We start from the raw sequence: 72,089 nt of genomic DNA on the forward strand, positions 1-72,089 counted from the left end.
TGTAAGTACAAACTATATCCAAACATGGATGCTGATTAAACATTGCATAACTGCGTTTTATTTTTCTGGGCATGCAAATTATCAGTTTCAAATGAGGAAAGAAAAGAATAGGAAATGCGACTTTCTTTGCACCTAGCGTGAATGTGATCTCAGGTATAGAACAAAAGAGATGAACTAAGAAACAGTGGACATCCCTAAAAGAAATTCAAATGAGTAATGAAATTTACAATCTTTTAAAAACTATTACCATCTTTGTTTTCTGGGGCGTGTTTGTTTTTTGCATTGAACTTATTCGATGTCAATGAATGTGTTTGTTTTATGTTTTGTTCCATGAACGTTTTTGTGTTGACTCTTTAAGACAGGAACGTAGAAGGGAAAGGTGGGATTCATGTTCCTTGAAAGTAACGGGCAAATAAATACACTTGTTTGTCAGATACCTTTTACTTAATGCAAGTCTGATTTGTTTTTACGTTTCAATCTTGAAAAGCGAAAAGAATATATTAGTAGAAAATAAAAGAGAAAAGGAAAAGGTATGAATGAGAGTTGGGAGTTGTGCATCCAATGTTTGTATGAATGATTTTAACAGATGAAGAAAAAAAGAGAATTAAAAGATGAAATTTTTACAGTAATATGATTTGGTAAAAAAAAAAAAAAAAAGTGATTTATTTAAAAGAAAATGTAAATAGAAAGCAGAGGAGGAGCATGGTGTCCTTTAGTGGCATATATGGAAGAAAGAAGGGTAGTGCATTTAAAGGAGCCAACTACACCATGCATGGCCTGCAATGTTGATCATAGAGTCATCATAACCTCATAATTAATTGCTCCCTTCTCTGATCACTTTTCTTGATATGTCAGAGTTGAAAAAGTGAAAGGTAAAATGGAAGAGCTTTGTTTGGATTAAAAAAAAAGGAACTTTTTCCACCCCACTATTGTCTCTCTCTTTCTATCTCTATCTCACTGTCAATTGCACACTTTTTCAATCTTCATCAATCATAAAGCAATCGATTACAAAATCATTTCCTCACCTCTCACATCACCACTTCCATTTCTCTTCTGCCAAACAACTACTGTATGCTTCGGGCCCTTTGCATTTATTATTCTCTTTTCGAGGAATGGGCCAAATACCCATATCAATTATCTCTCTTTATACTTTTTTTTTCTTTTAAATACACAAGTAAAATATTAAACAAAAATGAAAAATGTGTTTTCCGAAACACAAGAAATTGATAAAAGAAGACAAGTTATTAAACCTAATTTAGCATGTCCCATTGCATATATCACGAGGAGGATAGTTCCAAAAGCTTATACGAGTGTTCTATTCTAACCCCTTTCTTAGCAAATCAACCCTCTCAGGTGCTGCCTTCCCAGAAAGTGTCTCCATTTTAACATTCCAATTCACCCTCTGCTACTTATTTCTAGCTTTCTCTATCACTATATTATTACACTAAAACAAGGGTATTTGAATTAATCTGCTTGAATAATATTTATTTTGTGTAAAAACAGAAAAGAAAAAAAAAACCTTTTGCATTGACTGGTATACTAAACATTCGTCCTGACCCTCACATTTAGCATCACTATCTGCACCGCCATTATCGCCTCTACTATTCAACGCTTTCACCTTCTCTCTCTCTGATGCACGCATTAAGTTGTCAACGTCGAAGTACTGAACTTTGTTCCATGTGTCAATTCTAATAATGTATGATCAGAAAACAAGTGTTTTAGCCAAGAAATTGTGAGATATGTATGAGAAGAGGTACAATTGTAGGAGAGATGAAAGATGGGAAGGTGGGTGGTTGAGTTGGGTATGTAGGTGGTGGTGGACATTGTACGATCATTCTTTGGATGCTGCTCTTTCACCTTCAATTTATTCGGTTGGACCCTCACAAAACTCCATTCTCATCACTCACATCTGTTGTTGATGAAGAAGAGGTATATGATGCATGTTATACAGTAAATTGATGGATGAAAGGAAAGAAGAGTGGTTGATTTTGATCTGAAAGTGTAACAGTTGGACATTGACATTGGTGTTTTGTCCTAATTATGAAGCGGATGCAAGTAAAACCCAGAGAATATTGGGAATAGGCAAATCCATGCCCAAATTGGCACGTGAAATGAATTAAAATGTCACAGGTTTTACAGACATCCCTGCCCCCTTCCCTGCTTTTTATTTTCTAATATTTTCATTCTTTGAAATCTGTCCAAAATGAGAGTTAAATTCCCCATTCGTCCAATCAACCAATGAACTTGCTTCCTAGCTACCTCCCTGCACCATCAGTACGAATGGGAGAGAATTAATGCATAGTCCAATCAATGCATTAAAATATTCATCTTACTTTCTTTTCAATCTCCCTCAATTATTCACCTCTCTCTATGCTCCTCCTCCTCAATCATACCCTACCCTATATATATATATATACACTATAATACAACTTATCCCTAATGCATATTCACCAACAATATTAATCAACATTCTGTCATTGCATCTGAAAGATTAGAATATTCCTTATATTGTATTTTAGTAAATATGGTTCTTGATTAAAAGAAACTCCCACAGATGTGACTTTGTGATGAAATTGAGTTAGCTAAAAGGGGTCTGAAATTTTGGATTTTAAGCTGTCACAGTTGATATATGCATACATTGTAATGGTGATTTTGAAAAAGTGTAAGAATATATATATATTTTAGGAGAGAGGGTACTCGACTTTCATGTTTGAAGATTATTTATTAAAAGCTGTGGTAACTGTAGATGGCATCGAGTCGTGCAAATTGTACGTTAGACAATTTCAAGTCAACATCATTTTTGTCCTTTCGTTTTATTGCATGCCAGTATATTGTCCTAGATAGCATGGTACATTTTGAAAATGACCCTATTCACAGGAACCACTTTTCATTATGTTTTTTTTATAATCATGGATTTCCTAACATCTTTTTCTTCTTAAGTGATTATTAATTATTTACTCCCTCTATCCTAATTTCATATAATGCCGTCTTTCATAACTAATTAGAGTTTATTTTATCTACAGGAGTAGTCTCCAATATAAACATAAAAATATTGTGTTGCTATGAATTATGACTAATTTCAACTACTTTTATTTTATTTATTAAACATTTTTCAAAACATAATTATGTGACGGTGTTTTAAAAGTGTTTTATTTATATATTTACTATGTTTAAAAGCTTATAATATGTAGTCATTGAAAAGAAAAACCAAATGAAAAGAGTAATTAATAATATTATGTTGATTAAAATCTATATTTGTTGCTGTTTTCTTTTTTATTTTAGTAAAGATGTTTTAAAAAATATTATTTTATTATAATTCTTATGTTAAAACAACTTTAATTTTGTTCAGAAAAAAAAAATGAAAAGAACGATTTATATTGAAAAACCAACCTTTATTTGAAGTTGAATTCTTAATATGACGGTGGCAGAATATATGTTTTTCTTTCTAACTAGTTATAAATTCATCTCAACACACGAGTTAATGTTTATCAATTTTATTAAAAGGTATAAGATATCTAGAGATTAAAAAATAAATAAATATTTTTAAGTTTAAAAAATATAATTAATTATTATAATAAACAACTTACAAAATTAAAAACTATTAATTCTTAAAACAGTCACTATTATGAATAAAAAATTATAATTAATATGTAAATTTGTATCTAAATGATTTCTTTGGTTGTCAAAACCCTAATGGTTAATTTTATACATCATTTTACAAACTAATAATAACTTTTTATTCATAATACTGACTATTTAATGAACCAATAATTTTTATCTTTGTAAATTAGTATTTTGGTCATTAAAATTGGTTATCATAATAGAGATTTTTTAGGTGAAAAATAATATATATATATATATATATATATATATATATATATATATATATATATATAAACTTTGTAAAAGTAAAAAATAAAACGGGTGTAAAATATATAATAGACTTTCTAAATATATAAAAGATATTGAAAAATGTATGGACTATATTCGTCAAAAATACAAAAAAGTGTATGAAATGGTTTTAATTTGTATTATTAGACTCGTTTAATAAATGTATCAAAAAATTCATATAATATGTGTTGTTAGACTTATTCATATAATATGTGTTGTTAGACTTATATAATAATATATGGTCAGTATATGGACACACTCATTTAATGTGTATCGTTAGACTAATCTGATCAGTATATAGACAATCTCATCTAATTTTTTTATATTTTACTCATTCAACCAATGTATCCTTAAACGTATCTAAAAATTTTATTATACTCGTCTAATCAATGTATGAAATGACTTGTTTAATATTTTTTGTTATACTTGTCAAATTAATGTATGTACAATATTGTTTAATATGTATTAATTTTTTTTGTTATGTTCTTCTAATTAGTGTTTGCAAAGTCTCATCTAATGCGTATTGTTAGACTCGTCTAATTAATACATAGTCAGACTCGTCTAATATATATTCTTAGAGTTGTTTAATCAGTTTATAGTCAGACTTGTGTAATGCGTATTGCAATATTAATCTAATTAGTGAATGGACAAACACGTCTAATGTGTATTAATAGTCTTTTCTAACCTGTATATGGACAAACTTATCTAATGAGTAAATATAGATACTCGTTTTGTGTTTGTTGTTAGATTTGTTTAATTAGTGTGTGGACAAAGTCTTTTAATCAATGTATGTGCAAACTCGTTTATTGTGCATTACAAGACTTATTTAATTAGCGAATGAACAAACTCACCTAATATGTATTAATAGACTCGTGTAATTTGTGTATGAACATACTTGTGCAATATATATTGTAAGAATTGTCTTATCAATGTATGAGCAAACTTGTATAATGTTAGTTGCTAAACTCGTTTAATTAGTGTATGAACAGACTTGATTAATGGATATATCTAGACTCGTTAAATGAGTGTGTGAAATTATTTGTCTAATGTTTTAAATATGTTCGTCTAGTGATTGTATAGACAAACTCATCTAATGTGTATTGGAAAACCCGTTTAATATTTTTTGCTATACTCATCTAATCAATATATTCTTAAACTCATATAATTAATGTATGTAATTACTTATCTATATTTTTTAATTATACTTATATAATTAGTGTGTGGCAACTCGTTTATTGTGTATTCTTGAACTGTTCTAATAATTTTTTTTGTACTCGGCAAATCAATATATTGACATACTCGTGTTATGTATATATTTCTAGATTTATCTAATGTTTTTGCTATATTTTTGTTGTGTGTTGTTAGATCCTTCTAATCAATATATGTCTAATATATATTTCTAGACTCATAACAATATAAATACATTAGTGGTATATTTTAAAACAATTTGTTAGTTTTTTGCTTTTGTTTTGGTCTTACTATAGTCTTAAACCTTACATTTTCAAGTTGAAAATAGTAAAAAGTAGATTCAACTAATATAATACAAAATTTATAATATTAAGAAGTGTGATTTTTTTATTAAAAGTATATATCTTAAACCTTTGAAATTAATTATGAAGTATAATCTTTTAATTTATTTTATTACAAATATACTTATTTAAAATGTTATGATAATTTATATGTACATATGATTAATGCTAATTTTTTCATTAAATAATATCAGTTTAATTATTATTTACTAAAAATATGAAAAGTATTTAACAATAAGAAAATTTATATTATAATTTAATATAAAAAAGATATATAATAGTAAAAAATGAATTCAATGTATAATAACAAAATTTATAGTATTAAGAAATATGATTTTTTATTATAATTATATATTTCAAAATACGATATTAATTAAAAAATATATAAAATTTTGAGTTGGTTAAAGTTGCTTTAATTGTTTTTTTACTAGAACAAGAGTGTAAGTTGCTTGATAATTCTGTGACGGTGTTTTACATGTGTTATATTTATATATTTTTTTATGTTAAAAAACTTATAATATGTAGTAGTCATTGGAAAAAAAAAAAACTAAATGAAAAGAGTAATTAATATTATTATATTGATTAAAGATCTATATATGGTGGTTTTTTCTTATAGTAAAGCTGTTTTAAAAACTAGTATTTGTATTATTATTCTTATGTTAAAACAACTTTAATTTAATATATTTAGTCGTTAGGAAAGAAAGAGAAAAAGCAAATGAAAAGAACTACTTATATTGAAATAACCAATCTTCATTTGAAGTTGTATTCTTACATAAGGTGGCAGTATATTGAATATGTTTTTGTTTCTAATAACTGGGTTCAGAGAGAAAACTGGAGGACTAATTAAAACCATCAGCATATAAATTTTTCCACTTCAAAAAAGAATATATATATTTAAAAAAAGTGAAGAGCCAGAAATGATAAAAATAAATAGGTAGGTTGTCGACGTTGAATATGAAAAGAAGGTGCACAGAAAATGAAAAGATTAAAAATGCAAAAAAGTGGTTGGTGGAGGTTCACTTTACCATTTAAACTTTGAGAAGAGTAATTTTGGTATTGTTGGCTAAAAGTGTGCCCATATATATGCATGGCGTAGTGGAATATCTTTTCAAAGGAAGTGGGGGAGTCCTAGCTTAGCTACTTAGTTTACACACAAATAAAAGTAATTCTAACTTTATCACTTCACTTCTTACTCACCCAATCTACAAATTTACACATAATGCATTATCACATGCACAACAACAAAACACACATTCAAAATATATAATATATAATATATAATATCCCCCCATGCAAACATAAAAATAAAAATAAAAATAAAAATTAGGTTAATAATTAGCTTTAGTGGTGTGTGCATTGCTAAAAATGAGAGGATTTTTAGGAGGCAAGAAAAAGAAGAAGGAGCAGTTTGGTTTTGGGAATTACGAAAGTGCTTTTTTCTTTCTCATTTCTCTCTCTAATGGAGAAAGAAAGAATGGGGAAGCGCACAAGTTTTTCCAAAGTTGTATTAGGATACGTGACAGAGTGGGACCAAAGGGAAAAGCAAATGTAGAGATATGGAGTTCGGACAGCTGTTTCAGACCGTATCAATATACATCTGTTTCTATTTCAACTTTCGATCCACAACAATGTTCCTGTTCATGTTCATGTTTAGAAGCTCAGTTTGTGAGTGTGCATGGGGAAAAGCACAACACAATTGGATTCGATTGGATTGGAAGGGTCAAAAGGTAGGGTCCGTCCGGCAACATCATCGGAGCCTTTCATTCCCCAATATATTCTTACTTTCTCTCGTAAATATCTCACACACACAAACATCAACATGCATGCATAAAATATCCCTTATTAACGTATTTCTATAATTAAATACACATAAATTCAAAAATAAAAAATTTTGTATTCCCCAGCTTCTTTAATATAAGGAATTTTGAGTTTGAGTTCAAGATGGCTTGCCTTAACAGGATGTGTATGATCTCATAGTAACAACATCGTATTTAAAGGTGAAGTCAAACACTAGGACCAAATGGATCTTGTCAAATTTAAGTCTTCGTTTCGGTTAACGGTAAAAAGGAAAGGTTTTTCTTTTTTCAATGATCTTCAAATCTTATGATATATTTAATAACAGTGATTTAATTTCTTATTTGTATTGGGGTTTGGGTAAACTTTATATATGGATATCGTAATAAATATCAAGTGAATATTTTTAATGGCGAGATTATGTCAAGTAAGAAGAATATTAATAACTTGATTTGATATTTTTTTTATTTTGACTTATCAAATCGATATTTTTTTTAAAGATTATATTTCAAAATTTTAAAAGACTTATTTGGGTGTAGTTGAATTAATGAGAATAGAATCATGGAACGGGGAGAACCCTAATTGTCTCTGGATGATCTAACATTAAATATTTGGAGATTATCAGAATAATTAATAATGAGTAGATATTATGTTAATGATTATTAATAAAGATTCTTAACGTGTTACTGTTTCTCCCACACAGGAGGTCCGGGAATCTAGCTTGTGATAAATCTGAAAATGAATTAATTTGTTATTTTGATTGAATAAAAAAGAATAGTATTTTGTCCTTGGAAGTATCTTTCTTTTATTCTCCTTGTAAGAAAATCATATCCGAAGAAATACAAGTCTGTTTTTGTTGTTTCTTTTGACTCTTATGCCATGATGACAACAATTATTGGTTTAAAGTTGTAAATCCTTTGAGTAAGGGACAACGTGGCAGGTGGATGTTGTTTCTTGATCGTCATCTTTATATCTTTCTTTCTATTGCACACTCTCACAGTGACTCAGCCAGCAATATTCATGTTCTCTTTCTGCTTTGCTTTTGTTCTCTTTGGTACCCTTTATTTCCTTTTACATAATGTTTCCACCAGCACTTTTCTTGAGCAGTTATTTTTCATTTGTGGCTTCATATAATTTCATGGTAAAAGAACTTCTCCTTTCTTCAATTTGGACTATTGTGTTTGTCACAAACTTCTTTTCTTTCTTTCACCTCACTGCTTCATATGAGGGGACCAATATTAAAAATTCGGTTTCTTTCATTTTTCCTTCGTACATCTTCTTCAGAATGTGTGTCTCCGTCATTTTCTATATCATACACAAAGTCAATCCTTTTATACAATCAATATCTAACACGAATAATATTATACCATGAATTTCAAAGACAAGAAATTGTTATAATTTTGGGGAATAAAGAAAGGTGAAATTAAAAGAGAGCCATTTTGGTATTAGAAATGTAGATTCCAAGCTTGTCAATGGTGGCTTCTGGTATTATCCTGACCATTCCTGTCTATGCTTGGTCTTTCTGGGGTCCATTATTGTCATTTCAGTGAATTATGCTTTCTGGGTGTCTCAGTTCTTTAAAACCACATCTCTTTTTGCTTTTTATATCTATGGTTGTTGCTGCTCTGAAACCGTTTCAATAATACAAAATCCTCTCTCTTCAATCCTTCAATTTATTTTTTTTATACATATATACACATACATCCTGAATTCATCTTTAAGATGGTTGGAAAATGAAAGATACCGAAAACACATAGGGACATATCTGAAATTGCTCCTTTAGCTCAAATCTTTCAAAGTAAACATGTAAGCAAGTACGGGAACATAAGTGCCCATTGTACAATGTTTAAGTTAATGCTATCATAACTTTTTATCTCTTTTAATTTACACAAAACCAAGTCTTTTCTTCTAATATTTACCTTTTTTTTTATTGAAAAGTCTAACTCAATTTTAAATTGATATTGTCCTTGTTTTAATATTATGAATTTTCATTTTTATTTTTAATTGATGTAAAATCTTTTAACAAATTATTAACATCAGAACATATAACTATTGAATGTAAAACTATATATTTATGGTGGTTCGATAATGATAATATAATATATTCAATAAAAAATAATTTTAGAATTTTAAATCTAGTTTAATTTTACAAAATGGTCTTATAAAATAATATTTGAATTCAATTTATCTTATATCTAATTAATATGAAATTTCTAATAATTTATCATTAATGTGAATTGTCATTTTGATTTAAGTTCACAACATTATCATTAGAACCGTGGTTTAAGAAATCCATTTCATCATTTATTAATACTTAATTTTGTTATCTTAACTGTTCATGAGGATCTTTTACTTGCTTTATTCCTAAAGTAGAAAAAAATTGAAACATTTTAACCATTTGATTGTTGTTTTCTAATTTGACTCTTATCAATTTGAAAACCACCTTTCTACCCTATTAAAAATCAATTCCTTTAATTGTGTCACAATTTTGAGAGTATAGAATGACTATATCATAGTTTAGAATTTGAGGAGAAAGAAATCTCCATCTACAGCAGCCATTATATAACCTTCCATATGTATTAAAAAGACAGATAGAACACACGTTATTATTAGTAAATTCATATAGATTTTTTTTTATCATATTAAAACTTCAAGACTGATATATGCATATGATTAGTTTTGTTTATTTCATAGAGACAAAACACAATAACCAACAGAGTGAATACACAAAGAAAACATTACGATAACAAGAACAAGTTTTGTAAATGTATCTAAAAACACGTATATTTGTGAGAATAAACACAATAAAAAGTAATACTAAGCAAGAATGAAATAGAAACTTTGACCATTACGATAAATAATTAAGAAAAATAAATAAGAAACATTAGAGTATTTCAAATATATATATAATTCATAGTTTAAATTGATTACTATAACTAATAGTTCTCAATCTGTTACATAAACATATTACATAAATAATAAAAAAAGTTTATTGTAAAAGTAATCTTATGAGTGTTTTTCTAATCTATTGGTAGAATGAAAATAAAAAGTAAGAAAATGAACATTTTATATATAAAAAAATATGGTTGGAAGTTGGGATAACAAACGGTATGGGAAGTCATCTTAAAACAGTTCCCACTTGTGGTTTGAATATATGGTGGGCCACACAAGAGATGTTGAGAAGGAACCAAGTTTTGAAAATTGAAACTGAATTTTGTAAGTATAAAAGATGAGATTGGAAGGAGAAAACTCAAAATATGTTGATAAAATAAAATTATTGATAGAATTAGAATATTGTTAAAAAATATTGTGGTCGAAAATGGTGAGAAAATAATTATGAAATTGTTGTAGTTAGTGGATGAATGGATGATATGAAGGGGAAGATATGTGCATGATGGTTCAGCATCACTAGGGTTTGGGGTTGTTTTGAGCCATATGTATTGTAATGAGATACATCATGAATTGAGACTTTTCACAGAAGCTGATTGGGTCATGGGACCCTTTACAGTATAATTCCCCTTAAGAGAAGGAAATATCTTTTGCCTAACATCCAAACTTTAGAATAGACAACTCATTCTAATATTATCATCACCATTGCATATACTCAATCTCCTCACTATCAAATTATATAACTTTTTCCTTTCATACACCTAACCAACACCTCTCTTCTTTTCTTTCACTTTTTAATTTAAAAAATAATTATAAATAAGTAAACTTTTACATTTAAATAAAAAAATAAAATGAAATGAATAAAAAAATTTTACGTGTATTAGTATCATTTTTCTTTTATTTTATTACTTCTAATCTTCATACAAGACTTCCAACTACTTTAACCCTCAATCATTCCATAAATATACAGATTCAAATCTCCAAATTAAGTTTCACACACTAACATTTTATTCAAAATGATGTATTAATTAAGATGCATGACAATTGAATGACATTTATAACATGTTATATGTACAAAAATAAATGCGCAATGTTACTTAGTTTTTTTATTATGACATTTTATTTTATCAAGTTAAAATTTAGTTCTCACGATCATTTTTATTGTCTTACTATGTATTGATTTTAAATTCAATATTTTTTTTTCAATACATGTTTATTCACATAACCTATTTATCTTTTATGTTTTTTATTCATATTTTAGGTATTATTTAAGATATTTTTATTTAACATTGAAGAAATTTGAGATCGCTTGAGGACAGAATAAATGGTATTGAGAGAATTTAAAACTTCAAATTTATAAAAACAAGTGAAACAAAAGAGAATCAGTTTGGACAATAAGAAGAAATAATTTTTAATATATAGTTATTGATGATATTTAATGTAATTATAGTTTTCTAAAATTTTATGTTTAATTTAAGTATAAGTTACCTTTATTTTATGAAATATTTGTCTTTATTTTTTAAAAGTATTTTTTAATAATTTTTTCCAAACATTTTTGTCTAGAGTAGATTATCAAATATGTCATCTCAGTTTTAATTATTCATAGAGTGTCGGTACAATTTAACAGTCCATGGTAGTATAACTTTTTTTTATTTGAATTTGATGTTTTGACGACCTTATAGTTTTCGGGGGCAAAAGCATGTCGGTCGAAGCTCATGTTTTTAATATATATATATATATATAATTGTATATTTTATTTTCAAAAACATAATTTCATAAAAATTCAAATGTTAACATATTTTATATTTTATTAGAATTCTAGAACTTACTGATATATCTTAACAATATTTTAAATACTGAACTATTTTTATGATTTAGAGATTGTAAAACAAATTAAAGTTAGAGTTGTGCATTAGAATAGTGAAAAATATTTGACGAGGTTTGGATATTTGGAATTACATAAATATCATAGTATTTTGAAAATAGTAATTTTTTTTTAAGGTGACGTTGTTAAAGGCTTTCATTCTTTTGAATATGATCCTTATTAACATTGTCTTTATGATTTGTCTTATTGTAGTGAGTATTCAATCTTTCATTATAAAAAAAAATAAAATAAATGAAATTTTTTATTTTCAATTTTTGGTAAGGTTTCACATAAATGAGTTTCAGATACAACTTTACCATAATAATTTTTTGTTTCAAGTTTGTTTATTATGTTAATATTTTGTGTAGAGATTAAATGACACATATATTGATGTGTTCAAATAATTATGGTTTCGAATGTTAATTGAATCTTTGTGTTTTGATTATGTCCAAATTTCAATATTATCGATTATTGAATAGTATGGTAAAAAGATGGGATGATGGATTATGGTAAGGTACGTTTAGTTTAATAATTAGTTTTCAAATTTTGATTAATACATACATACAATTTGATATAATTATATAATTATAAAATCATACAAGTTAGAAAATTATAATTTTATGAATTTATAAAATTATGAAATTAAAAAAATATACAACACTAAAAAATTACAATATTATAATATTATATATATATATATATATATTATTATAAAATTATAAAATTATACTTTCATATATAAAATTGTAAGATTACAGATTTACAATTTATAAAATTATAAAATTATAAAACAATAAAATTGTAAAATTATAATACATAAAATTTTAAAATAATAAAATTACGTGTGACCATAACTCAATATTATAAATCATTTTAAGTTAGTAAAAAAAAGTTACTAATAAGACTTGATTAAAAAAATTTAATTTATTAAATACTTGTTAAACTAGAAAAAATATCTGAGACTAAATTATAATTATACCTAAAAATTTTATAATTAAAAAAAAGTTAAGTTTAAAAAAACCATTAAATTAAAAAAAATAGTTAACTTTAAAAACACATTTAGGATGTGTTTACTTTAGGGAGATGATTTGGAAGAAGTGAGTGAATGAATTTGAGGATAAATTTTGTGTTTTTATTTAAGTGGATTTTGAAGTAATTTAGGATAAATTTAGAAATAAAGTTTGTGAAAATTAGTGTAACATTTAATCGATGTGACAGATAAACAAAATTATTTAATTAGTAGAAATTTGAGATTTGCAAAATGTTTCTAGTTATAAAAGTAATTAAAATGATAATTGTTAATGTTATATAATTGTAAAAATGTTTATAAGAAGAAAAAAATTAATTTTTAAAATGTAAAAAGGTAGTAATTTAATAAATTGAAATAATAATAATAATTATTATTATTAATATTATTGATATTATTATTATTTTTATTTTTATTTTTATTTTTATTATTATTATTATTATTTTATTTTACTTTTTATTCATCTCTATAAATTCATTACATGTGTAAGTGTATGTATAAGATAAAAATGAGAATGAGTGATACATCCTCCAAATCTTCATATATGAGAAAAGATTAAAAAAATTGTTTCTCCCACAAATCCAAACTTCCAAATTCATGTAATTCATCCCAAATCCATTTCGATAATCAACTGTAACAATATCTTTCATCAAAGTAAACACAACATTACTTTAAAGGTAAAATGAATAAAATAGTTATTTTAATTTTTAAAATTTATTTAAAAGTTAAATTAGAAAACAAGTATGGGAAATAGAAAGAGGGATTCCCTTCATACAGGTATAAAAATACTCAGATGTTTTTAATTAATAAATTGATTAATGAATTAAAATTTTAAAATTAACACTTTTTAATTTTTAATCTTTTTATATATTTTTTTGTTTTTATATAACCATAATTTTTTTTTGAGAGTTTTCTGGATAATTTGACTATTTAAATTAATTATACTGTAACAGTTGATGAAATTGAAAATAATAATTTTAATATATGACGATTTGAAAAAGAAAATGTTATTTGATTTATAGTTTTTTTCTTTTATATATATAGAATCAAGGATATCCAATAATATTTTTAAAATAGTCAGTCACTATATCCAATTTATTTTTCTGTAAAGTTAAAAGCAAATTACTCAATGAAATGATTGGTTTGAAAAGAACATAAGAAATAGAAGATATTATTTTTTCTGAAATTAATATTAGTGATCCTTTTTTATATACAGACACAGAGACATGCATGTGCTTGAGTGAAATATTTTACAATTAAAATTTGACAAGAACATGTGTAGATTTTTTTTATTTGTGAAATTTTACTATCTATCATTTATTTTATAATAGTTGGTAAAATTAAATAATGATTAAAAAATAAAATTTAATTAAAAATGATTACAAAAATACTTCTTCTTTGATTTACAATGTAAACAGATAAACACATTTTCTCCTTAAAATGAAGAGTATAAAGGTATAAAATAATAGCTAGTAAAATAAAATAGTCTTAATTATTGTTTTTTTAATATACATAAACAATAGATGATAAAACAAGTGTTTATCTTTACTATAAACAAATGTGATACAATATTTTTAAACATTCAAACATTACAAACAAGGTGAATATCTCATTTTCTCTCTAGTATATTGTTATACAAGTAGTCAACCCAATAAATATTTTTATAAAAGTACATATATACATTTATTTTTAGTCTAGATTAGTAGTTCATGTTTTTTTTTTTTGAAAATTCAATTTTTTTTCCAACTTCTCTTTGAATGTTTTGTTAAAAGAGGATATTGTTGGCAGGATCAGATATTATAGAATAAAAAATGTTTAGGAGAATATCCAGAAGTGAGTAAAAATTTCAAATTATTGCATTGTATTTGTTATCATGGTAATTATTGATACAAGGATAAGAAGATGTATTGTATTAATTTTAAGTTTTTGTAATACGCCTTATGGTAAAAAGTTGTTCTTTATGGTGACATCTTAAGTAGCAACAATTTAATATCACTCAAACATCAATACAACAACAAAATATATAATTCAAATATCGATTGAAACTTGAGAGAATATAAAATCATAATCATAATCACTATTATTTTGTTATTGTGTTTATATTAAAATCAAATTATAACAAAAAGCCAAAGTTATTTATGATTTTTTCCTTCTTCAAAATATATTATTATCCGCGATGAACTTCTAATTCAAATAACTGTCTCTACATAAATTTAAAATAAAGAATACTTTAACGATAAACATAGATTTGAATATGTATTAAGTTATCATAACTTGTTAATTAATTTTTCATACTTATATTATTTCATAAAAATATAGTCTAGCTAATATATTTCATTACTTTATTTCCTATCTAAAAAGAAACTCTTATTTACAGCATCAGAAAATAGATAAATTTACATAACTCAAAATTACTCTATAACAAAATTATAAGTATTTAAAAAAATTGTTATTTGTAGTAAAATACAATGTTAAAATAAAGTATTGAATGAAAAATTTAAAATAATATATTATTTTTGTTGCTATATGTTGAAGAGATATATTACTTAAAGCAATAATAAAAATTTAATTATCTCGATTTAAAGGATTTGTTTTGATTTGATTGTGATTTTATTTTTATATAATCACTAGATTTAACCATGACTTATGATACGAACTACATAAAATAAGGAAAATAATTATGTTTATTTTTTGAAATATTTTTTGTAAAAGATTAAAAGGAAGCGGAAGTGGTATTTATATGAAGTAAAAATGCAGGGAAATTTAATTTTACAATCATGTGATTGTGGCCATAGATTAGCTTTGGGTGGGACCTCTGTTAATTTAGGTGGGACCGGGTGATCAAATGGTTTGTGATTGATGAAGGAACCAACCAACATGATTGCAATGGTATAGGGTCTGCACCGAATATACTACGTTTGATGGTACAGCCTATTCCATATTCTCCACCATACATTCTTGTCAATCTGACAACTAATAAATGACATGCATGTGATCAAAATATGATCGATGAATCAACGCCAATCTTCTAAAAGCTACAATTAACTTCACAACCAATTTTTTTTTCTTCTTTATTTCTCTCACTAACTTAATATTTTCCTAACCATTTTGATTTATACTCTCGAGACCATTTATCAAGTAATGTTAATCAAGTGGCCCAATGAGTGCATGAAATAAAAATGCCAATATATAAACTCAGGTTAATTAATAGTATTTTTAGTTTCTAAGAATTATTAAATTTTAACTTTTTTTTATTTGTAGGTTAAGTTTTAAGAATATTTTTTCAAAATAAACCACTGGAGAAATATAAATGATAAGAACTTTTGTATTTTTATTTTTATTTTTGATATTTATATAGTTTATAAAATAAGGCTTATCACGTCAGTTCTATCTTTGTCATCATCACAATTTTGAACATAAAGGATTAATGATATGTATATCACCTTGGAGACGAGTAGGACTTGACATAGTTCAATAAACTGTACTAAAACTATAGTTAACCATTTTATAATGTACTTAAAAAAACTGAATTTATTTTAACTACAAACTAATTAAACTATTTTATACTTACAAGAAACTAAACTTTACACCTTTCAGTGCAGTTAACTAGTTAACTGTTAACCTTCAAATTCCCCTTCACTGTTCTCTCACTCTTGCAACAAAAATGCCAGTCGCTAAAACAACGAGGCGCAACTCAGGCGCAATCCATCTTCTAGGTAAGTAAAGTAAAGAAGAGTAAAGTAAAGTGAGTCCAGTTTTGTTGGTTATTTTGAGAAGCAGTTTTTTAAGGTATTTGGTAGAGAATCATGGCATGAACCAGAGAGAGTGAAGGGGTTAGAGAGTGTGAAAGTGTGTGCTGTTTTTGCTTCTGGTGTTGCTTCCGCCGCCGTTGGGATGACAGTTCAGTGTGGGTGTGGGGGAAGTCCAAACGCGGCCAATTTGGGCTTGGTGAAAATATCACCGAGGCTCTTGTGCCTATCAAAGTTGAAGCACTTTTTGGAGAGAACGTCTCAAAGGTATTATTTTTCTACTTCATTCCCTGCTTCAATTCGTAACCAGCTTAACTTGTCTCTTCAATTATTTCTTTGGTTGAATTTGGACAGATCTCTTTGGATGGGAGCATGCTCTCACTCCGATCTCGCAGATGAGCAACAACCTCAAGGAACAATTTTCTTAAACTTATAATCTGGAAAAGTTGAGTTATTAGTTAACTGATATGAGTTCAGTTTTTTAAAACTGAACTCTTAAACAATGCAATTAATATTAGTTCAGTTTTTTGTAGTTTATTAAAAATATAGTTAACTGTAATTTGGTATAGTTTGGTACAGTTTAGTTACTTATGCCCAGCCCTAGGGACGAGGTTTAGTAAGAAAACGTTTTATTCAAATCGTTGTTTACCAGGTCTTACGTTTTTCATTATTGCAATATTTACAAGTTAAACCAAATGGACTAGTGATTTGTATATCATTGAGGTTTACCTATATGTCATCTTATTAAGTTGATGTTTAATGGTCTCTATGCTTTCCATTATTTTCATAATTACAAGCTTGACCCTAAGGGGCTAGTGGTCAGTATATTATTCAGGGGCCAAGGTTTATGTGATGTAGGTGTAAATATTACTTTATAAATCGATTGTGTGGGATTGAGTTAGGTTTAAAGCCCACTTATTAACCATTGTTGATAACTCCTTAAAATCCAAGTGAATTTTTGTCTCATTAAGATAGTTCCATCTTGAATGTTGCAATTTCTTTAGGGTGAGCTTCTTCTGAACATCGTTTAGAGATTGTATGGAGTAAATTTTTTTAAGATATATGGTATAATGGTTACGATGAACACTATAATATTAATAAGTAGACTTTTGAGATAATGAAGGATCTGGATTTTCCTGATTCATCCAAATATAATTATAATTCATATGATAAAAATTGTTTTGTTAATCCCATAATCCATTATTAAATTTTTGTATGTTTTATTTTTACATGATAATCCGTTAAATTATATATGTTAACTAATTATTTGAACCATATTTTACCTATTTGTTTTTTCTATTAATCTAACTTTTAGTTAATTTCTCTTTTTTTATTCCTCTTCAGTTTTCTTGTTGTTGTAAAAGACTTTCTAAAATGGTTTTATCATTAAAATTTGTAAATACAGAAATTTAAACATTGTCAATTTTTATATGAAAAGTTAACTTAGATTTGGATTCAAACATGATTGAGAACATCTTTGTCATTTTAGGATTCGCTTTCTACATCAAATCCTTCCTTGACTTGAAACGTTTCCTTTAGTTGAAAAATATTCCAAATTTCAAACAGAGAAATAAATTATTAGGTGCCTTATATATAAAATATCATACTTTGTCTATCCACCATGATCAAATACAAAAAAGTAAGAGAGGGTCACCTTGACATAAATATTGATTCATCTCAAACCCCTCAATTGAACTATCATTCACAAATTTATGCTAAGGAAAAACATTATTTATCCCCTTAATCCATCTATCATCAAAACCCATTTTATATTATGAAATCAACAGAATTTACTGAAAAATAAACCTTCTTTGAAACACCATCTAATAATTTTTCCTATCCCTTTATTGATTAGATGTTATAATATTATCCATTACAATTTATACCTTAATACCTTAAACAACTCACTAAGAACATTTGTAATTAACACTCTAAAGCATTAGGATTGTTTATTTTCTAAATTAAAATAATAAAAAAGTTATTTGATCCTTCGCCAGTTTACCATTCATTTGAAACTTTTTCAAGCAAAACTATCTCCCTTAAACATCAAGTTGATCTCATATGATTTAAAATTCTCATATTTTCGAAGAACCTATGTTTCATCCTTACTTCTTATCCAACCTATAGTGGATATTTTCCAAAATATATATATATATATATATATATATATATATATATATATATATATATATATATATATATATATCAATTTGCTTATGAAAGTGTGTCTTTTAATGCAACATTATCTTTTAGTGATACTATCTTCAAAGAAGGGTGTATATCTTATTTTGTGTAAAATTTGATGACAACATTACTATAAATTACACATTTAATGAGTTATTTCCCTTAATGCAAAATAAAGTATGATACAAAAATATAATGGAATACAATTAGAAGAGTGTATTAAATTTTTTAATAACAAAAATGTTTATTTTTCTAATTTTTTATATTAATATTTTTTTAATTTTATATAAACCAATAATAAATAATTTATTTAAAAATATTTATTATGAATATTTAAAAAATTTAAAAATAGTAAAAATTACAAAAGAAAAATTAACAGAACTAAAACACACAACGTTATTATTATTTTTTTATATTTTATTTTAAGTTAAAATTAAACCTAACTTCATCTTATTTTTAATTTTGACTATATATTGAATTTTAACAAAGAAAAAATAATATGACCATGATCTATGTTCAATCATTATCGTGTTTGATTTAAAAGCTAATCACAAAATATTTGTCATTATTAACTTATTACGTGCAGGATTTGGAATTCTTTTTTTGGAAAGTTATGTGAAATCATTAGTGTACTTTATTTAATATTTCTTTCTGTTAGATAAACAAAATGGAATTATTTTAACATAAACACGTTTAATAATGAAATAAACAATGAGTTTATTATACTTAAGAATAAGTATTATTATTATTCTTGTCGGATAGTGTAACGTGTACCTTATTTACTTGGTATTTGTAAAATGAATTATTTAAAAGAAAAATTACATTAAAAGAACCTGATATCTAAATTTGAAAAGTATATATCACAAAAGAAAGACATAATTTCACTTTTAAAATAGGACATGTGTTGTAATAATGCAAAATGAAAACAAATATAAAAGTGAAAATGAGATAAACATGTATTATTATTATTGTTGGATAGTGTAATATATGTGCCTTATATATGTTATATTTATAAAAAAAAATTAGAAAATTATATTATAAAAACATAATATCAAAATATGAAAAGTATATATTACGAAAAAGATATATAATTTCACTTTTAAACAGGACATGTGTTGTAATAGTACAAAATGAAAATAAATAAAAATGAAAATGAGTACATGTATTATTATGACCCTCTATTAAATTTAAAAAGTTAAATGTTATTCACTTTCCTTTTTTTTTTCTCTGATCCAATTCTTTCTTTCTTTATTTCACATGTTATCTTTAATGTTATTTCCCTCGTTGTCCATTTTTCTTTCATTTTTTCTTTATATATTGTTTTTTTTCTCCTGTGAGTGTCTTCATTACCTCTTTTATTTATTTTTTAGAATTTATATATCTTTCAACTTGAACTAAATAATTAATTAGCACTAATTTATCCTTTTTATTTTGTATTTATTACACTTATGATAATATTTTAATTATTTTATTTAATTTTATATCTTTTCAAATTATAAGTTTAACTCTTATTTAAATGACATGAATAGAATGTATAGGATTAATATAACATGAATCGGTGAGGTCGGAATTGGATTCAACATATCGACTTTACGCTGTCATAGTATAACATATCAGTAGGATATTAACACAATTAAAGTTACATGTAGTTATTAGTGTAAACTATTATGATAATTTGAATTAAGAGGTGATTAAATCATAATTAGTGATAAGTAAAATTTTATTAAATTTTTATAAATAGGAAATTAATGTAAAGTAGTTATCACAATTGATAGCTAGATTTATTACTAAAATGATCAAACTATTTCTGACTCAAACATTACAATACTTTTTATACGTATCACAATTTCAAATAAAGAGAAAAAATAAAAAAATTAGAAATCGAATCACTTAAAATTATCAGTACTTAATTAGTCTAGAAAAACAGATACCTTAAATTATTTACATCAAAATTTGTGGAGAAAATAAGCTTTTCTTTTATATATTTTAGAATTAGAGATTAAAAAAAATAAATTTAAACGAACAAGTTTGAGGTCCTATAATCATTTTTACAAACATTATTTTTTGCTAAATTATGCTTTAATTTCATGATAAATTTACAAAATTTTAATTGAATCTATAGTAGATTTGTATGGTCTATTAAATACTCAATAAATTAAAATTTTTCAGTTAAATTTGTACAGTTAACATTTTCTGTTAAAATTGGGATAAACTATTAACATTTTTATTAAGATTGGGATGTAGTGGTTAAATGACTAATGTGATTATCATCTTTTGAAGTCAATTGTCGTCACATATAGTTTTATTATAATCTTATGAAAATTTATAAAATTTTAAGATTACAAGATTTAAAAATTTTAAAATAATATAATTTTAAAATAGTAAAATTTTAAAATTTCAAATTAATAAAATTACATGTGACGATAAATAAGTCACTTAACAATCACAAGTTAAAATAAAATTAAATTTATTGAGTATTTCATAGAGTAAAAAAATATTTATTAAAAATTCAAAATTTATTAAGAACTTAAAATACAATTAAGTCTTTTTTTTTTCATTTTTTCTTATGTGAATAAATATAAATATAAATATAAATATAAATATAAATAAAAATAAAGAATAAAGAATAATTCGGTCATTAAATTATTTACTAGAAATATATGATCAAATGATAATCACGCTGTTACTGATAGCTGAATTATTAAACTAAATAACAATATTATTATTAAGTCATTTTTTATTGATGATTTATTTATGAATAATCTTTAAAGTAGTATGGGAGTTTTCAAAGCAGAAAAATAATCACATTCAAAAAATTGAAATCTATTATTTGTTCTCGATATAAATTACTAAGGATATATAATTAATTATACTAAACTGTCTTACTAGGTTATTAATATTATTAATTTTTTCTATACATATTGAAGTTTTACCTAACTTTAAGAATTAAACAAAATGACAACTTATTTATCATATATTCTTCCTTAAATTTTTGAAATGTCTTTCTACAACAAAATTTTGAACGTAGACAGATTTAATATTTCAAAAGCAATAATGTTAATCATCCATGCACATCTCTTCTGATTGAATAGTCTAGAGTAGGAAATTAGGAGATTCTTTTATAATACATCTAAAAGTTTGCCAATCTTTTACAAATTCATCAGAAATCATTATATAAATAGCGTGTTTTTAAATGCACAAATCTGTGGTGAGAATTGTACGTGATTTTTCATATGCATTTTGTTTGCAGAACAAATTATTTATATTGATCAAATCCACACTTTTGTTATTAAAATATAATATGATAAAAGAATATAAAAATATATAAATATCATAAGTATTAAATAGTATCGGTCAAATTTCTCCTTTATTAAAAAAATTTACTCGTATAATATGTCGGCTCCCTCATCAAAGTGATATTGGCATATGAGTAATTGACCCAAGACTGCCGACTTCTGAGTATATAAATAATATATTGTATATTTCTGGACATTATTTACATCTAATGATTATACGAGTTGATAAGTCATAGGATTCTTCTTCGGTGATGAATGTTAAAGACATACTGTTATTGACTCTTGGGTGAGAAATAATTTTTTTCCTGAAGCTAACATGTCAAAGCTCAATGAGAATAAAAGTATAATAATATTAATAATGTCAAAGCAAAATTTTCGATGTGTAGTTTTCCAAGAGTTTGACCCACTCTATGCACAAGAAAAAGGTATATGTGTCATCGTCAAATAATTTTCACTCGCATCACATAAAATTTAAACACCCTTTTACATTACGACTTTCATTTTTTAACTACCACTGCTAACATATCAAATTACGCGTCATGATTATGACATTACACTTGTTCGTGACAAAATGGTGAGGATCCCAACCCAAGATATTATTTTCAAGACTCAGATAGCTAAGTTAAAAAAACCCTATTAAAATTGATGTTTATATTATATCTAAATGATTACGATGTTTACTAATTACCTCTTATTGATGTATTATGTATGGATGTATCTGAATGAGTTTATATACGTATACGGTACTGGAGTGAGTTCCCGTGTCTGATGAAGACAAAAGTGTCTGTAAAAAACCTGGTTACCAATTAATATTTGCCATTATACGACGAACAATTTGAATGAAATGTTTAACTACTTTACTGTGCATGTCGGTTAAAGACCGTTTCTAGAGACATTGTGTCAACAATTTGGCAGAAGGGTTAGAAGAAAAGTGGTTTAAATGCAGATTAAAAGGTAGATTTTTAAAATTTAGTTCATTTAATAAATAAATTGTTGTAATTTTATATTCCAACATGGTCTAAAAAGAAAATGTGATTCCTGTAGCAGTTTTTGGTGGCACAGTGAATGAATAAAAAAAAAGGTTTGATTAAAAAGATGACACCCAGCCCCAAGCTAGGGTGTCAGACATTAAATTTGGGGGTTAGTTCCCGATAGTAAGAGTTAAGGATCCCATATTTTGTGTAATAAATTATGGTAATCGTTGATTTAACCTAGGGTTTTGGAAACCTGACACCCCCTCTACTTGGTCAATGCTAGAGCCTTTTTCAATCATTTCAATACAAAAATCAAAACCATAAAACTTTTTTTTTTCTGTAGTTCATTTAACATATAAGGTATGTTGACATTTTTAAAATTAAATGTTTAAAATTTTGGAGTGTATTATTTGGAAACCAATTGGATTAATTCAACTAAACTCAGGTTCAATGGTAATCCATGCTCACCTTGTTTCTATATTTATGTCTTGAAAATTGTTTCTATATTTATTTTGTAAACACGTGAAAATAATTAAAAACAATTAAATATATTATATTTTTATCATATATAATAATATTACATATTTCTTTTAAAAATAAAATAATAATAATAAATAAGGTTTTAAAATAAATAATATTTCAAATGTATAGTAATTTATGTTAATGATAATCACTCAACGGATTTAAGATGATAATAAGTAGATCCATAATAAAATTTTGAAACAAATAATGGGTCCCTTTAAAGCTTTTACTTTTTGAATAAATTTACAAGACCGTATATATGTAATATAAATTTCCATGTGGAGTCATTAATTAATTCGGTGTTTTTTCATATGCATAAATAGAGAAGCAAGACGAAGCTCCTTTGTTTGAAGTCCTTTCTCACTCACTTTGGTCAATGATTTTTTTTATTTTTTATGTTTGCATTAATTCTTAGTAGCTTGTACACGGAACAATATATATATAAATCGATTACGACCAGGGAATTTGAAAATGTAAACAACATAAAAGCATTGTCCTATAACTGACTTTTCTTATTTAAGCAAGAAAATGAGACTCCATTTCATTAATTTAATATTAAATAGACATATATTTTCTACATTTAATTATTGCAGAAAGGTAGAGATATTTTATATATATTAAACATTTAGGAGAGGGGATGAATGTGTCACACATGATACTCTTTTATTTCTAGAATGCTTTATATATGCATTTCTTAAATAAAAATGTTTCATACAGAATCACCATATATAATTTTATTATGTACAGTGAATTTCTGGGTTTTTGACGAATAAATTTCACCTTCTCCCTTCTATAAGTTTAATTTGTAATAATACAAATTAATATTTTTTTTGTTAACAAAAAATGCATGTAATAATATTTAAAACTTTTTTTGAGGTGTCCAATGGAAGATAGATCTAATGAAATTGCCTTCAGTACGTACGGTGGATTGCAATTTAATGGATACAAGGTACAAGATACTCATATATATTATGACATAGGTTTTAGATTTTCCAAAACATTATTATTATTACTATTATTGTTGTTGTTATTTTTAGTTGTTATTATTCCTGGACAGTCAATATTTATCATCTGCCACAGAGAGAGATAAATCTGGATGTAATACATAATATAATGCAATAACTAAAAATAATTTCATGACTCAAGTTGAATTCTAACATTGGAGTAAAAATATAAATGTCCTTAAATCTTATGTGTTAAACAAGGAATTTTCTGTTAATTTATTGCATCAGAAATGTTCTAAGAAAATAGAGCAAGGAAAAATAAAAGGCCTAAATATGGTATTTCTAGTATTATACATATCTTCACTCTAGATTTTACCAATAAGAGGTGATTTAACTCATAATATCGATTACAATATGGATTCAACTGTTGATATAAATTGTTTGATGTCGTGTTCAATTCTTATAAGTAATATATATAAAAATCATCTTAGTTTTATAATTCTAAATATAGCATATTTTTATAAGAAAATAGCAGTTTGTGTTAATATAAAGTATAATAAATATATTAGTGAGTTTGCCTGGGTCGGAAACAAATTTTAAATATTGAAATCAATTCGCTGGTAATTAAGTAATTATATTGTTATATGACCTAGTTAACTGGATGAATAAGTGTACTAAAAAGTAAAATATTATAAGTTACATCTCTTATGTATTTTTTTATTCAACTCCTTCTGAGCAATATAATTGTTGAACAGTAAATAGAGATTGGAGAAGTGTGTATAATTTAATTTGTTTACAGACATGAAATTCATAATATTAAAGTGGAGATCACGTGTTTATGAGAATTGGGGTTCCTTTCATCTAAACCAAACATACATACATATCTTGATCACGTCTATCTCATTTTAATCTTGAATGCTTGCGCTTATAATGTGTATTAAATTAGGGAAATTCCGCATATGTAGTCTTCTTATCCTCTAATGTCTCATTTTGGAGATATTAAAAAACCCCTCAACACTTTGAAAAAAATAATAATAATGTTTGTGTATCATACGTCTCACTAGTGTCATTTTCCGAGATATACTCTCGAGGAAAACAAAACGCAAATCCTCCTGTTTTTCTATTCCATGCCTTTCTGGAATTCTTTTCCATATTTTCTTTCTTCAATTATTTAAAGAGAAAAAAAATAAGAGAGAAATAAATTAAATTCTCTTCTCATCTCTCCACTGTTAGCTGAACATCACTGCCTCCTATCTCTTCCTATCTATCTGTCTCTCTCTTTCTCTTTCTCTTTCTCTTTCTCATTCTCATTCTCTCTCTATGCCCTCCCCTCATCACAAACAAACACACACATACACTCTTCCGCTTTCTCTTGAGTATGTCTGTTTTTGTTTACTAAAGATTGCTATCATTCATTCTTCCTTTTTCCCTTAGCTTTCTCTCTCTCTCTGTACAATCTTCTTCCTTCTCTTATTGTTATTATTCTTTCTTTTTTGTTGGTTCTTTCAAAAGCACAAAGGTTTGTTCCCAGATAGCAAGAGTTAGCTTTCCAGATTCTTTCCCGGGGAAAGCCTAAAAACAGGAAAGGAAAATAATTCATTTCATTCTATGTCTTCAACCAACTCTACCAGGAACAAAACAAAAGGATTGTTGCACAGTTTCTTGCCTGTGAATATTGCACTTTAATTGTTTTGTCTCAAAATCTGATTTTAATAAAGGAAAAGAACTTCTTTCTCTCTCTCTCTCTCTCTCCCTCTCTCTCTCTCACACACACACACTCTATACTTATCTCTATATCTCTCTTATATAGTCTTTTACCATCAAGCTATATACCCCTTCTCAAGAAGATGCCCTTGGAAGGGATTTTCATTGAACCTACTTCAACTTCTACACCTGATCTTTCCCTTCACATAAGTCCACCGAGCACTTCATCTTCCTCTTCTTTGATTTGCAACAACGGCACATCTGGTGGTGCCACCAATTATGAGGCTCGCAATTCAACCAGTACAAATTTCCCTTCTCAAGCTCACACTGAGCTTTCTTTGGGAAGGAATTTCAGTGGTGGAGGAAGAGGGGGTATTGAAGAACCACCACCACACAACAGCAACACCAGCATCAACCCTTATTATCAGACCCAACAACCTCATTTCCATCATCTTCACCACCATTCTAACACTGGGAATGCTTCAAAACCAGCAACAGCGACGACCACCACAAGTTCCTCCAATCACTTGAGTCACATAAATTATGGGGTTTCTTTGCTTGATGTGTCATCAGAAGGATTGAGGCCAATCAAGGGGATTCCGGTGTATCACAACCGTTCATTCCCTTTCTTGCCCATGGAACATTCAGGAGACAAGGATCATCACGCCAAAATGTGTTTATATCATCACATGCCTACATATCCCTCTTTGTCCTCTTCTTGTTCTCCTCTGTGTTCTTCTTCTTCTTCTTCTTTTACTTCGTCTCCTGCACCCTACTTTGCCGCAGCGGCAGGTGGCCCGGATCCCATGTCCTATTTGAGCTCAGGTGGGACCACCGTTGCGGCGGCCGCGGCTTATAGGGCTGCCACGGCCACAAGGTTTAATGGAATTTCTGGGGAGGCCTTCAAAAGTCATCATCCATTGCACCACCATCACTCATCGTCACACTACGGGGTTGGACTTGGAGGGTCTCATGAGGCCTCTTCGGGGTTGATGAGATCAAGGTTTTTGCCCAAGTTGCCAACAAAGAGAAGCATGAGAGCACCGAGAATGCGGTGGACAAGCACACTACACGCTCGATTCGTCCATGCTGTGGAGCTTCTTGGTGGCCATGAAAGTAAAGATAAATTACTTATCTTTTTCCCCAACTTTTTTCCACTGTTTCTTCTTTCAAATTTCCGTCCCTTCTTTTTAAAATATATATATTTATTTTTTAAACTTTTGACTTTCGCTTCACTTGTCATATTATATCTTCTTTTCTTGTTGTAATCAAAGAATGTGCAATATTAGACAGTTAGGTAGGTTTCTTTTTTATTTCTTTTCTTGTTCTTGTTCTTCTTTTCCTCTTTTAGGCTTTTGGCTAATGTATTTAGATGATGAATTTTAGGAGCTACGCCAAAGTCAGTTCTAGAGCTCATGGATGTGAAGGATCTCACATTAGCTCATGTCAAAAGCCATTTGCAGGTATGTTTGGTTTCTCTCTCTATATTGTTTGTGGGGCGGGTTTTTGGTCTCTCCAAGAGGCACATTCGCCGATGAACAAAGCAGTGAATGTGGGAGTGGATGAATTTAAAGACTGTGGAGTGAGCTTAGTTGGAGGCTTTATCGTCTGAAACAACCAGACACACACAGCTTCTGCTTATAGAGAGAGAAAAAACAACAGACAAAAGTCATCATTTACCAATAATACATCTCTCATTACCACCTTATCAAACATCAACCTCGTGATTAATGAGAAAACTCAGACAATCCAGACCTATAACACGGAAGAGGGAGAGAGACAATGCAAGGGGATCTAAATGCGAATCACCATCTATTTTATTTTATTTTTTTAAATTTATGTCACCAAAAATTATACAGTAGCAATCTGTACAGAGAGTTTTTATAATATATACATGTATATATACGCGTGTGTGATCGTACTTGTTTTAGTTCACTTTAAAGTGTGGAAATGAAAATGCCTTTGTAAATAAAATGCCTTGTTTTTGTGTTAATTCTTTCCAGATGTATCGAACTGTAAAGACCACTGACAAGCCTGCTGCTTCTTCAGGTAATTCATATTGCTCAACTTTCACCCACTTTTTTTTTTTCCTTATACAAATAGTTTTTCGTTTTTATGTAAAACTAAATAAATGAAAATACCACTTACCTCGTTCTTTTCAGACATTTTCTACAACTACTTTGGTTTTTTCACCGCAAGTATTATATATTCCCCTTGTTTTCTACCGTACTTTCTTAGCCTTATACTGTTTCTAAGGCTTTCAGCTGTCCCTAAAAAAAGGGCTTTCAAACCAAGATATATTTAAGATATCCAAGAAGACTTGCACATTACTCCAAAACAAATTATATAAAAATTAAAACTTATGAAGATGCGTGCATGCATGCACACACATATATTAATTAATATTTATACATAGAAAGATCTTGAATGTGAAATTTGTGTCATTGTTTATGTTGCAGGCCTTTCAGATGGATCAGGAGAAGATGACATCTCTCCAATGGGAAGCAGCGGTGGTATGCGTCAATTTTCAGACCAAAGAAGCCTTTCAGATCGACCGGTGCAACAAGATATGGATTACTCTTCGGCCAATACTCTATGGAGTAACTCTTCAAGGTAAACATTACCCTTATCAATTCTTCTTTCTCCTTTTATGGACTATGAAAATTGTTTCATATGTTTTTTTGTGCTTGCATGGACGTACGTTTTTAATTTGTTTTGGGACACTGCGTTGCTTGATTTGTTAGCTTTTGCTTTTGCATGGTATCTCTTAGAAATCAACGAAAACCCACGTCCAACTTCACTCTTTTTTATGAAGAATAAAAAGGGTTCTTGTGGCAGCTTTTGCTTTACTTGTGTTTGATTTTCCTCTTTCTTTTCTTTCCTTTATATATCTTTGTACCTTAGTTAATTTTTTCGCCTTAGATATATAGCCAATGTCAAAAGAAAGCAACAAGACATAATCCAACGTTAATCAGCATAAAAGGAAAGCAACCCTCAGTTTCTCAATCACTTTTCTTTTTGCTCCCTCTCTTTTCTCCCTTTTAGAAGTGTGTGTCTCCTATCACTTCCTTCTAAGCACTAACTACTCTCGACGCATATTTCATCTTAATTATTGAATACTAAATTTGAGGTTGTTAACATTCTCAACTTACTGCAGATTGCATACAACTCAAATGCTTAAATCCTTCAAGGTTTTTTCTACTTAATTTTACAAACCTTTCCCTTTTGCTTTTTATCTTGTAGATGTTGTGACAGAAAATGCTGGATATATGGATTTTCATGTAATTAATTACTTACTGCATGCCTACACATAAAAATACATGTACATAAGTTTATATTCCCCAAAAAAGAGCAAAAGATAGATTTATAATCCAAGTGGTTGAATTGCCTCTCCAGCAAGTAAAGATAGCCAGTAACCTTTTTTATTTTTTTGAGAGTTTGTTCTTTCATACAAAAAGAGAAGAAGGATTATGGTATCACAAGATAAAAAAGTTTTATACTTTCACTTAATTACAAACTACCACACATGTTAACTTTATTATTTTTCACAATAAACTATTTTTAAAAGTCATATCAAATACTTGACTGCAGAAGCTATCTCATTAAAATCATTTTCAGTTTTACTACTTAACAGTGACCCTTCACATTCTCTTCAACTATTTAAGTTATTTATGTGTCTAACCAATGGCTTCATCATAACCATGATATTGTAAAAGTTGAGAGGTTCACTCTCTCTCTTATACAGTTTCTGGATTTACTAAACTTTAGCCTAGCTAACACCACCTTCTGTTAGTCGTACGATTGGATTAGTGAACTTAAACTTTCGATCAAAAAAGTTCATCACGTTTGATGGAAAAAGAAAAGCCTCATAATCGTTATCTTATAATAATGGAGTTCTATTGTACGTATAACTGGCAGTTACCACGTGCTTGCCTGACCACATCAAAATATCGTAGTGAGTCCTTTTTCTTACTTTTTTTTATATATATAATGTGTCGACATTGATAGTACTTCTAGAAAGAACTATATGATTTTTTTTTATCATTGTTTATCACCACTGTAATATATATACTGCAAGAAAAATGATAAATAGGAACTGAAATTGATGACCAAATATAATAGTGAATATTTAGACTGAATTAGTGAATGAAATTTATTTTAGTTTATTCCTTCTTGATGCAATAAAAATACAAATTTTATACCACCCACAATTCATGAGCTGGATTAAATTTTTCACTGCTTACATTAGCTAATTCTACTTATAAAAGATGTTTCGTGACTGTGATTAGACAACATATATCTTTTTCAATCTCTTGTGCAGTTGTGTTGATTACTAGGCTTTAAGCCAGTTATGGTTTTAAATTTCAGTATTGTGTATGGAAATGAAAAACTCAACTGGGATTAGTCTTACTATGTTGATATTGAATATATACAATTAAGATTATCTCATTTGGAGAATAAGTATTGTCCAAGTTTTCACTTTTTCTTTTCCTATTGCACCACCATGACTTGATCAATGGTGTGATCATTTAGAATTTTTTTGAGACATACATGGTATATATATGATCTATAGGAGCAATGACACTAATGGAATCTCTTCTTTCTTGTCTGTGTCCTTCTGATATATGAATGAATCTGCTGATCAGCAATAGAGAACTATGGCAACAAAACAGTTCTAACGACATAAATGGTTTCCGACCACCGATCTTCCAGTCACAACAGATATCAGGAGGACATCAAATTCAGGTACTAACATAGCCTATGTACTACTTCGTACTCATTATTATTGAGCTTGAGATTATTGGGAAACTTTAGTTTTTGTTTTAACTGATAACATAACGTTATGTAGCTAACTTATATCTCACTGAATTAATAGTGAATATTAATTAAAACTTTATAATATTTGTTGTTGTTGGAATGATTGTTTCGTTTACCAGGATTGTGATTCAAGCCAACTGAAGAACAGCTTGTCAGGATCAGGAAATTTAGAATGCAAGAACCCAAGCTTGGAGTTCACGTTAGGGAGACCAGATTGGAATGGCAAAGGACAAGCCTAATTTTCATTGGTTTAATTCTCTTATTGTAGCTAGCTAGTGTGCTTCTTTAGTTTAATGACAACCCTCGTTAACAGTGATAACATCATCATCATCATCATCATCATCTTTCCTCAAATGTAGAGAGGTGGTACTATAATATATATTCAAGCAGAAGAAGAAAAAGCCCTATATAGAATTCTACTAAGTTCATTTTGGAAAGTTTCCTGGGTTCATGAACAATTTTGTTTAACCTTTCTTGTATTTATACTTTATTTATTGGTGAGGAGGAGACACACCAACAAACTTATGTAGCTGCAAATGCAGAACAACAGTCAAGAAAACATAGAGAGGAAGGGGAAGAAATACAAAAACTCATCGTATTCTCCTGTTTTTTTTCTCTTGCTCTATTTCCTTTTTCTTCTTCTTTCTGATCAGCATATTAGTCAAACCCTACTAAAATATTCAGTAAAAGTTATAACATTTCACATGAGAAGAAAATTATGAGCAAACTTTGTAAGAGCTATTCCTACAAATTAGAGGTTTACGTTCAATCCAAAGAGACCAGAAAACCATTGCCAAAATAACTTATGTCATGAATCATATATTAAGTTAATATCTAAATGGTAAAACGAAATAATGTATAGTGATTACAGTAATAATTTTAGAGTCTCGAGAAATAAAACCATTATCCATAAATAAGCATATGAAGACAACATTAACCTAGTAGTTCGAGCTCATTGTCAAGTTATAGGGATCAAGAAATGTATATACATCATAAAGTGTGAAAATAAAAAAAGGCAAAATTGTGGAAAGGATTATGCTGTAAAAGGAAAAATTACATGCCATTTTGTGGTGTGTATAGTTTGAGACTTTCATGGAAGTAGATGTCAAAATAAAAGAAAATTAAGACCCAACGATAATGGAAGAAGCAAGAAATGAAAGAATTGTGTGGTTATTAAAACCTAGAATTAGTAGATCTACCATTTTCTAGAAAGAAATTTAGACAGTGAGAATGCTGACGGAAAGCAAGAATACTCAAATTCGATGCAATTAGAGATTTAATGCATTCACTCGGCCATCTAATTGGAAGCCATAGATGAGAATTTGAGATGTTATATATAATAGTTTTGTTTATTAAGATTATATAATTTATTGATTAATTTGCAGAAATATAAAAAATATGAAACTTGTTTCATGTTGGTTACTAGTAAGAATGAAACATTTAATTGATTTTACGATATTTTAAATAACTTTTTTTTAGACCAATAAACAATTTAGTTATGTTGAGATTTACGTTTCCTTTTAACTTTTGATTCTTGAAAAGCTAAAATAATATTTTCAAACAAAAAAAAAACTGATATTTTTAAATTGTTTTTTCTTCAAAAAAGTTAAAATATTGTTTCTTTATTCTTTTACAGGGTATATTACTTCGCAAATAAGTAAAGAAAAATGAAATTAAAGATTGGTCATCCATTTGAATATGTTTTGTACTCTTTGTTTACAAATAATTTTCACTTATCAAATTAAATCTGCTTAATTAGCTAATTTTGTTTAGTTATATCAACTTCAAAACTACTTCATATCAACAAATCAACCAATCTAAACTTACTATTATATACTATCTAACTTGTTTTTTTCTACTTTACAACCAATAAGCTGAATTCTAACCAGGTTTTAAGGTCCTAAGATAGTAATTAAATTCTCATGAAATAGAAATAGCTCAGTCCAAAAACCCTGTAATATACCAAATCAAACAAACAACATTCAAGAGTTAGGCCGACTAAAAGAACAACATCCTTTAACATAGCTAAAAATTCCAACATCTATCTTTTTAAGATTATCCATTCTAAACTTTTAAAAAAAATGCTCTTACAATATAACTCTTAAAATAATAAGTGTGAAAACTTGGGTTTATTTTTAACATTTTTTAAAAATTTTATATTGACGATTGTTGCTAAAGAAAGTTGTGCGAAGATAATTGTGTACGTAAAATCAATGTTACAATAATTTTTATCCTAACTGCAGTTTATGGGCAGTGGGAAATTTCATTACGATTTCTACAATGCAATACATAAACTAATATAGAAAATTAGGAGGTGGTGATCGTAATAAGTAAAATAGAGCATTTCATAAAACACAAAACGTTGGGGTATACGTCTTCACCATTCTTATTCAGGCAATCCAGAAATGAATTTAAGATCAAATTTACTATGTTGGTTGAAACTCAATTCCTTTAGTTCTCTATATTCTCCCACTAAGAATCCCATTTTCCTACTGATCAAGTAAATGCTAATTACGATCAAGATCTTTAACCACAGAGATTTAGAAAGAAAAAAAAAAAAAAAACCATTGTGATTTCATCACTCGTAAACCTTGTTCTTAGACTAATCACATTATATATATTGCTTAACTTCATTTTCAACTATATTACAATTGGGAGTAATTATAATACGGGTCTAACTTTATCTATATGTATCTTAATTGAGCATTTAGTTAACAACTACAAAAACTTTTACGTCAGGTTTTCTTTTTCTCTTGAATAAGAAAATTATAATGAAATGTGACTTCCATATTGAGTATTTAATTTAATTTATAATTTTTATTCAATCTAAATTATATTTATTACGCATTTTATATTAATTCTCCATATAATTAATGTTTTGATACAACAAATCATCTATAGTCTATAGAGGATACACTTCTTGTCTTTTGTTTTCTCAATTTTATCTTATTAATTACTATTTTTAAATTTAAATAATTATTCACAATAAAAAATCATATTTTATTTTTATGATTTTAGTAACTACCTCCATGAATTTAAATAATTACTTCTTATAAAAGAATTATTTATTCTATTATCATTTTTAGTAACTACTTTTTCAAATTTAAATAATTACTCGTTATATTATTTATATAATATATGTAACTATATATAAAAAAGCTACATCTCTTTAATGTTTTCTTTTGTTTTTTCATTTTTACCCTATTAATTACTATTTTTTAAATTTAAATAATTATTCATAATAAAAAAACTATTTTTTAGTTTTATTGTTTTAGTAACTACCTTTTTTTAATTCAAATAATTACTCATTATAAAGGATTATTTACTCTTTTATCATTTTAGTAACAACTTTTTCAAATATAAAAATTATTTATAATATTATTTACACATTATTACTTATAATATTCTTTATTTTAATAACCAAAATTTATTTTATTTATCTGTAGTTATATTTATCATTATATATCAATAAATATATACACATTTTATTTTTCCAATTTTACTTTTTTAATTATTAATTTTAAAATTTAAATAATTTATAGATATTTTTAAAATACTTACACAGTTACACGAGTTTACGCTATTATTTAATTAATTGAACTTTAACATTTTTAACTTTAAACATTCTTAATTATAATTTGTTTTTCAATTTTAAACCATTATACTTCACATCAATAGAGATTATTTGCCTTGATTTTAATAATTCATTTCCTTAACTTCCTTTTCCTTTTTAAGTGTTTTGTTTCTTTAATTTATTCTCAGTTACTATAATAAAGTATTTTTTTATTAATAAGAAAAGTATCTAGTTATAAATAAATTGTTTTTCTATATATATATATATATATATATATATATATATATATATATATATATATATATATATATATATATACACACACACTTAAGATTATAATGGCGCATTAAAATTATATATTAATCTAAAATATGATTAACAATTATTTTACCATTAAAACTAAAAGCAAATTAAAAATATATATTTTCATTATTTTACCTATAAGCATAAAGAAAAACTTTAAGCAACACAAATAAAAACGAGAACATAAACTAAGAGATGCTACATTACAAGCTTTATACATCTTCATACTTGTTTTATAGAGGCATAGAGCCGAAGAACTCCAGGAATTTAAACAATACTTTCAGCAACAATTTTTTTTATCATGAAATACATTTAAGTACAAATGCAAACTCTATCTTTTAGCTGAAACATAAACAAGCGTCGAGTTTACAGGTTTGAAATTTTAAACTCTTTATACAAACCCACCATGATTTGATTTACTCAATTGCTGAATTTGACCCAAACAACTAAGAACTCAACCCAAACTAACAAAGTTGGGTCAGCCTACCAGTTTCACTCAGACATATATATATAGGTCTTTACTATTCTCAGCCAAATATTTTCACAATTTTCATCCTGTGTTGATTGTCTTTTAAATTGTAGTCAAATTAATTTTAAAAGCTTAAATTTCATTAAAGTGTATCCCCAAACTAGTTTCAGATTCTCAAAAACGTATTTTAAATACAAACTGTATAACGGGGTGAGAAATTGATTTCAGCAAATTACCAAAGGGGCACTAACATAAGCCTTATAGAGAGACCTTGTTTTCTAATATTCGGAATATTTCTCACCTTTTAAGTTTGCCCCTCTTTTTGTGCTTGTCCAAACCCCTGTTTCCTGGTGGAATAAAACCCGTCTTCTATCACAGGTGAAAAGATGGATAAAAGAGGAATGCCAATCCGGAATTCTGCATTGTAGCTTTAAAACAGAATGTAAATATATACAAGTATATGCATGTACATCGTTGTTCCGACAAATGCAGCAAACATACCTTGTTCCAAAGTTACATCATTTACACGGAAATGCAATTTCATATCGGTTATAAGTTGCAACACAGAATAACGGCTAATTTATCCAAACAGCTCTCACAATTCATTGATATGAAACAAAGGATAGGGATTGAAACCAAACTAGGTAGCATATAAGAACAAGGCTTCATAGCAGCCAACAGAAGCTAGTGTCATTCCGAAACGGACATGTAGCTTAAGATTTGTACACGAGTTTCCATTTGTTATCATCCCCTACTAATTTGAATCTGTGTGTATTATGTAGCGGGCATGCCGTGCAGCAGTATAAGATGAAATTGCAGAGCCAGTCACGCCCAACGAGTGTTTAGCAAATCCAAAGCTCTTTCTAGTTACCACCCACACGGAATAGATGAATCCAGTCCAGCCTGATTCAAATTGATTTCCATGTTCAGTGGAGTTAACCCACAGAAAAAATAAGGATTATAAATAAAAAGTAACGTTGTGAAAATCCATCAAAGAAACAACATAATCTTAATTTTAGATTGAAGGGGATAAAATCAGTTCCAGTTAAGTTAGTGATGCCATAGAACCTTCCTGGTTGCTTTGATCTTCGCATAAATATTCTATATTTTTATTGAAATTCTATTGCAGCAATCCAGCACATCAGGAAATGTTGGTCTATGCAAGTGTTTAATTGGTAAGCTCCTGAGTGAAGGAAAACTGTCATGGTAGAGAATTAAATTACCCGTGCTCATTAGCAATTCAGTAGGTGATATTTTCACTAAGATATGCAAAATGGCAATACCAGTGCAATATTTGCAATTATATTCAAAATTTTAAACATTCATTTGATCAATGTATATACATTCAGTGACTAGGAAAGGAAACTACTACAATGTTGCCAGTATACAGAGGAGCTTTTCTACAGTGGGAAGGAAAACAACCAATAGAACAGTTAATCTGACAAAATTTCTGCCTAATTGCAACAAAAGGATGCAGTTTATATCTTCTCAAATTTTATTCAGAGGCACATCTTGTGAATAGATATGTGTCTATAACTGTACTCAATTGACTTTCACAGAATTGATTAGAGTTTTTATAGTAACGTAACTTCACACAAAATCAAACCTAAAACATGAAGCATGGAAAATGAAAGAGAAAAGAATGGTGACCAAGCAACTTGTTACCTGTGATTATCAGAATAGCCACAAATGCCCAAAATGTAGTAACTGAAATTGCAAATATGGCAATTGATAATGCTCCGATGTAGATAGCCGTAACAAAAGCAAAGAAAAGAGCCAGGAAGCCTCCTGCAGCTACCAAAGATATCAGCAGCGATATGACTATGGCATTTATGGTCGCAGTGAGAAGGAAAAGTATAAATACTAGCAGTCCTGTTAAAGCAACAAAAGCAATTGCCCCAACCTGCACTAATAAGGAAAAACAAAAATCATAAACATTCTAAAGAAAAGAGAAATGTATCTTATCATAAATCTTTCCTTGAAATGAATCTTATAAAGTTTTTATTTTACTTCAACTTAATTTTTTAAAAACGTATGTAACATGCAATTAAACCGCATCAAATCTGATAAGTGACAACCATGGTTCTCCTAGTGATTATTCCCATGTTCAATATGACGAAAAGAAACAACCCCTGCATGCTTTGAAATCTAATGATGAAAATATGCATGTTAACAATTCTATGGAACACCTCTTTAAGCCTCTTTTTTCATTAGCTTACTTTTACATCTACATACAATGCTATGCCTTCTCGAAACTACTACTTTTTAATACAGAATAATGCATCTTTATTGGGTTTCTTAACGAGATATTTGACAAAGATTGCAAGTTTGATCTCATATTTTCCGAAATCGATCGTGCAAAATTGTGTTCAAATAACTGCAGGTATAATTTGTATTGGATCAAGATTCTTGCACTGAATTTTTCCACTAATTTGCTTTTCAAATAAAAATCTCAAAATATAAATAACTTTCACTTCATGATCAATTTGAACTAAAATCAATGTCGAAAACCCTTAACCAAACGCACAGAAAAACCTAGCAATTCCTGATTAGAAATTAGTGTAATAGTTTTAACAGACCTCTATGCACATCCTAATTAAATTCTGAACCTTTAAAAAAAAAAAAAAAACACTTTAAGTTGAGAATCAACATATCGAAGAAATACAACTCTTTTGAATAATTTATTCGTACGGTGATTACGAAGAGCGCGCGGAGGGGAGTGCCGCCGCGAGACCAGAGGAGAACGTCGCGGGCGAAGTTTCTGGAAGCTTCCGGAAGGAGCGGAGCGTTGTCGGCGACGGAGACCTTGATCCGACGAATTACAGATCCATCGTCACCGGGTCCCGGGAAGAGAATGGCGGAGGCGATGCGGTTAAGGACTTCCGGCAAGGAATCGTCCACTGTTCTCTTCTTCTGCTTCACCTTAACTTTTTCTTCATCTTCTTCTTCTTTAACGTAGAAGCCGTTACCATTACCATTGCCTTCGGAATTTTCTGCCATTTTCAGTTGCAGAGGAGAAAGAGTATGTGATTCGAATCTACTTTTTATTATCTTTGAAGAATGGGAACAAGAGTTGCATCAAGGTTGGTCCCACCTGTGACTGCATATTTAGTGTGAAGGCGGACACGTCATTGAAGGAGATGCACGTCGGCAGCATAATTTGAGCTTTATCTTCCACGTGCACGGTGTGATACACCTCTAATCTAAGTCTCGGTCCCTTAATAACGAAGATATTGAAAACTATTAAATGTTAAGAGAAAAGAAGAACTTGTCTTATCTTATCTTGTGAACCAACTTTAATATATAAATGAATCTATATACAAGTTAATTATAATTAAGGTTTAATCATTATAATATTTTAATGTTATGTGCGTTAAAATGAATTTTAATTTATGTAGATTTTTTTTTCTTTTTATGTTATGAGTATTTTTGTGAAATTCATCTAAATTTTTTTTACGAATAAAAATAATAGGGACAAACCAGGAATGATAAATATTTAGAAATATTATGGATGTGAATATAAATTCTATGATATTTAAGTATTGCACTTCAACAATTAATATAATATATTAAGAATGATAAAATAGGTTAGTTTATTACATTTATTTTTTATTTTTTATTTTGTTATTGATCCGTCAAATACAAAATTGGATGGACTGATCCGTTCAAAAGTTCATAACCTATCCTGTCAAAAGAGAAATTAATAGGCTGATAAAATCCATTAACTTTTTTTGATATTTTTTTACTTTTTTTTACTTTATATTTTTGAAATTTTCACACACACACACATATATATATATATATATATATATATATATATATATATATATATATATATATATATATATATATATACACACTACAGTCCCACCTTTTCTTTATAATTGAAATTCTAGTTAGTTTATGAGTTTTTTTTGAAGTTGTTGTCTAGTATACTAATCAAATTTGTAAAATATTTTAAATTCAAATCCTACACACACAATTTTCTAAATCTCTGTTTTCCCAACAGTAAACTGCTAGATCCAGAAGGGTGATGATTTTTGTCTTAAAAGTTCCAAACGTCTCCGCAACAGCATCCCCTAATTTTACTAGTGACTGAAGTGAAAAACTACAATTAACGGAAGTTAATAAATGGTTCCGATGGCAAATTTTATCATTCATACTACTTACATCAACATTAACGATTCTGAGAGAGGTCAAAATGATCTGTATCTCTTGTTACAATCACTCCTCGAAACTGATTAGGAATAGCAGTTCCAAAAGCTTCCTTTTTTAGTAGACCATGGTGATCCATTCCAATTTTGAAACACTCACAGTTGGCTTAAGGGCATTTCTGATGGAAATGAGGGTGTTTTAAGAAAGTTTTGGATTATTTGTAACCATCCTGCTACAAGGAAACAGATTTACAGCCAAGCTCTAGTGACTTATTTACTGCATCAACTACCAGTTGAGTCTTTCTACTGATTTCAGGCCATTTGGTAGATGGTTGAGAACCACAATCTTTAATACCTGAAACAAGCCTTGAAAACTCTTGCACCATTAGAGCTTCTTGTGGGAGCTCATTGACCACATGAACCTCCTCTGGTTTCACATTCCATCCAATGTGAAGGTCAACAAATTTGGCTCCAAATGTGACATCAAACGAGGCACTGGTCTCTTGGTACGGGATTGTAAAGTCCCTGAGATGCACAGAGCCATTGGAACCACATATAACCAGGTCCATGGAGATGTGAGAAAGAAAGGAGCAGTGAATGGTTGCTAGTGTTTGGATTGGTTGATCCCACAGCAAAGAAACTGTGATGGACAAGATGACTCCCGCACTGTTTCTTTTGACATCAGGAAGAGCCGTGACAGTGATTGGTAATTGGTAGCCCTTTGCCCACAGGGAAGCACCAATGCTGTACCAGGCCAAGTCACCAAGTACACCAAGACCATCCAACTCCGGCTTTACCCTGATATTACTCGCTAGAAATTCAGGTGTTGCTGGCATTGTTCCTGTACTGTGGATCTTCAAAAAATTTGCAGATTATAGACTTGTCACATTTTTTATCAATAGAGTTTAATTTCCATGAATTCAGAAAGAGTAATGTAATAATCTCTCATTATGTGACAATTATTTTGTCATTGTAAAAATGTAAGGTAAAATTGTTAATATTTTGAACTAACAAAATTATAAAATAACTAAATAAATCATATGAATTCGATTACTCACAAAATGAATTGGTCCAATGCTTTTAGCAGAGCTCGGAACGAAGCACAACTGTTGAATGTGGGCAGTTCTAGGGTGATGCAACCACATGCTCCCATCCATGAACTGCACGCCGTTAGATTCGACCGCTGCCAGGATCTGCTCAAGCTCCGCCACCTCAAGAGCCGCGGGCTTCTCCACCAGCACGTGTTTCTTTCTACCGGCAGCCAAAACCACCCACCGCACGTGCAGACTTGTGGGGAGTGGCACGTACACGGCATCCACGCCTGGATCTTCCAACAGCCGATCATAGCTCCCGTAAATCTTCACGCTTGCCGGAAACCCGTTCTCGGAGGCAAACTTCTCGGCCTTCTCCTTGGAACGGCTCGCCACGGCGCTGAGAGTGGCGTTGGGGGCGAGGTCAATGGCTCGAGCCACTTTCCGAGCGATTTCGGCGCAACCTAAGATGCCGAAACGCACCGTTTTGGTGGTATCAACCATGGTATATGCACGGGTGTTTCAATCCAGGTGTAAGTTTGTTCTGGAGATTTTGGCGCAGGGATTTGGGTACTTAGTTTATCTCGTGATGATAGTGTGTAATCATGGATAGGATATCAGTGAGGGAGATGCCATAGATCATGTTTGGCGGATTGTGCGGTGGAGCTTCAACTCATTTACAAATTATTTTAAACAATAAAAATTTCATTTCAATAGTAATTAATTCGAATATTGTGTGTAAATTAAGGAAACAGTAGATGGAGGAAAAGAGAAACGAAAAAAAAAATGGAAGATAGAGTTATTTATATTACTGAGAAATATTAGAAAAAAGACCATTTGTAAGTAATTTTAACTCAATGAGATATAATAGAAAATATGATAAATTAATAATTTAAACTAGATTTAATATATCATTTAGTTCATTCTTTGAGTTTGATTCAAAATAATTTTATCTTCCAACAAAATTCATTAAAATTTTATATTTTATTAAAATTTGTTCAATACGATTCTTTTCACAAACTTAAAATTGTAACGTACATATACTAACGTAGCACAACCTTAATGAATTGTTTGAAAGGAAGCTTATATGACTATCCGAAGTCATTAAAAATAGGTTAAATTAAAAAATAGGTTAACTAAAAAAATCCTAAACTCAATTTGATTACTCCATGCGATTTTTGCTGTTGTGAAAGTGACTTCTTCGCTCTTGTGAAAGTTGTGATTTTTCGTTACTCGATGTCGCGCGATGGTGGAGTTGAACAGAGGTGGTCTCGGTGGCTAGTATCATTCCGCTACTGTGGTGGAGATGCCGCTACTGTGTCGTTGCGGTGGTGGAGATGTCGTCGGCGCCGATGCGAGGGTTGCGGCCTTAGGTGATGCTGCGAGAAGAGAGGATTTAGGAGAAGCAACAGGAGTAGGTGATTTTGGTGTGGAAGGGGCTGCTGCAGGAGTGGAAGCGGCGAGAGTCGGTGTGCTCGGAGGCCATATGAAGAGAGATCGAAGGAGGACATGAAAACCTCCGTAACAGAGGAGTTATCATCGGTCCGGAGATTCATCCACTCTTTGACACTGAGTTGTTGATGATGATGATGTTGGTGATTGAGCAGTGGTGATTGCGGTTGACATATTTCCAGACATACTTCATGCAAAATAGATCCACAGAACGCAGATACGAGAGTTACACTGCTAAATGCTTTATATCTTCCATCCTAGCACAGTAAAAGGGAAGGATAATATTTTACATATATGGGGATGGGGATGGGAATAGGTATCTACAAATTAGTATCTACTACTTTAATTGCTTTTCATTTTCACTCTTACCTTTCCTTCATAGTATCAGTATATCAAGAGAAACTTTACTAAACAATAATTTCTGGAAGTACCAGGACGTAAAAGACGGCTTCATTGAAAAAATAAAAAGGAAATTTAACAAAACATAACACTTTAATGCTGGTTTTTGGTTGGTGATAAACACCTGAGGTATATTTGTTGGGATAACAGTCTTTATGAGAATCAACTTTGTCATCACTCCACCACCATTTCAATTCCAAGGGTGAGGGATCCAGGAGAAGGATATCTATGATTTCTTCACTTCTCTTTGTTCAAAATGCTTCCTAGCACTGCAGCACCATAGGCAACTGGTTGAACCAAAAAATGGCAGATAAGGGTATTTTACTTTAACCTTTTTTTTATTTTATTTTTTTACAATGCATCAAAATAAACAGTTCACTGATGTTCTGTATCTGTACTGTTACAATTTTAAGGAGGTCTGTGAAAAGGAAACTTTTTTTAAAAGTAGGACCATTTTGAACTAAACTCCTAAAAGTAGAGACTAAATGATGTATTAAACCTTTAAACTATTATTAAAAATTAAAATAATTGGTTTTCTTGTTAAGAAAAATATATTATATTATATTTAAGAACTCCTTAAATATACTTGTGGATAGTTTTTTTTTTCAAAATAAGATTATTTTAAAATATAAATTCAAATAAAATGATATGGAGAAACCATTACCAATTGTGGGAAAAAACTTAATGCGATTGACAAGTGTTTTGGTTTACAAAAAATCTTAGGTTATGTTTAACTTTGTGTTCTTTGAGTGAATGCGCTATGTGCATAGATTTGGAGCGATGAATTTATGAGTGTGGATCGTGTTCTTTTGTGTTGATTTGTGAGAGTCTGAAAGAACAAATTGTGAAAATTTATAAAGATAAAATGTGTTTTTATTTATTCTGTCCCTGTGTGTATACGAGTGTTTATCACCCATATTCATGTTTATGAGTGTGGCTGAATATGGGAACCGATTTTGGTGTAATGGCTGTTGTGTCTTGTGTGTGAGTGAAATTAGGAAACCAATTCTGGTGTTTGTTGTGTTTGTATAATATTATATGTTTATATATATAAATTTTTTCTATAAGGATAAAATAGTAGTATTGTATTAATCTATTAAAACTTTTTTTTATCTCTTTCTTCTTCTGCAACACTAAAGTAGTACAAAGCAAACAAATCACAAATAATTACAAAGCATATAAATTTGATTTTAATTATAATCCCTTTTCTTAAGTTCAAATGTTAAAATATTTGAATATTTTAAATAAAATATAATAAAATTTAAGTTCCAATCAATCAAGTCACTCAGGAGGTCTTACCAAAATCGTGTAATTTCTTCTGGCATTATAAAAACAATGCAACTTAAAAAAAAAATCGACATTAAGAAAATGGTGCCAAATTAGCACTTTACAATGGTTGTTTATATTGATTAAAAAAAAATTATTTATGATACCTAAATAAATATAAATCTTACTTTACAATCGGTTTTATAACTTTAAATTAGGTTTAAAACTTATTTCTTAACATATTATAGTTATGTAATGAGTTTGAATTTATTATAACGAAATTAATTGTTTGTGAGGTTTATTGTTTCATCTATTATTAGACTTCTATCTACCACTTATTAATATCTAGTTTTATACTTGAAATGTATACGAATTGATGTTAATGGTTGTGTTGAAAGTTTCACGTTAATTAAAGATAAAGTCAACTTATACTATATATAGATAAAGTCAATCAATTTATTAGTATAAATGAGAGTATAGTATTTATCTTATAAACCTATTTTGCAAGGTTGAATTAAGCTAAAAGTATACTTTTTAACAATTAGGAATAAGTTGTGTCAAGTTATCATCTTAATATGTAAGTTAGGATTGTCGAAATGGATTGAAACCTTAAGTCAATCCAGCCCACCACGGGTTCGGGTTGGGTTGAAAAGAAAATGAAATTTTGATATGAAGCAATTTTGAGTCCAGCTTACTAAAAACCTAACTCATTCGGGTTAAACCTGTAGTGAGTCGGATGAGCTCACCAATCCACTTAATTTTTCTAATAAGTACTTTTTGTTAGGTTAGTCATTTTACAAAAATATTGAAAGAGAGGCTCACGTGAAACTATTTTTATATGAAATAGTTAAAGAACACGAAAAATACACAAATCAATACTTAGTAACTCAATTTTTATACATAAACAAATTTGAATAACTACAAAACAACTATAAAATTTGTTGAGGAGATTTTGTGATATTTTTGTTACAATAAAATCTTATGTTTGATTGATCATAAATCTAATTTAAGACTATCCTCTTTTATTTAGATTTAAGTAGAAAAAAATGTTATTTTTTTTAATTGAAAAAAACACTTTTAATTAAATAAGCTAATGAACAAACTGTTTAACCCATCAATTTATGGTGAGCAAGACCGAATTAAAATTTTCCAACTTATTTATAAATTAATCGAATTAATTTGACTCATTAATAATCAACTCGTGATGAATCAAGTTAGATCAAACTGAGTAAACCCACGGTCCAGTTTTAAGAATACTATTATATTACTGATATTATGTTCATTCTCCATTTATTGTTTTAAATTTCAGCATCTTAGTATAAAAACCAAATTTATTATATGATAAACATTTTTCCTGTACTGATTAAGAAATTATGATAACACCTTTTTCACTTTTTTTTTCTTTCATAACTTAATGTTATTTTTTCACTACTATGAATATAGCATAAAGTAAAATATCAATGTTTTTTTTTTTAATCTAAGACGACCTTCCGAAAAATGAACATTCAATTGTGGTGGACAAGAACCTGTTAAAACCACGATTTGTATTGAATAGGTTCGCAATATGTACACTAATTAAAAACTAATGATGATAAACATATGATAACTTTTTTTGGTGATTAATTTATTAAACATAATATCTTCTTAACTTGAAGAAACTAGATAAATGATACAATATTTTTTATTAGTAGATAAAATTTTCAAGCAACTTGAGTAGTTAATAGGATAAAATGTTATTAGATAATATCTTTATTTAGGGTTAATGAAAATATATGTACTTTTATTTTATGATAATAAATAAATGTTATTCAATTTATAAAAATATATTTTCATAAATTATTATAATCATAAAAAATAGTTATAAAATTTAAAAAGTAAGATGATTAAGAAAATAATTTATAAAATTTATGAATAAAATTATTAATAAAATAATAAAGGCTTAATACTGGTTTTGTTAACTTTTGTTTGAAATGATATTGATTATTTTGTAGTGTTTTAATTTTTCTTTAATTTAGTCTTTTTTTTGGACAATGATATTTTAACAACTCTTTTTTAACAACTTTTTTTGACAACAGGACACGTGTCACAATTCTATTGGTTTGTTTGAATTTATTCTAAAAAAATATTTGAAATGGACCAATCACAAACTGCCACGTATGTGTTGTAAAAAAATTGTCAAAAAAAAGTTGTTAAAGAGACTTTTTTTCCTTTTTTTTTTTGGTCAAAGTGTCTGTGTGAGCATCACTGAATCAGGGAGGTGGCCATTTTTTTCTGACATGGTTGTCCATGATCTATTTTCATCCCATCATCTTCAACCTCTCGTTATCTAAAATAATAAATCACAATCCAAACCTATAATTTCAAATTGCAATACCAATTCGACCACCACATATATTCCTTTTCTAAATTGTAAATTGTGACAAAACCTAACTACATCCACCACACACAACACCATTTGTTATATTCTAGAAACCAGAAAATCCGAGTTCAACACTTCATAAAGTCATTAGAGAAAACTATTACAAAATCACTTCTCTCCATGCAAACCATCATAAATCTCCACAAAACAACAACAACCTACAAATCGAAATCCAAACCTAAAAATCCTAATTGCTTGGCTGTCATGGGAGACCAAAAAACCCCACTATGGAAACTACAAAATCCTAATTGCTCCATTTTTATAAGCAACCACATAAGACAAAATTTAAGACTCGTGTGAACAAACTTAAGAAAAAATGACTAAATTAAAAAATAATTAAAAAAAAACGACTTTAAACAATAAAAATTACAAAAATAAAAACTAAAATAGATATCAAGATAATTGTGTACATAAAATAATTTTTACCTGACCGTTAACAACAAATTATTATAGATATTGACATCATTTTATACACCGAATCTCTTCTCTTTCATTAAACTAAGCGTTTTCGAGTACATATAAATATTCTTCAGCTTTTGTCTATTTAAAACTTCATTAATAACCTTGAATAAAATCAATCTCATAATTATCTTTATCAGGAAGATCTTGTCAGTTAATATATAGCTGTTAGTTAATAAAACTCGAACAAGAAATTGTAGCCAAATTCCAACAAACTTAATAGGATAATGATATTTAGACAACATTTTTTTGACAACATTTAAACATTGATTACGTGTCAATCTGTGATTGGTCAAAAATTACTCCACAATCAATAATAATAATCATAAACATTATTGTAGAGTAATTTTTGACCAATTACAGATTGACACGTAATCAATATTTAAATGTTGTCAAAAAAATGTTGTTTAAATATCATTATCCAACTTAATATTGATAAAAAACAGAAACACTCTGCATGCATATTAACATATAAGCTTACATTATACCCAATAATCACTACTTCATTTGTGAATAGTAAACCAACAAACTTCCCTTAAAGAACGTTATCTTTTAGTTCAACAAGAGCAACTGTATGAAGGAAGCGCAACAGAATCGGAATCTTACACTCTCTTTTTAAGCAATTCCATTTGTGACTGGGAAAATCTATCTTTCGTGTTCAGCCGTCATACTCTTTTGTCCTTTTCCCCTCAAACTTAGTTATAGAAGAAACATTTGAATGGAGGCTTCAGAGTTCCCATTGGAATTGCAAACTAAAGCGTTCCAAATTCTGACCTCCAAAGACAACACACCCATTGAAACCCTTTTCTCCCACATTTACGCTTCCCAATACCAAAACGAACCCAACCTCCGTTCCCATGCACTCGCCTTCCTCCAATGCTGCAAACACCACCACCCAGATCTCCTCCTCATCAAACTCTTCTTCCTCTTTCGAACCGACGCACCCCCCGAAACACGCGCCAACACCGCACGCGCCTTGCACTTCCTTAAAGCAGCCGAGTTCTGGCCCAAACTCAAGCCCATCGCCCAGGGCCACCTCAAGGTCCACTTTCTCGCTTACCTCGCCAAAGAATCTTCTCTCTACGTCCTCCGCCTCGTCTCACTCCTCCTCGCCGAAATCCTTTCCGTTACTTACAAAACGCACCAAAACTGGCCCCAGGCTCTTGATCTCCTCACCTCGTTTATAGCCTCCGATAACGACAACTGCCGCGAGTTCGCGTCGCTCGTCTTCAAAAACCTTCCCAACGACTCTCGTTTTCTCATCTCCAGCGCTCTCGAGGAGAAAATCGACACCGTCCGCGCGTTGCACGCGTCGTTTTTTAAGTTTCTCGCATCCTCTAACCGCGACGTCCAGGTCGCGTCGTTCGGCGCCGTCGTCAGCCTCATCCGGTTGTTCTCCGAACCGCCGGTGTTCCACGACCTCCTCCGCGCGATCATGGTTGGCGTATTCACGCTCCTGCATAGCTACGAAGCTTCCTATTTCCGAAGCGCGTTTGCGGAGTTAATAAATCTAGTTTCTCAAGAGCCGTTGCTTTTGAAGCCGTACATGAATGACATGGTTCTCGACGTGCTCCAGATCGCGGAGAGCGAAAGTTTGAGCGAGGAGACGCACTGTTTAGCTTTTCAGTTAGTGGTGGTCATGACGGAGGTGAAAGAGTACGAACATGTGTTCGTCAACCTTCCTCACGAGACCGTGCGCAGGCTGTTCTTTGTGCCGATGAAGATGCTACGGTATGTGGCCGAGGATGGCTGTGATGGCAAGCGTGAATTGGAAATCGAGAAAGCTGGAATGAAGGGTTTGAAGAAGCTTTGTGCCGCACTCGGAGCGAGTAAAGTAGTGCCTCTTGCGTGTGAAGTGTTCCTTCTTCAATTGGATAACGAGGAATGGAGGGTGCGCTGTGCGGGAATCACAATGCTGAGTGTGATCGCAGAAGACTTCTCCGATGAAATGGTGACCTGATCATTACATTTTTCTTTTTGTAACAAAAATTTTGGAATATTAAATTAGATTGTTATCACAGTGATGATTGGTTAGTAATGATTTTCGTGTGCTGTGCAGGTAATGATGGTAAGTTTTATCGGTGAAGTAGTGAGGAAAGTTTTGGAGTCGATGGAAGATTCCCATGCTCAGGTTCGGATGGCAACTTTCAAATTCATGTTGACCTCTTCAAACTTTGTTCAGGGGGTGCAACTCCTTTACCATCATAGGTTTGTGCATGTGTTTTGCAATGCACTGGACAATGAACAAGACCTTAATGTAAAGGTATGGTACCTGTGTTTGACTTGTGTATATCAGACTGAAGCTATTGTTGCAGCTTACATAATCCACATTGGTTGTTGCTCCTTATACCTGAAACATAAATACTTGGAAAACCTTTTAAAGTTCATATCTATTCACTGTTTATTTGAATTAGTTGAGCTTTGGCTTCACTTCGTCCATATTCCACATCTTCTTGGTCTGTTTGTATAGATTTTGGTGGTATCTCAGACTGTACAAAGATGATGGTTCTATTCTTTGGAGGTGGAGGTTTCGTGATGCTTCGGTGGCGGTTGGAGGAAGTGTTACTAAATGCAAACCAGTAGTTATGACAACAACAATAATAAAATAATAACAACAATAACGGTGTGAGAGTGAAGGTAACAGTGAAATGACACTTGTGGTATATAAGATTAAATTACCCTAACAGTAGGATGGTCTGAAAACAATAAAAGTGATGAAAGCCACTGCAGCAATAAAAACAACAAAGAGAAGTACTATACTAAAAGAAAAGAGACGATGATGATGAATACTTTCTAGAAGAGAAAAACAAAAGAAGACTCTTAGTCTTCAATTAATTTTTCTTTTCACACTGGCAATGATTGAAAGCATGAACCATCAATTTGCCTAAATATCTTGCTCATTTGCCTTCACACTCCTCAATTATTTACCTTTCCAGTGTCCTCAACACATCTTTAACGTTGTTGTTATCATCAGCATGTATCTTTTACTCTTTAACTCATTTTCAAACTTGTCTTGATAAGCTAACAATCTCATGTTTTTCTAGGAGCAAGCTGGATTAGCAATGCAATTTTTTCTGAAGAACACTTTGCCAGAAAGCATAACGCTGAATGAGAATGCCGATACTGTAATGGGAAAATTTTTGCCATTGCTTCAGGTAAGTATTATTATCTTGCATTATATATGCTGAGTTCAATGTCCATGTGAGGGTTATCACATAATTTACCATTACTAATTTGGTTGGATCTTGCCAGACCTACGTTATAAGATTTTCATTCTGAGCTTTCCATCAAGGCTCTTAATATTTTAATTATTTTTTTGTTTTCGGCTTTTCGCTTGCGCAGGATAAAAGCTCCAAGCTAAAAAGTATTGCTTTGTCAACTTTAAATGTAGTTCTACAGCGATGTGAAGAAGTTGCTCACAAGTAGTCCTTTTAATTTTCCTTTTTCCTTCCTGTATACTCAAAACACTATGAATCTCAAAACGGTATGATAAAACCTATTGCTTGTTTTACTGGGTAGGTACTGCGCAATTTATCTTCCGATGTTACTGGAAGCATGCACTGACGAAAGTTCTACTATCAGAGAGGTTTTTTCTCCTGCCTTGGTTTCTTTTCTCGTGCTATTTTCTACATTCAATTATTTATCCCCGTTCACTTTTCAGGAGGCAACACGGGGAATTAAAATTTGTGTAGAGCTTGGAACACCTCAGTTGAAGCCTTTATCCTAGTATTTTCTTTGTTCCATAATTTGCAATTTGCAATTGGCAATATTATTAATAATAATTTCATAGCTAATATCTGTTTCGTCCATTTTAGGAAAATTGTCAAAACTCGTTCTTTTGATGAACGATTCAAATCAACCACTGAACGGAAAAGCGCAGGATATTACAGTTTCTGCTCTAGGAAGAATTTCTGAATTCCATCGTAAATGCATTGATGTCAAAACTCATTCTTTGGCTCTCATAATTAGAGGTCGGTATTTCTCTACCTTCTGTTCACATTTTTGTCAGAAAAAAAGTTCAGTATGTCTCTACAGAAAAGTAAACTTTGCAAATTTATTATTTACTAATTATTTCTACAATCCAAACTTGATATTTTATCATCCTAAACTAATTCCAGTTTTGACAGTTGACGGAACAATTCTCGTACAAAAACTTCCACTCTAATTTATTTGTCAGCATATAGATCCTAATTTTCTATACGTAGCACACGAGACTGCATTTTCCAGTTATATCATTCATTGCTTGTACCTTTTAACACACAAGATCATGGAAATCGAAGACTGTTTGATAATTTATTAATTTCTTAAACGGTCTGGGCATTAAGAAATAAGGAAGAGTGAGCGAGAAAGACGGAGAGAAATAGGAATTGGCCTGTAGTAAAAGCCTACCAAACAGATTTCACCACTGGTCTGGCATATATATTTATGTTTTTGAAGATCTAAGTTTTGCTATTCTTTTGACCTCTTATATACTTGCAGATGGTTCCTGCCTGGTTAAGTTTCTTGGCACACAAAAATGATTTGTTTGAAGCCAATATGCATGAACAGCTTTATTTCATGTTTGCAAGGTGAGGAAGTACAAAATATTTTGAATTATTAGATTCAAATAAGCATGTTTGATTAACGAAATGCTTTAATTCTTAGATTAGATAAAAATCTTTAGGAGCTTGTAATCAAAAACCTTGTCAGGATTATCTCTTTCTTTTTAATACTTTCTCTTTTGGTCTTTCAATTACAGGTAATCGATTTTGGAAGGAAGAGTTCAAAAAATATACGGTGTCAAAATCACGAGTGGTTATGCTAAAAATAATTAGTTTTGTGTCAACTTTTCTAATCCAATTTTACTCAATAATCCATTGAAGAATTAATGAGTTTACTCCCTTATAAGGATGTTTTATTTTTTTTTATTTATTTTATATATTTATTGTAATATAATCAAAGTGTATTGATTATAATATTTTTTTTATAAGTATTCACTTATTTTCATTCCACAAATATATTAAACATTTAAATTATTTAAACATGATTAAGGGTTCTACTAAGTTTCTACTATTAAGTTTCTAACTCAATTTGAATACGTAATGAGTCAAGTTGGGAGACTCGTTGGTACAATTATTTTTATCTTCAAATTCCTGCAAAGGAAATTACTATGACTTCGTTGTACTCCTCGTTTTAAAAGTTTATATTCTTTCACAAGAAAAAAAGAAATTGTATGGTAATTAGATTCTTTGATTGTTTATGAAATACTTGAAGTGTGAATGTGAGAACAGAGTGATGGAGGATAGAGAAAACCTAACATTAACGCGACAATAGATAGACCAGTAAAATTAAATGAAAAAAGATTTATAATTCAATTTCACATTGAAGAACTAAAAAAAGACTTGGATTATAATAAAAAAGAAAATAAATACTTTCGAAAAACATACTTATTTTAGGGTTTAGAAAAAATACTTTTGAAAAACACAATTACTTATTTTTATACTTACTTTTGAAATACGTTTTTATTCTATATATTTTAGGGTTGTGAAAAAAAAATTATCTCCTTAGTTTTAACTTTTATTTTAAAAAGCAAATAACTGAAAAAAGAAAGAAAAACAAAATGCATTAGTCTCAATCATAACTTTATAATTTCTCCTTGTCTTTTCTTAAAAATCCTGGAAAAGTCAAGACATATCTTTCAACAAGAAAATTAAGTGACAATTATATTATCCAAAGAAGAGGAAAAAAAAAAGAGGGAACTTTCAAATTAGATAATATTGAACTCATTATATAAAATGACCCAATAACTTGAAGAATGCACAACATCACTGATAGACTTGAAGACACAATCAAAAAACATAATCTTGCATGCAGGCATGCAACATGTTACATACTGATATTGTGTTTCCACTGGGACAAACTATCTTGCACAGAGACAGCATTAAGTTCACTTCAAACATATTACCACAAATCAATTAAGCACAGTGGTCATACATTCTAAAAGGAAGAACTTTCCCATAAACTTATCGAAATTGTTCAACCCCAATCAACTTTCCTTCCTCTGGTATCAACTCTTAACCTCTATCAAATTTACAAGAGTCTTTGCAAAAAAATATTAAATACATAAAAAACCTTTACAATACACAAAGTTCTAATTTTCTAAATTAGTATGGAATGGTAAAGATTGCGAGAGCGTAGGTTATAATTTTTCATAGGTGTGATTGAATTCTCCGCAACTTCTGAAGGTATGAAATCAGGATCGTCAAGGCAATTCACATCATCTGGTAAGTCAGCATCTACCCATTCAGACCAGTCCTCGTAATCAGTATCCACGTCCCATGACAATTCCTTTTGTTTTTGCATGGTGTTAACTTTGTTAATTAGAGTTAACAGCATTTGATGGTTCAAAGTCTCATAGTCCCTGCATGATTAACAAACAATATTGAGATATAATTTTATTATTCAAAATAGCATATTTAATGTTTGTAAACTTACTTGTATGTGCAAATGGCATGTAGCACTTGAACCGAAGCGCCTACCATGAATAATAATCTGGCCACATTTGTTATCCAGGTTTGGAGCTCAGTGTTGTCACATGTTAAACGAATAACGAGTAATTCCACAAAGAAAGTTGCAAAAAGCTCTGAAAACAACCAAAAATATTTAGTAAAAAATATATAATGAGGTTTATAAACTAATAACACTAGTCGGTACATACCAATATATAGGAACGGTCTCATATTGTATGTTTGCTTCGTACTGGTCAACATGAAGATGACAAATATTGATATGGAATAAACGAAGAAAGCTTTGATCATTCTAGATTCAAGTAACAAGGCATTTTGTAAAGCAAAAATCCGGTCTAAAACAACAAACATGGAAGCTTGCTTCAATTCAAAAGATTCCTGTAAAGTAGAAATAGAAGTTTTGGTTAACTATCCATTAAGTACAAAAACCAGTAGTTTACAATAAATTCCAAACCTGAGAAGACAATATTGACTTTGAATTTTCCATCAAATGATCATGAAATCCTTGAATCTGTTCTTGACGCCGAACAAGCTCTTCATGTTGTCTATGCCCATATTCAGCAAAATATTGTAGGGTTTTCCTGCAATACACCAAGGAGCTCAACATTTTCTATATATAACCTCTGTATTCAAATTTATGAGAGTTAACTTGTCTACCTGCTTTCTTCCAGTGCCTTGGATTGAAACTCAATCAATGAGTTTAGGGACTCAAGTGCTGTGGATTGCCCATCTAAAAGTTGTTGTTGCTTATCTAAGGAAAGCCCAGCCATATTCCCAATATCTTCAGCTTTGCTTTGCAGGGTGTTCATCCTCAATGACATGGCATCTCCAACTTTAATTACCTCATTCTCTATCTCAGTGGCTTCATCCCTTAACTTTTCAATTTCTTTTCCCAAATAATTATATGATTCTTTGAGCATTGTTACCCCATCCTCCAAACTTCTCTTCATATCCTCTTGACCTTCTTGTAACTGTGATTGTGACAGTGCAATTTTTGTAGTCTGCTCGAAAACATTCTGTGAATGAATTAATACAGAATCTATATGACCTTCCAGATTTCTAGCAGTTTGAGCTACTTGTTGAGTGTGGCTACCAATTAAATCAAGAGACTCATGAACCCGTTTAGAGCCTTGTAATAGATGTTCTGTTTTCTCTTCAATGTTATCTAACTTGTCCTCGACATACTGGGCTGAACTTTTTAATTCAGTCACAAGTCTCTCAGTTTCATGTTTGAATGCATATGCCCTATGATGAAAATGTACAAAACATTAGTCAAGTTGAGACAAAGAAAAATAATAAAATATAAATTGGGAAAAGGAATTGTACTTAACTGCAACTGATAACAAATGGTGTTGGTTTCAAGGTAGAATTCAAGGTAAACCTTATGGGCAAAGTCATCTAAGGTTCTCAAGCATGAAGCAATAGAAGCTTTGGGGTCACAGTGGGGAAAAGGAGATCTTCCAGAATCCCTCTGAAAGCAATCACTTAGGTGCCAAGCTAATCTAGATCTCTTCTCATCAACAGCCAAGATCTCAGAACATCCTGCAAAAAGATGTTGATATGCATTTTGCCAACAAGAGTTTGAGCTAATCATTTTCTTCTGAGCATTATCTATTAACTTCAGTCCCTTTTGGTCGTTGAAGGCCTCAATGGAGAACTCGGCACTAGAACCTTTAAAATTGCCTCCATTGGAATAAGTCTTGTCACTAGAAGGAGTCTCCTTCGATGATGAAAACCATCCCCATGACTCACTTCTTAGCAAGAACGAGAACAAAATAATAACTAGAAGAGGACTCCCACCACCCATAGGAGAATTTAACTTGAGAATTTATGTCCAAGTTTCGCAACCCTGCATCAAACAACATAAGATAATCAACTTTTTCTACCAAAAACAATTACCTCATGTTGCACTACAAAACTAAGACGCGATTATTTCCTTCTTTTTAATGGGGAAACAAATACACAATCTCTATGTTAGGTAGTATGCAGTAATGCATTTCACAATTAAATTGAGAGACGCAGAAAGAGAGAGAATAAAGATCTATAAGGAAAGTATACCTTGACAGATCCTCTATTCAACAAGTGGAATGTCGCAATAATTTAAGTTTAATTTGGACTATGGTTGAAGGGATATGTAAGGAAAGAGAAACTTGGGATCCAAGAAATATAAAGTCTCGCCACAAAGAAAAACTGAACCAGAAAACTTCCCTTTTTTCAAACAACAAACAAATCACAAAAAACAATGAATATGCCATCATTTTGGATTTCAGATAATTCATTGTTTTACAACATCACATCATGAAAGTGATGGCCTGCATTAATCATTCATCATTATCTACGAAAACATAAGACCGAGTTTAGTATTTCTAAGCAACAATAAAAAAATAACGTTACAGCATCCAAAATCAAATGCGCGTAACATTATTGTCCTTAAATAAAATAAAGTGACCACAAATGAGAATTGCGCAAAAATAATATCAACAATTTTCTTAACATGGGTGAAGCAGAACAAGGAAGTGTTAAAAAGAAAAATCTGTGGTATCCTTTGGTGCTATGATTATATGTTAAAATCGGCCTTTTGATGACTAAATAACAAGTAAATTAATAACATTGCTTAAATGTTGCACCATGGAAGAAGAAAAAATAAAAAGTAGATGAATGAATGAAAGGCAAAATGAAACAAAATCTTCGCTTCGTGTGTGTATGAAGGATTCATGCACTTCACAGAACTATATGTTAATATAATAAGTTGTAAGCAACAAAAAATAAATTAAATAAAAAAGCATATGTTATGTTATTATGAAACGCAGGGGGCATACCTGAAGCGCGGATACCGTACTTAAGGTGTTTGTAAGATTGTGAAAATGAAGTTGTAAAGCTTATATAGAAGAGAGCATTGGATACAACTCTTCCCCGCTGGAAAGACATAACGCTGCGATAACCGTTACAATGCTTTTAAGAAGGAATATAAGGCGTTCGATAAAAGAGGCAGTAACTGTTTGGCGGCGGTGATGGTGAGGGAGATCGTGGAGCTCCGGCGTACTACAGTGATAATGTTTTCCGCATTGTTTTTTTTTTTTTCTAGTTTTTTTTTTTAAAAAGTTTGTCTGTACTTGAGTGTTTTTGCTAAAGAAACAATTCAGTTTTCATTTCTAAATTATATTTTATTTTCTTAGATTTGAAAAACATATATTTTAGTTCTTCCAATTTAGTGTTTAGGTATTAAAAATATTTGGTTTAATACCTATTTTGGTCCCTCCTTTCGGAGGGTTTGTTCAAAGTGGTCCCTCCTTTTTTTAAAAGAAGTAATCCCTCCTTTTTTTAAAAGTTCACTTAAGCCTTCCCTTTTGTAAAAAGGGTTCAAAGTGGTCCTTTTTGCTAACGGTGTTAACTTTCTTAAGGGTACAACTGTCAGGTGCTAATATTTGCTGAGGTGTAATGTTTTGGTGGCACTGTTGTGTGTTTTAAAAAAAAAATAATTAATTGTGAAGTGGAATTTAATAAAATTAGGTTTAAATTAAAAATTGAATTTGGGGTTAATTAGGTTTAAATTAACGGGTTTTTTTTTTAATTTTTTCAATCTGGTTGAACCATCAAATTATAATATTGCAATGGAAAACGCAGGTCTTCAAACACTGACAATTCAAAGAATTCATAAATCCTGTAGAGTTCTTCAAACACAGATATGAAGTTGAATCTAAAAAGCTTCCAGATATGAAGTTGTCTTCTAATTCTCATTCCCTAAAGAGACTCAAGATATGAACTTAGGTTTGTAGTGAAGAATCGAAACAACCCCAATTTCAACCCCAATTTCAGAAACCCAAATTCAGAAACAAAATTTGATAAAATAACATTATATTAAATTAAAAAAAAAATCTATCGAATTTCTCTTTTCTTCATCTTCTCCTCCACCCAGAAACCCAGGTCAACATCACCGGCGACAATGGTCATTGGCAATGCTGTCAGCACTGCTTGCGCACCTCCTTCCTCATCATTCATGCGGAGCAACTTCTTCTTTCCTCCATTTGTGGCCATCTTCTCCGTTAAACCAAAGCAACAACTCAGCCTGAACGCCTCCGACCAAAGTCACTGCCTCACGATGCGCCCAGTAACGTCCCTTGCACCGTCGATAACACTCTTATTTCCCATCTTCTCCGCACGCACTGTCTTCATCTTCACCAAATCGAGATATGGAGCAACGCCTCTTTTCCATGGCACCACACCAGCATCCCGTTGCAGCACTAATCGCGACACCGGTGACCGCCGGAGCCATTTCTTTTCTCTGTCTATGCTCCATTTCAGATCGGGAAGCACCGGAACAACCACCCTTGCGCCTCCTCTAATTCTCATTCCCTAAAGATACCCAAGATATGAACCTAGGTTTGTAGTGAAGAATCGAGATCGAAACAATCCCAATTTCAGAAACCCAATTTCAGAAACAAAATTTGATAAAAGCAACCCAAAACCCAATTTGATTTCTTCACGAGTTCGTCCTCTTCAATTGACGCAACCAGGAAACAAAACCCAGGGTGGTGGGTGGCTGCGGGCACTCGCCGATGTCGTCGGAGCCGCCTTCGACCACTCATCAAGTGAGGACCTTGCTGCAACGGAGGGAATCGCAATTAACCTTAAATTTAATTTTTAATTTAAACTTAATTTTATTAAATTCCACTTCACAATTAATTATTTTTTTTTAAAACACACAACATTGCCAGCACAGTCAAAACGTTACACCTCAGCAGATATTAGCCACCTGACAGCTGTGCCGTTAAGAAAGTTAACACCGTTAGCAAAAGGACCACTTTTTGAACAATTTTTGTAAAAGGAGAACTTAAGTGAACTTTTGAAAAAAAGAAGGATCACTTTGAACAAACCCTCCCACAAAAGAAGGACCAAAATAGATATTAAACCAAAATATTTTTAGAAATTTCAATGACTAAATAGTTTTTTTTTTTAATTTGGAAAACTAAATTTAAATGTATTCCAATTGACAAAAAGGTAATTAAGTCTTATTAATATTATAAATATTTTTTATGTAGAGTTAGTTTTAGATGTCCATTAAATTAGATGAAATTTAATTTTTACAATTCATTTGTTCTTTTCCTTCTATAATTCTGGTTCGTCGATACTGCATATATATTTTGAAGCTTTTTTTTAAAAAAAAATAACTGATTTAAGTCATTGAGATTTTTAAGTAAAAATAATATAATTAATTACTTATGAAATATATATTGATTCCGTTTGAGATGAACATCAATTTTGATGAACAAAATCTTAAATAAAGCTAGGACTCTGAGCGGAAATCATGAAATTGTTGGACTATTGACAACCACGAGTTTTCCTTGGGTATATGTATCTGAATAATTAAATTAAAATGCAAATACATTTTTCTTATGTATACTGTAGAATCAGGATTCCATTATATACGACATTTTTGAAAAAAAAAAAAAAAGGTTAAAAAATCAAAACTTAGTATCAAGACGTTGAAAACTGGGTGTGAAAAGCAAGCCTCAATTTTAGTCTTAAAAGGTCCAAAACTCTTACAATCTAATTATAGGCAGTTTCTTCCTGCACCTCCATAGAGGAAAACATTCCATTTTGCCCCTTTGACTGTGCAATCCATAGATTAAAAATAATTTCCAAATATGCAATCCTAATCAGAGGTGAAAATGACTTTCGAAATATATAATCTGAAAGTGATTTGGTTTTTCGAAAATTAATTTTTGAAAGTTAAAAAAGCAATTTTCAAATTATGTAATCTGGAAAGGAAAAAATAATAAATTTTTTTATATGGATGCAAGAAGAAACTTATAAAGGTGTAGGAAGAAACTGTTAATTACCAACTTCAAAATTTTCAATAAGTTAGTATAATTGAAGAGTTGTAGAAGAAGCAAACAGAACAACATGAAACCATGTGTTTTTGTGATATTTTTGGAACCGAAAGGACTAACCTCGATGACGTGACCCAGATGGGGGATATCTGTAAAGGCACTCTGACGATCAAGTTAGACGTCGGTAATGGAGGACCCTCAATCCTCAGCAAGTTGATGCTTAAAATGAGGAGAGGGTTATCGCAAATACGATAATACTCAGGGAGAAGAGTATATGAAAAGTCAATGTGAAGGTATGAGTGTGAGAGAATGTGAACGTACCTCGTTTGGAGTCCTTGGTTCTTTATTTATAGGCTTTGTATTGATATGAGATCAATAGAATATAAACATAATAAAATATAAACAAACTTACTTGATATATATATGTTGGGATATTATTTGATACGTGATATATATATATATATATATATATATATATATATATATATATATATATATATATATATATATGATATTGTTTATTTATTCACATTTGTGATGTAAGGCCTTGTAAAAATATCCCTTAAGGGGTGCACACGTGGCAGCAGGGCATTGGACAAGGTTTTAATAGCCAAATGGAATTTTACTAAAAGATAGTCTTCAAGTTTCTCAGCCCATTCTCTGCCACGAGAACTCACCACCAAAGCACAGTTTCTTCTCCCTCTTTTCTTCATTTCCATATCTTCCCTCTACCATAACTTAGGTTCTAATCGTTGGTTTCTCAAATTGAAGCTACCTAGGCCTTCCGGACTTCAAGAGGAGCATTTCTACCGATTGAATCTTCATTTCATCCAACGGGTAAGAAAACCCCTTTCTCCATTGTTCCTAGGGTTGTAAACATGCAATTTCTTGCTACAAGCAACCCATTTCGTTTTCTTCCATAATCTAGCTTCTATTTGGTTCTAAAATTCGTTCTCCATCATCAATTGATGATTTTAGGTGATTCTCACACTTTGGGTTCAAAGTACTTGGTCTACGATCATTCCTTGAGTTGGTCGTGCACCCTAGAGGTAAGGGGAACTAGTTCTTCTTTTCATTTTAGTGGTATGCCTTGAATGTATGATAATTTTGATGTTGTATGTTGTTGGAGGCATGAAATTGGTTATATAGACTTGAAATGCATGAATGGAAATGTGTATGTTGTGTGAATTTGATGACTGATGATTATGAACTGTTTGGGACGTTTTTGAATGATGAATTATGCATGTTGGAACTGTTTTGGTGGGGAAATTTGTTGTGGTACTATTGGGAAGGGAATCAAAGATCTTAGGGTCACTTTTTAGTCATTTTAGAGGAAGTGAGGTAGTGATTTTGAGTAAATGGGGTTTGTCACGTTTTTGGACTGTTGGGACAGCTTCATGCAATGTATTGTGACTTGTTTGAGTCACTAAATTGGTCAAAATAAGTACCAAATGGTAAGATTGGGTTTTGGGTCCCTAAGTTGGGAAAATGAGTGTTTTAGAGTTGAAAGGAAGCTTAAATCACTTTAGAAATGTGTTAGTAATGTTTAGAATCACTTAGATAAGTTTAATTATGTCTAAAACAAAGATTAGGAGTGTTAGAAGTTGGCAAAAGTGGTTGAAAATGGTCTTAGCTGGTTTTGTCGAGTTCTGCATAATTCTGCAGAACTCTGTATAATTCTGCAGAGTTTGGCCGTCCGGTTTGGATGGCCTTGGTCAGAGAAGGTTTTCCCTTCTCCTGACCATTCGGTTTGGTAGGCCTGGTCAGGGAAGGATGACTCCTTCACTTGATCGTCCGGTTTGGAGGTCTTGGTCAGAGAAGATTCCCCCTTCTCTTGACCGTTCGGCCTGGTTACCTTGGTCAGAGAGGGTATTCCCTTCTCTTGACCGTTCGGCCTGGTTACCTTGGTCAGAGAGGGTATTCCCTTCTCTTGACCGTTCGGTCTGGTTACCTTGGTCAGAGAGGGTATTCCCTTCTCTAGACCGTTCGGTCTGGTTACCTTGGTCAGAGAGGGTATTCCCTTCTCATGACCGTTCGGTTAGCTTTGCTTTCTGCCATGGGAGGATTTTGTTCACCCCATAACCGTCCGGTCCTGATCTATTTCTGTCTTAGGTGTGCTTTCGGTCAGAGAAGGTTTCCCTTCTCTTGACTGTACGGTCTGGTCTCCTTGGTCAGAGAAGGATCCCCCTTCTCTTGACCGTTCGGTCATGGAGCTTTGGTGAGAGAAGGATGTTTCCTTCTCAAACCGTCCGGTCATGGAACCCTGGTCAGAGAAGGTTCTCCCTTCTCTTGACCGTTCGGTTTGGCACTGCAGGTCAGAGTGAGGTCNTNNNTTCTTCTCTTGACCGTTCGGTCTGAGTCTTGGTTAGAGAAGGAGGTTTCCTTCTCAACCGTTCGGTCTGGTGAATCTTCGTTAGAGAGGGAAGTTTCCTTCTCAACCGTTCGGTCTGGTGAGTTTTGGTTAGAGAAGGAGGTTTCTTTCTTAACCCGTTCGGTCTGGTGGGTCTTAGTCAGAGAATGAGGTTTCTTTCTCAAACCGTCCGGTTTAGTAGGTTCTGAGTCAGGGAAGGTGATTCCTTCTCATGACCGTTCGGTCAAATATGGTTATGGTAAGTTGTTCTTTCGCATGACCGTTCGGTCAGATATACTTTCGGCCAGGGAAGGATTGTTCCATCCCGTAACCGTTCGGTCTGGCCAGGGTGCCTGTTAATGGTACCCAATTCAATCCCAATGGTTCGGTCACTGCTACTAGTGTTCGGTTTATTGCTTAGAGCTTGTGGTTGGTTGGTTTATCTGATTGTTTGTGGCAAATTAAGGTGTGTATGATTTATATGACTCGGAAAAGTATCAAGTAATTGGATTGGTTGGATTCGGTTGCGAAATTAAGATCTCTCGGTGGGATCAATTAGTGTATTGAATGTATGTAAGAGGCTTCCACTATGGGGGGTTATCCCTAACACTCTAACGGTCTTTCATTCTCACTTAGAGATGATTGACGCGTGTGGTGAGAGTAGTGGGAGGTCCTAGGGTAGGCGCTTTCACTATAGGCCTATACTGCAGTAACGGACCAGCCTTGTGTATGGTCGGGTGGAACCCCTCGGCAATGGCTTTGCAGAGCAGTAGGGCCATCACAAGTGCACAACCTGCCCCAGCTCTATATACATTCTATGTCCGGACGTGTCTAGGAGTCTTAACATGACATGATGTTTGCTTTAGTAAGTTTTGTGAAATCAATGTTTATGTTTATGATGACTTATATGTTTAAGTGTGTATGAACGTTTCTTGCAATGAATTGTATGTTTGTTTGAAAACTAGCTCACCCTTGCACTTGTATGTTGTGTGTGTTTGCTTCCTCCCTTGCGATGATCATCCAATCCTTTGGATGTGAGCAGTAGGTGATGCGGTACCCTTGGAGCAGGCGTGGGAGGCTGAGGAAGATCCAGCACCTAGTGCTTAGGCAATCATGTTGTTTATTTCTTTTTAGCTTATCATATTTTGCAAAACCTTGGACCTTTGTACTTGAGTTACTTGTCGTTTTAATTTTCCCTCTATTTTGGATGACTGTAATTTATACCTATACAGTTATCTTCTACTCCTAACTGCTTTCCATTATTATAATACGTTGCATTCCATTTGGTATGAATTATACACATATTATGGGATGTTACATGTGACATGATGGGTCTCGAGTCCAATAAAGTTGGACCTCGAGCCCAATAAAGTTGGACCAGTTTGATAATTCGGTCCAGTTAATTGGTAAGCTAGACCATTCAGTGTAATCGGCCGTTAAAGTGATGTGTCCGACCTTCAAAGATATACTACCGTACACAATGCATGCTCATGTGATTTGACAAAAGATAAAAGCAAAAGATTAAAAATAGAAATAAACAACTTTAAGACATCAACATGAACGCAACATATATAATAACTTGACTTTGGATTGGAAGAATGTCGTGAGTTTTGATGCTGATGTTTAATTTGGTGACAGTGTCATGCAGCATCCAAAATCATCCATCATATATATTTTTATAAATTAATGTTGTTAACAGAAACCAATAACAGTGTCTGCAAGCCTGTTTATCTTTCAATCTCCGAAAGGAATCATGGGTATATGTATATAAAAAAAAAAACATGGGTAGTGGCTATGAATTATGAGTAAGCCTAGTCTCTGGTGGACTATTACTAATCAGCACTAACTAAATGTTTACAGTAAAGAAATTTAAAGGAAGGAAGAATGGGAGAATATAATAATAGTGATAGGAACTGCAATTATGAAAAGAGGGAGTTAATATAAAATAGTGTGCAGTGCAGAATAATGGTGGGTGGTAGGAACTGGGAACGAAGTTGGCAGTGGTGGGTGTAAGCGGCGGAAACATGGACATGTCTGTATTTGGTATGACCAAAAGGTGAACTCTCACTTTCTCACGTGCCATCTCTGTGACTCCATAAATCACAACACATGTTATTCTTATCTTTCTCTACTTTCTTCTTTTAATTACCATTTTTTTTTCTTTTTCTGTTTTAGGTATTTTATTTTTTAATCACTTTCCACTTCCATTTTTATTTTATATATTTCAATTATTCTAAAATTTTAAAAATATTCCTAAAAGCAATAAGGTGTACTTAGGAATAGCATCTGGGTATAATATTTTTCAATATGACTCTGGAAATTAATGCGATTCTTAGAAACAAGCATTAAGCAAATGTTGGATTTATATTTTTTTGAAGAAAATTGTTATTTATTTGTTCTTTTTAAAATTTAAGATATTAATATTATATTCTTAATTTTAACTTCTAGTTAATTTACACAGGGTGAACATGAAAAAAGACTATTACTTATTATTGTAAAAAAATAAATAATTATTATAAAATAATTTATTTGCTTTAATTTTTTTAAAATATTTAAACCAGGGTTGAAAAGAACAAAACTAATAACATGTTGGGTTTGAGCACATGCATTATGAGTTTGTTCTTGAAGCAAAATAATATCAGCTTTTGACAATGTCTTATAATTCTCTTGGATTATCGAGAAAAGAAGGTATTATTGATTATACTTTAACGTGAGATCTAATTTCGATTGGACTAAGATCAGACGCACGTGGGTACAATGTTATGCCTAGTTTCATGTCGGAGTTTTTAGAAATATTTTTCTGGATTAGCGTGATATGATTAAAAAACCACTAATCGTTTTTAACATGTGTTTAGCCTTAATTCATTATTTAGTAGGAGTTATTTGAGTGCAAAAATCAATAGAAATTTTGATTTAAAAACCATTAATTAATTTTATTTTACTGGCAATAAAAGTACGGGTCAACTTTGGTGGTCTAAATATTTATATAAAATTGAAAAAAAGAACACAAAAATATATCTTATTATAATAGATAAAGAAAACACTCACGTGTCTGTCTTAAAATTTTGGATTTTAATTTTTTTGTGTAATGACTCATTGGTATTAAACTTTTCCAACATTTTCCCTTACAATAATCCAACAAATGATGTGGTGATAAATCGAGGGTCATCGTATGATGATTTATAATTTTTTGTGTGGAATAATTTCTCTTTTGATTAAGGCAAATTTAAACTATTTCAGATTTAAGTATGCAAAAGTAATTTTAAAATAATAAAATAAATTATGGTTTTAAATTAATTTAATTAAATTTTTGAAGGGTATAAATTAATTAAAGCGGTCTTAGCATCTAATTATTATTGACTTAGTCATATTTAAAAAATCTATAATAGTAATAATAATAAATTATTTTTGTTGTTTATTTTTTTTAATTATACTGTCTTCATTAATTAATTGGAATAATGAAAGTATGGTTAAATGAATTGACTAAAAATTCATACTCCAGACTTTATATTACTGATACAAAAAAGAAGAGGAAAAGGAAATAATGATAGAGGCAGAACATAGTCTAAACTGGATGTGATATATGAAACTATGAAAGAAAGCAGCCGCGACCCCATGCATTATGGACTTATCCGAACCACTTTTGGAGTGGGCAAGAGAGAGAAACAAAACACACAGACAAGAGAATCTTTCGTGGGAACAATCACTACACACGCTTACCTTCTTCTCACTTCTTTCCCGTACTATGTTCAATCAACCTGCTTCTTGCTTTCACCCTTTTTACATACGTCACCTTTTCTTTTCTTTCCTTTCCCTTTAAAACCATAACATATTGCCTCAAATATTCAAAACTTCTGTACAAATCACATCCTTCAATTAAATATATTTATTACAATCTTACAAATAATAATTTTCCTTTTTACCTACTTAATAATATAAATCCATACCAGATTTCCAACCTTATTTACATTTAATTCAACATTAAATATATTTATTACAATCTTACCTTTTGTTCTGATTTACCAGTCCCATCTTACCTTTGTTTTCCCATAATTAAACTCCCACAGTCTCACTGTCTCTATTTACTCTTTTTTCTTTTTATTTTTTTAATTTTTATTCCTTTTCACTTACATTGTTTTTTAATGTTAGACCAATCAAACCTCTTAGCTCTCACTCTGCCTCCCATTATTAGTGTTTAAGGAACATGAAAACCACATGAACTTGTTTTGTCTTCTCATAATCAACCACACCTAGAGAAGCAACAAGGGAGATACAACATAAATGTCTTCACTTTCAAAGCAGTTTTTATTGGTGATCTCGGAAGCAAGCTACTTTCACTTCATCTTCAAACTTACTTGAGAGAGGTTATGTGATACTCTTCCACTGTCATCCCCTGTACTCAACTGCTACTTCTCTTCTTGCTTTGCTTTTCTGCTTCTCTTTACTCTCTTTCTTCGTTTCTCAACAACTTTGAATCACTGCAAAGATCACATGTTTTCTGGATCCTACCTTCCAACGTTTCATCAACCCTTTGTGCTCTACTTTTGCCTTGTTTACCCCATCACCAAATTCTCAACTCACTTTCCTCTCTATACTTTTGCAACTCCAAGAATTGAAATTGAAGAAAATGAAACAAGTATCTGCTTTCAACTTTCACATGGGATATGCACAAGTTGTTATTCCTCAATATTTTATATCTTGGTTTCTCTTTGTCCCGTGTGCTAACAATAACAAGTTAGCTACTCACTCGCCCTATCTTTTACTGTCTCAATGTTGCTCCTCAGTGATTTGGTTCTTGAAAATCTGTACATGGAAAATCTTTAATAAAAACTCCAGATTGATATCAGATCATAACTGAGTAGGTTGATACTAATTAAGTAATAGGAATTTGATTTCATAGATCCATGATAGTGCTCGGTCCAAGGTGAATATAAACTCACTATTTATCGGTCAACTTATAATTCATGACATGTCTCGTAGCTACCTCATTCCAGATTTTCACATACTTACAAAATAGTGGGCCAGATAACAAGCATATGCAGGTAAGATTCAATCAGGAACAGTTCCTTGCGTGAAGAGTTCAGTGGAATTTCCAAAAATGAATTGGTTTATAGGTATCTAGTTCAACTTCAAATTTCAATCATACATTTAGGATTCTTGTTTTATTAACTTTTTCTTTCTTAGAAGAGCCACAAGCAGCATAATAGGCTAGCTATAGTCCTTCTCAACAAACGTAAGATAAGATCCAGAAGCCATGCTTAGGAAGGGTGTAATCGGTTCATGTTGTGCTAGCCAATGTTTGGTCTCTGGCTCAAGTACTTAGAAATGATTTTTGTTTTAAAAAGCAATCAAAGAAAAATATCTGACCATTGCATTTGATTTCAGATCTACCATTAAAATCACAAATTCAATTACAATGGGGGGAAAACTGAGGGAGACTACAAAAAGAAAAAAGGGAAAAAGAATCTGGTTTCGTAGATTTTTATCATTATGCGGTTGTATCATTGATGAGTCCCATTAGTTAGAAAGCAGGTGAGGTACCAGTGGCTTTTATTGTACATTTCTGGGTTTAACCAATATACCAAAAATGTCGAATCATGTGTTGATGTATGATGTGAGTGGCTGCTTCTTTTACCATTTAGGTAGGCCAACATAACGCAAAACGAAGTGCCAGTACAAATGCTTTTTTAGCAGAAAGTAGACTTATCAAGGCACTTGAATCACAAAACATGCCATCATTTCCATGTCAATGAAAATGTGTATATGTGCCAGGCTGCCACCACTAAGTGTACGTTTTCCACAAAGGAAAAATAAAGCATAGGATGTTTGTTTCTATCCCTATACTGGATGACTAATGATCTTCCGGAGGATCAAAAACCAACATACACGGAGCCTCTTGGGGAGGATGAGCAGTTTTATATGCTTGTTGTCAAACTGACTAAACAATTCAGAATTTCTTTTGATGATGCTTACTGACTGTTGCATTTTCACTGCAGGACCAATCAATTCTTAAATGGGTCTTATTGTCACGGTGGATTGTCTCACTGGTTTGGTGAATTAGTTTGGAACTTAGCATAGCTAAATCATGAAACAAGACTTTGATCTTGAAGTGGTGGCCTCAGCAGAATATGAATCTGAAGTTAGCAGCCAGGTTGCTTCCAACATATCTATTCAAGAAACCTGTGCAGGTCCTTGCAGTGACAACCTCATCAACTCTCCCCATGTCACAAAACCAATAGAATTTCATCTCCATTCAGATGCTATCTCCCTTGACTTAACTCTCAATTTCAACAACAATGACTTGGTGGTTACAGATTCAACAGGACTCTCATTCTCAAGCACTACTAGCGAGAGCAACAACGATCCTCCCTCTCAGAGTACTCCCTCTCAAACCATGCCACGAGTCTTCTCTTGCAATTACTGTAACCGCAAGTTTTTGAGCTCTCAGGCTCTTGGAGGCCACCAAAATGCACACAAGAGAGAAAGAACATTAGCAAAGAGAGCCTTGCGCATGGGGTTTTTCTCTGAGAGGTATGTCAGTCTTGCATCTCTCCCTCTTCATGGTTCTTTCAGGTCCTTAGGGATAAAGGCACATTCTTCACTGCACCACGGCTTTTCACCAACAATGAGACCTCCTGAGACGAAAAGCAGTGCAAGATTTGAGCAAGGATATGTTGGTTTTCCAATATTCTTGGAGGAGGATGAGGCAGAACTCTTGTGGCAAGGTAGTTACCATCAGGTTCCCTCTAATGGAGGCCATACTCATCAGAATTTCACACTGAGTGGAACCTCTAATTTGAGTTTTAATGGGGTGAATCATCCACCGGTTGACATAGAGAACTCAGCACCTGAGTTGACATTGAAACTTTGAAGGGATTATTTGACAAATTTCTGGCTTCTGGTGTTTATTTATCATATTTCTGTACAGTAGGACATGCATGAAGGCAATGGTGCCAGATTGATCACTTTCTTTATTAAACCTGCTGATCTCATGTGATTTTGTTCTCAGGTTTTCCTCTTACAAGTCTTTGGTTTGGTGTTTTTCTCTGTATCTGTTACTGTACAATTACTTTGAGAGGAAAAGTTTCCAGATTCTGTGTTTGCCAAATAAATCAGGTTTATTTTCTACTGTAAATTACTGAACTTCCATTCTGTTTTTCTGTGTCATTTTCCATGTTGAATATTGAACTATTTTGCTTCTTTAATCATAAGAAAAACAATTGAGACTTACAAATTTATACCTTCTAATTAAATATTCCTAGAGATGTGCAACACATCCCCAAAAACTGAAATAAAGTCAACTTTAAATCAAACTTTTACATTCACCTGTTTACGCTATTTTAGTTACATCTCCAAATAACGTGAGATCTTCAGCACTCAGGACTATTGAAAAATAAAAATTCCACTATTTTTCAAGCTATTTATATATATATATATATATATATATATATATATATATATATATATATATATATATAGGTAACAGATAACACACAAGAACCAGAACAAAGAATCAAAGACGGTTCACATAATACTTTCAATCTCGTTGTGATAGTAAAAGAGTTGGATCATAGTCTTAAGACTTACGTGAATCATGCCAAACATGGTCACGAATGTATAACAGCACTTCTCAAAAGAGTTGGTCATAAGTTATACAATCATCTTATTTTATTAGCAAATATTTCAGGTCCTTAGTTTCTTTACATTTATGTACAGTTCCCTGAACAATGCTTATATATCAGTCAAACAGATGCTGCTATCATCATTTAGAGAATTTAATCTTTAATTTCGTTAATATAGTACGTACATGTTTGAGTAACATTCAACATGTTCATCTGTTGACTCTAATTAAATAAACCAGAAAGTAGTTTTATTACTCCAATAACTTTCTTTTGCAGTTTTGCTGTCATCTTAATTTCTACTATCTGTGATATTATTCTGTTCTGATTCTTATTCGTTGCCATCACACTTACATTATTTTGCTATTATCATGGTTTTACGTTTAGCACAGTTATTCTTGATTACTATTTTTGTGATAGATAGTCATCAAAGTCTTTTACATTCAGATTTTATCATTTTAGTTTTATGTCATTTTAATTTCTCTATTCACTTATATAATTCTTCTTTATTTTTGTGTGTTGAATTATGTTTGACATTTCCCCAAGACTAAAAAATAAAAATAATTTTTTTTAAGAAATTGTAATATTTAAGTAGAAAGCTTGCATACCCTAAATGACTTTTTCTTAGTTTGACTTGGAACAATCAAGTTTTTGAATAGGATCCGTTTTCCTTATTCCAACTAACAGCCTACAAAGCAACAATTCCAAACTTCAAATCAGTGCAAATACTTATAGTACTTCTGAGAAATGTGAAGTAACTGAATTGAGAAATTTTAACATACTACAGCTGCCTTCGTATGCCTTTCAGAACAGAACAGAACATTTCAGGTTCTGCAATTTACATCACTTATTTTGGACTCTTTATGTTAGAAAATATGTCTCATGTTATTGTAAGGTACACAAATTTACATTACATGAAAAAATATGACCTAAATTTATGTCAGATAAGATAGTATTCGTGTAAATTTACGTGGGACACTTAAACAGGTTTGATACAAACCTGTTAATTTACTTTGAAAGCTACTGACGTCAAAAAGTCTTTGACTAATTAAGAAAAACTAAAATAAAATAAACATTTTTTACCTTATTTAATGTGTTGCATATGAAATGATTTTTTTTTTTATAAAGTTGAAGAATAATTAGTAAATAAGAAAGTCAAACTCAGGAAATTGTACAACGCTAATCGGTGAGGTACCCTTCAAAACTAAATAAATATCCTTGAATGTGTTTAACTTATTCTTCTTTGATAGTAGCCTAATTTCTCTTTTAAGTTTGATTTCTTTGTTCAAAAATCATTCTATCCACTTTATTAAAAATCCTTCATTTCATACTTAATATCTCAAATAGTTAATATCTCAAATAAACACAAGTTTAAAAATATACATTTCAATATAGTTTTTTTATTTAATGGTGTAAAACTAAGTCCAGAACCAACTAGTGGAACTTGATTAATAGTCACTCTCCAGATTTTTCTACATAATAATATATTTTTACTATTTTAAAATATGAGTATACAAAAAATTATTTGTTTAGAAATAAAATTCAAACAATTATTTAAAAATACGAAGATAGCATTTACCATGATTCTTTTGACTTATTTACTTTACCTGCTATTAATTAATAATTTTATTACTTACTTGATATTAATTAATAACTTTATTACTAAGTTTTCAATGCCATTAATTCAAGAAAAATTAGTTTAATTTCAATTTCACTATTGGATGCTCCTAATCATATAAATTTGAAGAATTCACATTTAAATTATAACAATATTTGACAAGAATATAATGTACATTTTATTTGAAGAGAAAGAATTATTTTTACCTATAATGATTTATCAAAACAAGATTGCAATATAAAATGAGAGATAAATTTCTTGAATGCAATATGATTATTCGTATTAAAAAATAAATATAAAAAATTTTATTTTTGATTTAATTATTGATGAATTCAATAATTTGAAAAAACAAAAAAAAAATCTATTAGAAATTGTGAAATAGTTAAAAAAAATATAAAATCATTTGACCTAAACAATCTATAAATAAATGAGTTTCTTATATAATTTATTTGTACAGAAAGACTGTAATGTTGTGAATAACTAAAACTTTAAATTCTTTTGTTTCGGTCAGGTATTTTTAAATCTTTTGTAAAACTATAAATTTGAGTTTTAAAATTATGAATGAGTTTTACCACCACACTACACTCGTACTTGATAAATTTAATAATTGCAATAATATCTTATCATTATATTTTACTTAATTTTTATCTAATAGATGAATATTTTATTTACTTCTGCATTGTTCGTTCATTTATTACTATTGTCGAAAACTCAGTTACATTATCATCGTGTTTTCTTTTTACTATATGCTCCTGATAAAGATGTTTTCTTTAACGAAAAAATATATTTTGTTATAAGAATAATTTGGTCATCCTGATAAGTGTTTCTATCTCAATGTTTAATATTTTCTATTATTTGAATGTTAGAATGGACATTTATATTGTAGGTTGTATCAATTCTTTGACAAAATTTAGATAGATCAAGTTGAAATAAAGGAAAATGATATTTTAATATCAATTTTTTGACACAATTTTGATAATGTACACGTGTCAAAATGTGGTTGGACGATTTCAAATTAAAAAGAAAACTTTGGTTTTTCTCTTCTAAATATATCCTTAACTCGACTATTTTTAATTTGAAATTCTCCAACCACATTTTGACACGTGTACAGTATTAAAATAGTGTCAAAAATTGATGTTAAAATATCATTTTTCTAAAATAAAATCGTGATATTGGACATGTTATATTGCTAAGTGAAAGAAAATTTTACTGTGACTAATATTTAACTTAGTAATAATTGTTCGATTCAATAATTTATATCAATAATGTCACAATATTTTTATTATTTTAAGTTTATGTTCTCAACATATTAGGATTTTATGTTTTTAAAGGTTTTGACATCCTTGTATCATTCCTATTGATATAATAACATGCAAGTTTTTGTTTGTATCTTTATGAGTTTTTTCTATTTTACGAAATTAATTAACAGCTTCCATCTTATGTTTATTTTGAAA

The 72,089-nt window shown here is 30.4% G+C and overlaps 6 protein-coding genes across 12 annotated transcripts; 3 read left to right on the plus strand and 3 right to left on the minus strand.

The window, feature by feature from the left end:
- The first annotated feature begins 25,827 nt into the window (after positions 1-25,827).
- LOC106756671 (transcription repressor KAN1) lies at positions 25,828-31,810 on the plus strand. Of its 2 annotated transcripts, XM_014639185.2 has the most exons (6): positions 25,851-27,483; positions 27,754-27,830; positions 28,371-28,416; positions 28,827-28,980; positions 31,014-31,113; positions 31,305-31,810. In XM_014639185.2, exons 1-6 carry the CDS (start codon positions 26,511-26,513, stop codon positions 31,422-31,424), a joined length of 1,470 nt encoding a protein of 489 aa, XP_014494671.1. In that variant the 5' UTR covers positions 25,851-26,510; the 3' UTR covers positions 31,425-31,810. The 2 variants fall into 2 exon arrangements, with proteins under 2 accessions (XP_022635098.1, XP_014494671.1); XM_022779377.1 differs by lacking the exon at positions 31,305-31,810 and having other exon boundaries at positions 25,828-27,483; positions 30,989-31,112.
- A 4,112-nt stretch (positions 31,811-35,922) lies between these two features.
- LOC106756790 lies at positions 35,923-38,609 on the minus strand. Its single transcript, XM_014639371.2, has 3 exons — positions 38,223-38,609; positions 37,197-37,434; positions 35,923-36,434 (listed from the first exon to the last, which is right to left on the minus strand). The coding sequence occupies exons 1-3, from the start codon at positions 38,529-38,531 to the stop codon at positions 36,286-36,288; spliced, it is 696 nt and encodes a 231-aa protein (XP_014494857.1). The 5' UTR covers positions 38,532-38,609; the 3' UTR covers positions 35,923-36,285.
- A 939-nt stretch (positions 38,610-39,548) lies between these two features.
- LOC106757107 (uncharacterized oxidoreductase At4g09670) lies at positions 39,549-41,405 on the minus strand. The gene is made up of 2 exons (XM_014639694.2): positions 40,744-41,405; positions 39,549-40,539 (listed from the first exon to the last, which is right to left on the minus strand). The coding sequence occupies exons 1-2, from the start codon at positions 41,218-41,220 to the stop codon at positions 39,919-39,921; spliced, it is 1,098 nt and encodes a 365-aa protein (XP_014495180.1). The 5' UTR covers positions 41,221-41,405; the 3' UTR covers positions 39,549-39,918.
- Positions 41,406-47,340: 5,935 nt separating this feature from the next.
- Positions 47,341-51,209, plus strand: LOC106757004 (importin-5-like). The gene is made up of 8 exons (XM_014639589.2): positions 47,341-48,662; positions 48,771-48,974; positions 49,756-49,866; positions 50,054-50,133; positions 50,231-50,297; positions 50,373-50,431; positions 50,519-50,686; positions 51,191-51,209. The coding sequence occupies exons 1-8, from the start codon at positions 47,430-47,432 to the stop codon at positions 51,207-51,209; spliced, it is 1,941 nt and encodes a 646-aa protein (XP_014495075.2). The 5' UTR covers positions 47,341-47,429.
- A 1,484-nt stretch (positions 51,210-52,693) lies between these two features.
- LOC106757005 lies at positions 52,694-56,456 on the minus strand. Its single transcript, XM_022778993.1, has 7 exons — positions 56,037-56,456; positions 54,549-55,066; positions 53,875-54,462; positions 53,672-53,798; positions 53,409-53,595; positions 53,186-53,333; positions 52,694-53,111 (listed from the first exon to the last, which is right to left on the minus strand). Exons 2-7 carry the CDS (start codon positions 55,022-55,024, stop codon positions 52,850-52,852), a joined length of 1,788 nt encoding a protein of 595 aa, XP_022634714.1. The 5' UTR covers positions 55,025-55,066; positions 56,037-56,456; the 3' UTR covers positions 52,694-52,849.
- Positions 56,457-65,496: 9,040 nt separating this feature from the next.
- Positions 65,497-68,533, plus strand: LOC106756768 (zinc finger protein 4). 6 transcript variants are annotated; one of them, XM_022779381.1, is made up of 4 exons: positions 65,497-65,762; positions 66,784-66,930; positions 67,041-67,186; positions 67,395-68,533. In XM_022779381.1, the coding sequence occupies exon 4, from the start codon at positions 67,484-67,486 to the stop codon at positions 68,267-68,269; it is 786 nt and encodes a 261-aa protein (XP_022635102.1). In that variant the 5' UTR covers positions 65,497-65,762; positions 66,784-66,930; positions 67,041-67,186; positions 67,395-67,483; the 3' UTR covers positions 68,270-68,533. The 6 variants fall into 6 exon arrangements, with proteins under 6 accessions (XP_022635102.1, XP_014494828.1, XP_014494829.1 ...); XM_022779379.1 differs by lacking the exon at positions 65,497-65,762 and having other exon boundaries at positions 66,521-66,930; XM_022779380.1 differs by lacking the exon at positions 65,497-65,762 and having other exon boundaries at positions 66,521-66,930; positions 67,045-67,186.
- The last annotated feature ends 3,556 nt before the right edge of the window (positions 68,534-72,089 follow it).

The sequence above is a fragment of the Vigna radiata genome, chromosome 3 (assembly GCF_000741045.1).
Source record: "Vigna radiata var. radiata cultivar VC1973A chromosome 3, Vradiata_ver6, whole genome shotgun sequence".
Classification (NCBI taxonomy): domain Eukaryota; kingdom Viridiplantae; phylum Streptophyta; class Magnoliopsida; order Fabales; family Fabaceae; genus Vigna; species Vigna radiata.

What these genes read in the sequence shown, in the direction of transcription:
- LOC106756671 (XM_014639185.2), top strand. Translation starts at nt 26,511, where the DNA reads ATGCCCTTGGAAGGGATTTTCATTGAACCTACTTCAACTTCTACACCT. An exon ending in CTATGGAGTAACTCTTCAAG is followed by an intron (nt 28,981 to 31,013) that starts GTAAACATTACC and finishes TCTGCTGATCAG; the next exon opens with CAATAGAGAACTATGGCAAC. An exon ending in CAGGAGGACATCAAATTCAG is followed by an intron (nt 31,114 to 31,304) that starts GTACTAACATAG and finishes TTCGTTTACCAG; the next exon opens with GATTGTGATTCAAGCCAACT.
- LOC106756790 (XM_014639371.2), bottom strand. Translation starts at nt 38,531, where the DNA reads ATGGCAGAAAATTCCGAAGGCAATGGTAATGGTAACGGCTTCTACGTT. An exon ending in GCGCGCTCTTCGTAATCACC is followed by an intron (nt 37,435 to 38,222) that starts GTACGAATAAAT and finishes TTATTAGTGCAG; the next exon opens with GTTGGGGCAATTGCTTTTGT. An exon ending in GGCTATTCTGATAATCACAG is followed by an intron (nt 36,435 to 37,196) that starts GTAACAAGTTGC and finishes AATTTGAATCAG; the next exon opens with GCTGGACTGGATTCATCTAT.
- LOC106757107 (XM_014639694.2), bottom strand. Translation starts at nt 41,220, where the DNA reads ATGGTTGATACCACCAAAACGGTGCGTTTCGGCATCTTAGGTTGCGCC. An exon ending in GCATTGGACCAATTCATTTT is followed by an intron (nt 40,540 to 40,743) that starts GTGAGTAATCGA and finishes AATTTTTTGAAG; the next exon opens with ATCCACAGTACAGGAACAAT.
- LOC106757004 (XM_014639589.2), top strand. Translation starts at nt 47,430, where the DNA reads ATGGAGGCTTCAGAGTTCCCATTGGAATTGCAAACTAAAGCGTTCCAA. An exon ending in AATTTTTGCCATTGCTTCAG is followed by an intron (nt 49,867 to 50,053) that starts GTAAGTATTATT and finishes TCGCTTGCGCAG; the next exon opens with GATAAAAGCTCCAAGCTAAA. An exon ending in AAAGTTCTACTATCAGAGAG is followed by an intron (nt 50,298 to 50,372) that starts GTTTTTTCTCCT and finishes TTCACTTTTCAG; the next exon opens with GAGGCAACACGGGGAATTAA.
- LOC106757005 (XM_022778993.1), bottom strand. Translation starts at nt 55,024, where the DNA reads ATGGGTGGTGGGAGTCCTCTTCTAGTTATTATTTTGTTCTCGTTCTTG. An exon ending in AGTCAATATTGTCTTCTCAG is followed by an intron (nt 53,596 to 53,671) that starts GTTTGGAATTTA and finishes TCTACTTTACAG; the next exon opens with GAATCTTTTGAATTGAAGCA. An exon ending in GAGACCGTTCCTATATATTG is followed by an intron (nt 53,334 to 53,408) that starts GTATGTACCGAC and finishes GGTTGTTTTCAG; the next exon opens with AGCTTTTTGCAACTTTCTTT.
- LOC106756768 (XM_022779381.1), top strand. Translation starts at nt 67,484, where the DNA reads ATGAAACAAGACTTTGATCTTGAAGTGGTGGCCTCAGCAGAATATGAA.